The sequence below is a fragment of the Mobula hypostoma genome, chromosome 4 (assembly GCF_963921235.1).
Source record: "Mobula hypostoma chromosome 4, sMobHyp1.1, whole genome shotgun sequence".
NCBI lineage: Eukaryota > Metazoa > Chordata > Chondrichthyes > Myliobatiformes > Myliobatidae > Mobula > Mobula hypostoma.
This window is the reverse complement of record NC_086100.1, coordinates 128,762,945-128,835,033: the sequence shown is the minus strand read 5'-3', so window position 1 is coordinate 128,835,033 and position 72,089 is coordinate 128,762,945. Positions and strand designations below refer to the sequence as shown.

At 43.8% G+C, this 72,089-nt stretch overlaps 1 long non-coding RNA gene across 1 annotated transcript; it reads left to right on the top strand.

Annotated features, from left to right (window-relative positions):
- Nucleotides 1–30,121: 30,121 nt before the first annotated feature.
- Nucleotides 30,122–57,799, top strand: LOC134344921 (uncharacterized). The gene is made up of 3 exons (XR_010017565.1): nt 30,122–30,246; nt 46,450–46,553; nt 55,059–57,799. It is a non-coding gene; the product is annotated as an uncharacterized LOC134344921 (long non-coding RNA).
- Nucleotides 57,800–72,089: the final 14,290 nt, after the last annotated feature.

Below are 72,089 nucleotides of genomic sequence, written 5' to 3'. Positions count from 1 at the left end.
ACAGTGGTCCTCACAGTTACAATGGTCCTCACAGAGCTATAGGCTTTTGTTTCTGTGGAAAATCTTAGAATGGACACAAGGACAGTGAATGCACTGAAACAATCACCCATTGACCATCTCAACAATCTCAGGTCCATGGTATGATGGAATACTCCAATCTTCCCAGGTCTGTGGCAACAAAATGCCCAAAGAGTAGACCGTTTCTTCAACTTTCTTGTTGCCCAGATTGGTGTTCACTCTCTCCACCACTATAGAGTGTGACTGCAATATTTACAATCCAGTGGCGGATTTCACCAAAGAGACTTCAATGGCTCCTTCTTCCCAGAAGCTGAGGCCGTGAGCCGGTTCCAGGCTTCATATCTCTGGACTCACTTTAGCTGTTGTTGTTTGCCTTTATTGTTTGCATAAATTGTGTTTATTTTCGCTCTCTGCATGTTGGGTGTTAGTTGGTCTTTTTGGTTTTTTTGATTTTTGACTGCCTGAAAGGAGACAAATCTCAAGGTTGTATAATTTATCCATACTTTGATAATGATGGTGCTCTGACCTTTGAACTTTGAACTCTTCCATGCAAGTCTTTCAATGAGAGTCATAAAAGCAGTGATATCTTGAGAGAGCCGCAGATCCAATGATCAGATAGCTTCCTCTTCAACTCCTATTATGGATTTGAGAAACAGAAGTAGAAGGTTGTCACATGATCCTCGGGATGTCTGCATCGCACGCATTTTGCATTTATTGCCTTTCAGTTTTCATTACCAATCTAAATCCAATTATTCTTTTTGGTTAATATTAACATTTGTTTTCCAAATCATTATGATCTCCTTCTCTAATGTCTTTCTGTGTGTTCAATCTTACTTCTTTCAAAGTTTTGCTTTATTTTAGTTTTCCCAACTTCTATTTTGATTTTATTTTCAATATTCCTCTGTTTATCGTTCACATTTTTAAAAATTAAAGATACACCTTTCTTTCCTATTTCCTGGTGGTTCTAATAACTTTTTTAACATTGAAGTTAGCATATTTATAATGAAGGTCGTGAGTTCGAGCCCCAGCCGAGGCAACGTGTTGTGTCTTTGAGCAAGGCACTTAATCACACATTGCTCTGCGACGACACTGGTGCCGAGCTGTATGGGTCCTAATGCCCTTCCCTTGGACAACATTGGTGTCATGGAGAGGGGAGACTTGCAGCATGGGCAACTGCTGGTCTTCCATACAAGGCAAATAATGAGGAAGATATCTGGAAAGGGATGATTTATTGCCGAAGAATCCTGAGCAGAGGAGATTATAAACCAACCCCAGTCTGACTTTACCTGTCTCCCTCTGGCTATGTGTGAAGATTCACATTGCTGGGGTAAGAAAGGAGATTTACTCTCCATATGTCGATCTCCTGGTATGTCATTGCTCTCAGTCCCCTCTTCCATTCAGGTCATGATATCAAGAATTGGAAATGGAATTGGTTTACTATCGTCACATATACTAAGGTAGAGTGAGAAGCTTGTTCATACAGATCAAGTCATTCCACATGGACTGAGGTAATACAAGTGTGACGAGAATACACATAAATTAAGACGTTTGCTGGTCTGGGCTTGCACCAGTGGCATCAGCAGTGGTCTGCCACCTGTCCTCAGGGGAGGGAGAGATAAGGCACACAATGAAGCAGCATTTGGAGGTGTTAATGAAGGAGCCATCAGTCTGGGTATTGTCAAGATCGGCTCCCCCTTTGAACCCTGAACTGTTTGAAGTGATGGACAGGCGATACCCTAGCAGGGGGATAAAAAAGGACAGGTTCGCTAAGGCAGGACACACACGACACCCGAGGTAATGAGACCCTGGAAGCGGTGCGCCTCTCACAAGTCGGTGGGGAGCACCAGGCCATAAACGCACAGGGTGGAAAGGTACGATCAGCGGGAACCCGGTGTGTGTCCACCCTCGCTTGGGTGCCGGGTTCACTGCAGAGGATCAACCGCATCTGGAGGAGGGGTCACAGTCGGTGACCTCAGGTGACATCACAAAGGACCCGCCCAAAAGCTGCTTGTGAGCAATATTGCCGGTCTGTGAGTGGAAGCCGTTCTGAATGATCAGTCGTTCCCGTTCTCTCTCTCTCTCTCCCCCCCCCACGTTGTCCATCGCCATGGCAACGATTACTGCGAACTGAACTAAATTGGACTGAACTTTGTGTCACTTTGAAATTGGTCATTTACCCCTAGACAACGATAGAGCTTGATTGATCCTGTTATCTTAATTCTGTGCACATGTGTGTTTATCATTGCTGAACTGTTGCATTTATTATCCTTTCGATTACTGTGATGCTTGTTTCTTAAATAAAACTTTCTTAGTTCTAGTACTCCAGACTCCAACTGAGTGATCCATTTCTGCTGGTTTGGCAACCCAGCTACGGGGTACGTAACACAAGGTAAAGCAATAACAGAATGGAGAATGAAGTGTGGCAGCTACAGAGAACATGCAGTGCAGGTAAACAATAAGTTGCAAGATCATAACAAGATAAATTGAGGTCAAGAGTTCATCTCATTGTTCTGGAGACCTATTCAATAGCCTTATACCAGTGGGATACAAGCTGTCCTTGAGCCTGGCGGTGTGCCTTTCAGGCTCTGAATCTTTTGGATGATGGAGCAGTTGGTATACACGCTGATGAATTGTGTTGTGAGACTGTGAGGGCGTAATTGCAGTCAGTGGGATGAGTTGAAGTGCAACATGGGGGCAATGTCGAAAAAGCTGATCAATACTGGACTGTAGGTCTTATATTTGAATGTACGCAGTTCTTTGTTCTTTTTTTGCACGTTGGGTGTTTGATGTTTTGTTTGAACAGGTACCATATTGTTTTTGTTTCATGATGTAGGATTGGAAGATAAAGAATCCTTGTGGGTAGCGTTAAGGGTAAAAAGACTCTGACGGGAGTTATATACAGGCCTTGGAACAGTAGCCAGAATGTTGGATATAAATTACAATGGGAGATGGTCACCTAGGCCAGATGGACTACACCCAGGGTTCTGAAAGAGGTGGTTGAGGTGATTGTGGAGGCACTTGTAATGACCTATCATGAAATCACTAGCTTCTGGAATGGTCCTGGAGGACTGGAAAATGGCAAATGTCATTCCACTCATTAAGAAGGAGGGGGACAGAAGAAAATAATTTATAAGCCAGTTAGCCTGACTTCAATGGTTGAGAAGATATTGGAGTCCATTATTAAGGATGAGGTTTCAGTACACTTGGAGGCACATGACAAAATAGGCCAAAGTCAGCATGGTTCCCTTCAGGGAAAACCTTGTCTGACTAATCTGTTAGAATTGTTTAAGAAAGTAACAGTCAGGATAGAGAAATGATAGTCAGTGGATGTTGTTTACTTGGATTTTCAGAAGACCTTTGACAAGTGCCACACATGAGGCTGATTAACAAGAGCCCATGGTATTACAAGAAAGATACTAGCCATACCATTACTATAGTAGATCAGTAGGATAGTAGATCAGCTGGTTGGCAGGAGGCAAAGAGTTGGAATTAAGGGCCCTTTTCTGGTTGGCTGCTGGTGACAGGTGGTGTTCTGTGGGGTTTAGTATTTCTGATCGTTCCTTTTCACAATACATGCCAGTGATTTGGATGATGGAATTGATGGCTTTGTGGCGAAGTTTGCAGACGATAAGAAGACAGATGGAGTGACAGGTAGTCTTGAGGAAACAGAGAGTCTGCAGAAGGACTTAGTTTAGGGTCAAAGAAGTGACAAGTGGAATATAGTCCAGGAAAGTATATGTCACGCCCTTTGGTAAGTAGGTTTTCACAAATAAAACAAAGTGACGCATTTTATGTTAATGAAACCCATGACGCATTTTATTCAACTCCAAAACCTAAACACAAAAGTATACTAAAAATCTTTACATAACAACGGCATCATGTCAGACCAACCTCTTAAAGCGAAACCCTAACTCGATGTCGGTGGTTGTGAATTATGTACATTTCTCCCAATTATGTTACACTACAGGTAGAAGGAATAAAGGTGTGGACTATTTTCTAAGCAGGAATAAAGTTCAAAGATCAGACATGCATAGGGTCTTGGGAGTCCTTGTGCGGGATTCCTTAAAGTTTAACTTGCAGGTTGAATCAGAGGTAAGCAAGGCAAATGCAATGTTATCTTTCACTTCGAGAGGTTCTCTTGGAATATAAGAGCAAGAATGTACTGCTGAGGCTTTATAAGGCATTAGTCACACTGCACTTGGACTATCATGAGCAACTTTGGGCCTCTTATCTAGGATGAGATGTAGAAACCATAGAACCATAGAAACTACAGCACAGAAACAGGCCTTTTGGCCCTTCTTGGCTGTACCGAACCATTTTCTGCCTAGTCCCACTGACCTGCACACGGACCATATCCCTCCATACACCTCCCATCCATGTATCTGTCCAATTTATTCTTAAATGTTAAAAAAGAACCCGCATTTATCACCTCGTCTGGAAGCTCATTTCATACTCCCACCACTCTCTGTGTGAAGAAGCCCCCCCCAATGTTCCCTTTAAACTTTTCCCCCCTCACCCTTAACCCATGTCCTCTGGTTTTTTTCTCCCCTAGCCTCAGTGGAAAAAGCCTGCTTGCATTCACTTTATCTATACCCATCATAATTTTATATACCTCTATCAAATCTCCCTTCATTCTTCTACGCTCCTGGGAATAAAGTCCTAACCTATTCAACCTTTCTCTGTAACTGAGTTTCTCAAGTCCCAGCAGCATCCTTGTAAACCTTCTCTGCACTCTTTCAACCTTGTTTATATCCTTCCTGTAATTTGGTGACCAAAACTGAACACAATACTCCAGATTCGGCCTCACCAATGCCTTATACAACCTCATCATAACATTCCAGCTCTTATACTCAATACTTTGATTAATAAAGGCCAATGTACCAAAAGCTCTCTTTACGACCCTATCTACCTGTGACGCCACTTTTAGGGAATTTTGTATCTGTATTCCCAGATCCCTCTGTTCCACGGCACTCCTCAGTGCCTTACCATTAATCCTGTATGTTCAACCTTGGTTTGTCCTTCCAACGTGCAATACCTCACACTTGTCTGTATTAAACTCCATCTGCCATTTTTCAGCCCATTTTTCCAGCTGGTCCAAGTCCCTCTGCAGGCTCTGAAAACCTTCCTCACTGTCTACTACACCTCCAATCTTTGTATCATCAGCAAATTTGCTGATCCAATTTACCACATTATCATCCAGATCATTGATATAGATGACAAATAACAGTGGACCCAGCACTGATCCCTGCGGCACACCACTAGTCACAGGCCTCCACTCAGAGAAGCAATTCTCTACTACCACTCTTTGGCTTCTTCCATTGAGCCAATGTCTAATCCAATTTACCACCTCTCCATGTATACCTAGCGACTGAATTTTCCTAACTAACCTCCCATGCGGGACCTTGTCAAAGGCCTTATTGAAGTCCATGTAGACAATATCCATTGCCTTCCCTTCATCCACTTTCCTGGTAACCTCCTCGAAAAACTCCAATAGATTGGTCAAACATAACCTACCACGCACAAAGCCATGTTGACTCTCCCTAATAAGTCCTTGTCTATCCAAATACTTGTAGATTCTGCCTCTTAGTACTCCTTCCAATAACTTACCTACTACCGACGTTAAACTTACTGGCCTATAATTTCCCGGATTACTTTTCGATCCTTTTTTAAACAATGGAACAACATGAGCCACTCTCCAATCCTCCAGCATCTCACCTGTAGACAGCGACATTTTAAATATTTCTGCCAGGGCTCCTGCAATTTCAACACTAGTCTCCTTCAAGGTCCGAGGGAACACCCTGTCAGGTCCCGGGGATTTATCCACTTTAATTTTCCTCAAGACAGCAAGCACCTCCTACTTTTCAATCTGTACAGTTTTCATGATCTCACTACTTGTTTCCCTTAATTCCATAGACTTCACGCCAGTTTCCTTGGTAAATACAGACACAAAAAACCTATTTAAGATCTCAAGCAACACACATAAAAGTTGCTGGTGAACGCAGCAGGCCAGGCAGCATCTCTAGGAAGAGGTGCAGTCGACGTTTCAGACCGAGACCCTTCGTCAGGACTAACTGAAGGAAGAGTGAGTAAGGGATTTGAAAGTTGGAGGGGGAGGGGGATATCCAAAATGATAGGAGAAGACAGGAGGGGGAGGGATGGAGCCAAGAGCTGGACAGGTGATAGGCAAAAGGGATAAGAGAGGATCATGGGACAGGAGGTCCGGGAAGAAAGACAAGGGGAGAGGGACCCAGAGGATGTGCAAGAGGTATATTCAGAGGGACAGAGGGAGAAAAAGAAGAGTGAGAGAAAGAATATGTGTATAAAAATAAGTAACAGATGGGGTACGAGGGGGAGGTGGACATCTACTGAACATTTTGCTGAACATCTACGCTCTGTCCGCCAGAGAAAGCAGGATCTCCCAGTGGCCACACATTTTAATTCCACATCCTATTCCCATTCTGACATGTCTATCCACGGCCTCCTCTACTGTAAAGATGAAGCCACACTCAGGTTGGAGGAACAGCACCTTATATTCTGCCTGGGTAGCCTCCAACCTGATGGCATGAACATCGACTTCTCTAACTTCCGCTAATGCCCCACCTCCCCTTCATACCCCATCTGTTACTTATTTTTATACACACATTCTTTCTCTCACTCTCCTTTTTCTCCCTCTGTCCCTCTGAATATACCCCTTGCCCATCCTCTGGGTCCCCCCCCCCTTGTCTTTCTTCCCGGACCTCCTGTCCCATGATCCTCTCATATCCCTTTTGCCAATCACCTGTCCAGCTCTTGGCTCCATCCCTCCCCCTCCTGTCTTCTCCTATCATTTTGGATCTCCCCCTCCCCCTCCAACTTTCAAATCCCTTACTCACTCTTCCTTCAGTTAGTCCTGACGAAGGGTCTCGGCCTGAAACGTCGACTGCACCTCTTCCTAGAGATGCTGCCTGGCCTGCGGCGTTCACCAGCAACTTTTATGTGTGTTGCTTGAATTTCCAGCATCTGCAGAATTCCTGTTGTTTGTATTTAAGATCTCCTCCATTTCCTTTGGTTCCGCACATAGCCAACCACTCTGATCTTCAAGAGGACCAATTTTATCCCTTACAATCCTTTTACTCTTAATATACCTGTAAAAGCTCTTTGGATTATCCTTCACTTTGACTGCCAAGGCAACCTCATGTCTTCTTTTAGCCCTCCTGATTTCTTTCTTAAGTATTTTCTTGCACTTCTTATATTCCTCAAGCACCTTATTTACTCCCTGTTTCCTATACATGTCATACAACTCCCTCTTCTTCTTTATCAGAGTTGCAATATCCCTTGAGAACCAAGGTCCCTTATTCCTATTCACTTTGTCTTTAATCCTGACAGGAAGATACAAAATCTGCACTCTCAAAATTTCTCCTTTGAAGGCTTCCCACCTACCGATCACATCTTTGCCAGAGAACAACCTGTCCCAATCCACACTTTTTAGATCCTTTCTCATTTCTTCAAATTTGGCCTTCTTCCAGTTCAGAACCTCAACCCTAGGACCAGATCTATCCTTGTCCATGATCAAGTTGAAACTAATGGTTTTATGATCACTGGAACCAAAGTGCTGCCCTACACAGACTTCCGTCACTTGTCCTAACTCGTTTCCTAACAGGAGATCCAATATTGCATCCCCTCTAGTTGGTCCCTCTATATATTGATTTAGAAAACTTTCCTGAACACATTTTACAAACTCTAAACCATCTAGACCCCTAACGGTATGGGAGTCCTAATCAATATATGGAAAATTAAAATCCCCTACCACCACAACTTTATGTTTCCTGCAGTTGCCTGCTATCTCTCTGCAGATTTGCTCTTCCAATTCTCGTTGACTATTGGGTGGTCTGTACTACAATCCCACTAATGTGGCCATACCTTTCCTGTTTCTCAGCTCCACCCATAAGGACTCAGTAGACAAGCCCTCTAATCTGTCCTGCCTGAGCACTGCTGTAATATTTTCCCTAACAAGCAATGCTACTCCCCCACCTTTCATTCCTCTGCCTCGATCACATCTGAAACATCGGAACCCTGGAATATTAAGCTGCCAGTCCTGCCTCTCCTGTAGCCAAGTTTCACTAACTGCTATAACGTCATAATTCCACGTGTCAATCCACGCCCTCAACTCATCCGCCTTCCCTGCAATACTCCTAGCATTGAAATATATACACCTCAGAAGATTTTTACCACCACTCACAACCTTTCTATCAGCGGCTTTGGAGAGAATCCAGAGGAGGTTTACAAGACTGAGTCCGGGAATGAAAGGGTTAACATATGAGGAGCGTTTGATGTCTCTGGGTCTGTACTCACTGGAGTTTAAAGGAACGAGCAGGGCTCTCATTGAAACCTGTCAAATATTGAAAGGCCTAAAAAGAGTGGATGTGGAGAGGATGTTTCCTATAGAGGATAAGCCTAGGACCAGACGGCACAGCCTGAGAATAGAAGGATGTCCATTTCTCTAGCGAATGATTGAGAGAGATAATAAATAATGAATCAGCCCCGATGCTATTGTGGAGCAGATTTGATAGCCGAGTGGGCTAGTTCTGCTCCTTATGGTCTTATAAGGGCAAGCAATGGGCCCTGTCTTCAGCTCATGCATGGACTGTGAGAAGTTCCAGACTGACAGGAATTCTGCAGATGCTGGAAATTCAAGCAACACACATCAAAGTTGCTGGTGAACGCAGCAGGCCAAGCAGCATCTGTAGGAAGAGGCGCAGTCGACATTTCAGGCCGAGACCCTTCGTCAGGACTAACTGAAGGAAGAGTGAGTAAGGGATTTGAAAGCTGGAGGGGGAGGGAGAGATGCAAAATGATAGGAGAAGACAGGAGGGGGAGGGATAGAGCCGAGAGCTGGACAGGTGATAGGCAAAAGGGGATACGAGAGGATCATGGGACAGGAGGTCCGGGAAGAAAGACGGGGGGGGGGTGACCCAGAGGATGGACAAGAGGTATATTCAGAGGGACAGAGGGAGAAAAAGGAGAGTGAGAGAAAGAATGTGTGCATAAAAATGAGTAACAGATGGGGTACAAGGGGGAGGTGGGGCCTAGCGGAAGTTAGAGAAGTCAATGTTCATGCCATCAGGTTGGAGGCTACCCAGACGGAATATAAGGTGTTCTCAGTAAGGGCCTCACGTTTGTCCCCCTTCGCCCACACCTCAGCGAGTTCCGTGTTCGCCACGATGCGGAACTTTTCTTCCGCCGTCTCCGTCTCCGAGCCTACTTCTTCGCAAGGACTCTTCCACCCCCACCGATGACCCCTTCTCTCGTCTTCAACCCTCCTCTTCTTCATGGACACCCCGCTCTGGTCTTCTGCCTGCTCTGGATCTCTTTATTGCCAACTGCCGACGGGACATCAACCGTCTCGACTTCACCGCACCTTGTCCCCATTCCAACCTCACTCCTTCGGAACGCTTTGCTCTCCACTCCCTCCGCACTAATCCTAACATTATTATTAAACCCGCTGATAAAGGGTGTGCTGTTGTAGTCTGGCGTACTGACCTCTACCTTGCCGAGGCACAGCGACAACTCGCGGATATCTCCTCTTATTTACCCCTCGATCGTGACCCCACTAAGGAGCACCAGGCCATTGTCTCCCACACTATCAACGACTTTATCCGCTCAGGGGATCTCCCATCCACTGCTACCAACCTTATAGTTCCCACACCCCGCACTTCCCGTTTCTACCTCCTACCCAAGATCCACAAACCTGCCTGTCCTGGCCGACCTATTGTCTCAGCTTGCTCCTGCCCCACCGAACTCGTTTCTGCATACCTCGACACTGTTTTATCACCCCTTGTTCAATCCCTTCCGACCTATGTTCGTGACACTTCTCAAGCTCTTAAACTTTTCGATGATTTTAAGTTCCCTGGCCCCCACCGCTTTATTTTCACCATGAATGTCCAGTCCTTATATACTTCCATCCCCCATCAGGAAGGTCTCAAAGCTCTACGCTTCTTTTTGGATTCCAGACCTAATCAGTTCCCCTCTACCACCACTCTGCTCCGTCTAGCGGAATTAGTCCTTACTCTTAATAATTTCTCCTTTGGCTCCTCCCACTTCCTCCAAACTAAAGATGTAGCTATGGGCACCCGTATGGGTCCTATCTATGCCTGCCTTTTTGTTGGGTTTGTGGAACAATCTATGTTCCGTGCCTATTCTGGTATCTGTCCCCCACTTTTCCTTCGCTACATCGACGACTGCATTGGCGCTGCTTCCTGCACGCATGCAGAACTCGTTGACTTTATTAACTTTGCCTCCAACTTTCACCCTGCCCTCAAGTTTACCTGGTCCATTTCCGACACCTCCCTCCCCTTTCTAGATCTTTCTGTCTCTGTCTCTGGAGACAGCTTATCCACTGATGTCTACTATAAGCCTACTGACTCTCACAGCTATCTGGACTATTCCTCTTCTCACCCTGTCTCTTGCAAAAATGCCATCCCCTTCTCGCAATTCCTCCGTCTCCGCCGCATCTGCTCTCAGGATGAGGCTTTTCATTCTAGGACGAGGGAGATGTCTTCATTTTTTAAAGAAAGGGGCTTCCCTTCCTCCACTATCAACTCTGCTCTTAAACGCATCTCCCCCATTTCACGTACATCTGCTCTCACTCCATCCTCCCACCACCCCACTAGGAATAGGGTTCCCCTGGTCCTCACCTACCACCCCACCAGCCTCCGGGTCCAACATATTATTCTCCGTAACTTCCGCCACCTCCAACGGGATCCCACCACTAAGCACATCTTTCCCTCCCCCTCTCTCTGCATTCCGCAGGGATCGCTCCCTACACAACTCCCTTGTCCATTCGTCCCCCCCATCCCTCCCCACTGATCTCCCTCCTGGCACTTATCCGTGTAAGCGGAACAAGTGCTACACATGCCCTTACACTTCCTCCATTACCACCATTCAGGGCCCCAAACAGTCCTTCCAGGTGAGGCATCACTTCACCTGTGAGTCGACTGGGGTGATATACTGCGTCCAGTGCTCCCAATGTGGCCTTTTATATATTGGTGAGACCCGACGTAGACTGGGAGACCGCTTTGCTGAACATCTACGCTCTGTCCGCCAGAGAAAGCAGGATCTCCCAGTGGCCACACATTTTAATTCCACATCCCATTCCCATTCTGACATGTCTATCCACGGCCTCCTCTACTGTAAAGATGAAGCCACACTCAGGTTGGAGGAACAACACCTTATATTCCGTCTGGGTAGCCTCCAACCTGATGGCATGAACATTGACTTCTCTAACTTCCGCTAGGCCCCACCTCCCCCTCGTACCCCATCTGTTACTCATTTTTATGCACACATTATTTCTCTCACTCTCCTTTTTCTCCCTCTGTCCCTCTGAATATACCTCTTGCCCATCCTCTGGGTCACCCCCCCCCTTGTCTTTCTTCCCGGACCTCCTGTCCCATGATCCTCTCGTATCTCCTTTTGCCAATCACCTGTCCAGCTCTCGGCTCCATCCCTCCCCCTCCTGTCTTCTCCTATCATTTTGGATCTCCCCCTCCCCCTCCAACTTTCAAATCCCTTACTCACTCTTCCTTCAGTTAGTCCTGACGAAGGGTCTCGGCCTGAAACGTCGACTGCGCCTCTTCCTACAGATGCTGCTTGGCCTGCTGCGTTCACCAGCAACTTTGATGTGTGTTGCTTGAAGTTCCAGACTGGTTCCCTTTCCATCCAGACACACCCAACATGCTCACGGGCACCTTTGATGATCATCATTGTATTTAAAAAGTATAAAGCTTGGTGCATTTGATGGTCAGGAGGATTCTTCCAATGATTCTCCACTACACATCAGCTTGTACCGAATAAAGACTACTTATATCTACAGCGCTGGGTTTTGAGTGCCTTTTGAATCACAAGGGATAGTGATTTTTTTTAATAGTGCAGACTGCGTCTGCAGTAACAATCTCTGCCAAAAGTCCTCTTAAACAGGATTCTGTTTCAATACGAACAAGGCAGTCAAAAATGAGTGTTCTTCGCATAGTTGTGTTTGTAATTTAATTTACTGTTATCATATCCATTGGGTTTACCATGCACTAGAATTAGGGTGAATGCTGGGTTCTCATTGTTATGTGACTCATGATTACTTGTGCTTGACCTATTACCATACCTATAGACTGCCTCTCTCTGACTCTGACCTTTATGTAATCTGCAATGACTGTTTACATTCGCAGATTGACACCGAAGAATGTAGATTTAGATCAGAGGCGAAAGACTCAGAAGTAAGATGAGGAGGAACCCTTTTATACAGTCTATTGCTTTGTTTTGATTTTGCACCCTGAATGGAATTTGGGAACAATTCAATATCAAAAACAATCTGCTGTGATGCCTGATCAAGTGGGTGGGATTATGACAGAGTCTCTCACAAAACTTCCACAGGAACAGGGACTTCTGCTGTGTGCAGAACTCTGTGATTCCAGACTGGAATTTCCTGGGAGTAGTAAGCAATTAACATTGCTTGTCTATTGTTCGCTCCATTCTCAGCTCAGAGCTGACCATGGAAACTAAGTATAGAATTTGCCCTCTGACACCAATTACATCCCACGGACACGCCTGGAAAGCTGATAAAGCCCTGCATCACCAAAGGCTCTTGAATGTTTATGAATGCCTGACTTACAATAGGCGACATTCAACAAATGCTAAACACATATCATGACACTGATGATCAAAGAAAAAATAATTAAATGTATTAGACTGTTGTTTTAGCTTAACTGAAGTAAATTAGCCAGATATAGTTTCGCACTCCCTACATCAGAAACATAGAAACATAGAAAAACCTACAGCACAATACAGGCCCTTTGGCCCACAAAGTTGTGCCGAACATGCCCATACCTTAGAAATTACTAGGGTTACCCATAGCCCTCTATTTTTCTAGGCTCCGTGTACCTATCCAGAAGTCTCTTAAAAGACCCTATCGTATCCGCCTCCACCACTGTTGTCAGGAGCCGATTCCACGCACTCACCATTCTCTACATAAAAAAATCTACCCCTGACATCTCCTCTGTACCTAAGCCCAAGCACCTTAAACCTGTGCCCTCTTGTGGCAGCCATTTCAGCCCTGGGAAAAAGCCTCTGACTATCCACACGATCAATGCCTCTCATCATCTTATACACCTCTATCAGGTCACCTCTCATCCTCCATCACTCCACGGGGATATGGCCAAGTTCACTCAATCTGTTTTCAAAAGCATGCTCCCCAATCCAGGCAACATCCTTGTAAATCTCCTCTGCACCCTTTCTATGGTTTCTACGTCATCCTTCCTGTAGTGAGGCGACCAGTACTCCAAGTGGGGTCTGACCAGGGTCCTATATAGCTGCAACATTATCTCTCAGCTCCTAAATTCAATTCCACGATTGATGAAGGCCAATATACCGTATGCCTTCTTATCCACAGAGTCAACCTGCGCAGCTGCTTTGAGCATCCTATGGACTCGGACCCCAAGATCCCTCTGATCCTCCACACTGCCAAGAGTCTTACCATCAATACTATATTCTGTCATCATATTTGACCTACCAAAATTAACCACTTCACACTTATCTGGGTTGAACTCTATCTGCCACTTCTCAGCCCAGTTTTGCATCCTATCAATGTCCCACTGTAACCTCTGACAGCCCTCCACACTATCCACAACATCCCCAACCTTTGTGTCATGAACAAATTTACTAACCCATCCCTCCACTTCCTCATCCAGGTCATTTATAAAACTCATGAAGAGTAAGGGTCCCAGAACAGATCCCTGAGACACACCATTGGTCACCGACCTCCATGCAGAATATGACCCAACTACAACCACTCTTTGCCTTCTGTGGGCAAGCCAGTTCTGGATCCACAAAACAATGTCCCCTTGGATCCCATGCCTCCTTACTTTCTCAATGCGCCTTGCATGGGGTACCTTATCAAATGCCTTGCTGAAATCCATATACACTACATTTATGGTTCTACCTTCATCAATTGTGTTTAGTCACATCCTCAAAAAATTCAATCAGGCTCGTAAGGCACGACCTGCCTTTGACAAAGTCATGCTGACTATTCCTAATCATATTATGTCTCTCCAAATGTTCATAAATCCTGCCTCTCAGGATCTTCTCCATCAACTTACCAACCACTGAAGTAAGACTCACTGGTCTATAATTTCCTGGGCTATCTCTACTCCCTTTCTTGAATAAGGGAACAACATCTGCAACCCTCCAATCCTCCGAAACCTCTCCCGTCCCCATTGATGATGCAAAGATCATCACCAGAGGCTCAGCAATCTCCTCCCTCACCTCCCACAGTAGCCAGGGGTACATCTCATCTGGTCCTGGCGACTTATCCAAGTTGATGCTTTCTAAAAGCTACAGCACATTCTCTTTCTTAATATTTACATGTTCAAGCTTTTCAGTCTGCTGCAAGTCATCACTACAATCACCAAGATCCTTTTCCATAGTAAATACCGAAGTAAAGTATTCATTAAGTACCTCTGCTATTTCCTCTGGTTCCATACACACTTTCCCACTGTCACACTTGATAGGTCCTATTCTTTCACGTTTTATCCTCTTGTTCTTCACATATCTGTAAAATGCCTTGGGGTTTTCCTTAATGCTGCCCACCAAGGCCTTCTCATGGCCCCTTCTGGCTCTCCTAATTTCCTGCTTAAGCTCCTTCTTGTTAGCCTTATAATCTTCTAGATCTCTAACATTACCTGGCTCTCTGAACCTTTTATAAGCTTTTCTTTTCTTCTCGAATAGATTTACTACAGCCTTTGTACACCACGGTTCCTGTACCCTACCATAACTTCCCTGTCTCATTGGAACGTACCTATGCAGAACTCCACACAAATATCCCCAAATATTGAAATGATTGGGGCCATATAACCTGCATGGATCTAAACTGGCACAAGTGATGTGAGAAGTCTTCTCAGAAATAGCACTGGGAAACTGCAGGAAGCTTTGGATTCTGTGAGGAGTCCAACACTTGAATTAGTCTGAACGTTAGTAACTAGGACAAACAAGAGAAAATCTTCAGATGCTGGAAGTCCAAGCAACACCGACAAAATGCTGGAGGAACTCAGCAGGCCAGGTAGTTTGACTCTGACTCCTCATCGTTTTTCCTCCAATCTTGTTGGAGAACCTCGGCCCGAAACATTGACTGTTTACTCTTTTCCATAGAGGTTACCTGGCCTGCTGAGGTCCTCCAGCACATTTTGAGTGTGTGTTGGCAGCAACAAAGAGATTTTTGACTCGTGTGTTGGCACATATTTACATAGAGAGCCTAAAGCTCCTCGAGGAAATGCGAGCAGTTCTCATAAGGCTACAGAGATACAAGCAGAAAGCCCACTCTCTCTGCCTCAGGGCATCAAAGAATGTGGGCGTAGTTCAGTCTAATCAAATCAAGCAGTTTACCTGCTGCTATTTTGATTTCCATTATTTAATTTGTTATCTCACGTTCCGTGCTCCTGGTAGGTATTTTCCCATTCGTTTCTCAAATTTATTTTGCTTTATTGTCTCTTACTGTTTCTATTTAAAAGAATCTTTTAAAACTGAGTTTCTCCTAACAAAAAAATTCCACCTCATCATTCCTTTGTTGTGTATTTGTAAATTGTTTCCTCATTTTTTTTACTGTTATAAGGATAGCTTATTTTATTTGTTCATCTTTTGTCATAATGTGTATCTATTTTCCTCTGTTTATTAGTATCTATTCTGTTTGTACAAACTTAATGTTCTGTGTGCATTTTTCTTCCCTTTCCTGGTGGTTTTCTCGACTGAAATTGGTATAATAGAAAGACCTTGTACCAGCAGCACTATCAATGCGATACCCACAAACATGCGCAAACAGAGCACACTAGACACACACCACCAGACTATCTCAGTCTGTTCTTCTCAGCAATGTGCTGATATGTAACTTTCCACATTCTTGTTAAATTGTCTTTACGATTTGTTTTTGTTTACTCAACCATGCAGTAGAATAGGTGGATAGGAATTAGAGTTTCCGTGAAACTGTTCTATGCGGAGGAAAGAGGCCGATCATCTGATATAATTTCTGATGATTCATAGAGTGATAGAAGAGTACAGCACAGAAGCAGGGCTTTTGGGACATTTAGTGCCTGCCAAACCTTTTAAACTGCCTAGTCGCATTGACCTGGACCCTGACAATACTCCTGCTGTACATGTACCTATCCAAATCTCTCTTCAATGCCGAAATCAAGCTCGCATTTCCCACTTGCACTGGCAGCTTGCTCCGCACCCTCACCTCCTTCTGAGTGTAGAAGCTTCCCCCATGTTCCCCTTAAACTTTTCACCTTTTACCCTTAACCCATGACCTCTAGTTGTTGTCCCGCCCAACCTCAGCGGAAAATCTCAACCCCTTATAATTCTGTATACTTTTATCAAATCTCCCCTCAATCTTCTACGTTCCAAGGAATAAAGTCCTAACCTATTCAATCTTCCCTTCTACCTTGGCAGTCCCGGCAACGTGCTTGTAAATTTTCTCTGTACTCTTTCAACCTTATTTACATCTTTCCAGTATGTATGTGACTAAAACTGTACACACTACTCCAAATTAGGTCTCACCAATGTCTAATATAATTTCAACATAACATAAGAAGAAAAGAACATAAAAAATGGGAGCAGGAGTAGGACATCTGGCCCATCAAGCCTGCTCTGCCATTCAATAAGATCATGGCTGATCTGGCCATGGACTCATCTCCACCTGCCTGCCTTTTCCCCATTACCCTTAATTCCCCTACAATGCAAAAGTCTATCCAACCTTGTCTTAAGTATATTTACTGAGGTAACCTCCTCTGCTTCATTGGGCAGAGAATTCCACAGATTCAACACTCTCTGGGAAAAGCAGTTCCTCCTCATCTCCGTCCTAAATCTACTTCCCCCGAATCTTGAGGCTATGTCCCCTAGTTCAAGTCTCACACAACAGTGGAAACAACTTTCCTGCCTCAATCTTATCTACCTCTTTCATAATTTTGTATGTTTCTATAAGATCTCCTCTCATCCTTCTGAATCCTAGCAAGTACAGCCCCAGGTGACTCAATCTCTCCTCATAGTCTAATCCCCTCATCTCTGGAGTCAACCAGGCGAACCTCCTCTGCACTGCCTCCAGCACCAGTATGTCCTTCCTCAAGTAAGGAGACCAGACTAGCAGGTGCGGCCTCACCAGTACCCTATACAGTTACAGCATAACCTCTCTGCTCTTAAATTCAATCCCTCTAGCAATGAAGGCCAACATCCCATTTGCTTTCTTCATAGCCTGCTGTACCTGCAAACCAATCTTTTGTGATTCATGCACAAATATTCCCAAGTCCCTCTGCACAGCAGCATGTTGCAAATTTTTACCATTTAAATAATAATCTGCTTTTCTATTTTTCCATCCAAAGTGGATGACCTTGCATTTATCAACATTGTACTCCATCTGCCAGACCCTTGCCCATTCACTTAACCTATCTATATCTCTCTGCAGACTCTCCTTATCTTCTGCACAATTTGCTTTTCCATTCAGTTTAGTATCATCAGCAAACTTAAATACACTACAGTCGGGGCCCTCTTCCAGATCGTTAGTGTATATTGTGAACAGTTGCAGGCCCAGCACTGACCCCTTTGGCACACCGCTCACCACTGATTGCCAACCAGAATAACGCTCATGTATACCAACTCTCTCCTTTCTATTAGTTAACCAATCCTCGATCCATGCTATTACATTATACCCAACTCTATGCATCCTTATCTCATGGGCACTTTTATGCGGCACTTTATCGAACGCCTTCTGGAAATCCAAGTAAATAACGTCCATCTGTTCCCCTCTGTCCACTGCTCTCATTATATCCTCAGGTATCCCATCTCTGTACTCTTTACTTTGATCTATGAAGGCCAATGTGCCAAAAACTTTCTTTACAACCCTATCTACCTGTGATGTCACTTTCAATGAATTATGAATTATGGAATTATGGGACCTGTATTCCCAGATCCCTTTGTTCTACCGTACTCCTCCTACCCTGGTTGATCATCACAAAGTGCAACATCTTTCACTCGTCTAAATTAGATTCCATCTGCCATTTTCTTCCTATTTTTCCAGCTGGTCTGGATACCACTGCAAGCTCTGATAGTCCTCCTCACTGTCTACTACACCCTCAATCTTGGTGTCATCTACAAATTGCTGATGCAGTTAACCACATTATCAACCAAATCATTGATACAGATGACGATGAATCCAGCACTGATCCCTGCGGCAGTCCTATGGGTACAGTCTTCCAGTCTATTACCACTCTCTGGCTCCTCCCACAATGCCAATGTTTAATCCAGTTTACTAACTCCTGTTGAATGCAGAGTAACTGAACCTGCTTGACACAATCTACCATGCACAAAGCCATGCTGATTATACCTAATCAGTCCTTATCTATCCAAGTACTCATATCTGGTCCCTTATAATACCTTCCAATAACTTTCCCACTCAGATGTCCAGATCAGTGGCCTATAATTTCATGGTTTATTTTTACAGCCTTTCTTAAGCATCAAAAGAACATTCACTATCCTCCAATCCTCCTGCACATCACCTTTTGATAAGGATGATTTAATTATCTCTGATAGGGCCCCGGCAATTTCGGCACTTGCCTCCCACACAATCCAAGGAAACACCTTTCAGACTCTGGAGATTTACCCACCTTAATTTGTCTCAGAGCACCAAATACTTTCTCCTCTAATTTCTATAGGATCCATGACTTCACTGCGTTTTGCCTTACTTCTATAGATCCTGTGACCATTTCCCGAGTTCATTCAGGAATAGCAAGAATCTCTGTCTATCTAAGGTTCATTGTTTTATCAGGCTTGGTAATTTGGCCCAGTTTTGTCATATTCACAAAAACATGACAAATCCAACGTGGCGATGAATTGTCAATCAACTGACAGAAGCCATTGTCAACAGTACTATCAGGTGCCACCAATCCTCTCACTGATTCCCCAATTATGTTTTGACTGCCTTGGTCAAGGTGCACCTGATTCCCCGCGACATCCATTGGAGGAAACTTCAGATGAAGAATCGAGTCCTGAACTGAAGGTACAACTAGGGTTTATTTGGCATCTTTACCATGCAGCATGAGAGAGATATTTTGGGGCAAGTAATCTTGCTGTGGATAGCTTCATGCTCATTGGCAAGTTCAATATCAAAAAAATTGTGCTGTGATGCCTGATCAAGTGGGTGGGGATTATGAGAGTCTCTCACAAAACTTCCATAGGAATAAGGACTTTTGCTGTGTATGAAATTCTGTGATTCCACAGATTATTGGTGATGTGATTCCAGACTGGAATTTCCTGGGAGCACTTAGCAGCTGACACTGCTCGACTCTTGCCCATAGCTTGATCTCTATACTCAGATCAGAGCTGATTGTGGATACAATGTAAAGAGTTGGCCCTCTGACAACAATGACGTCCCATGGACAGGCCTGGAAAGCTGTTTGAGCCCTGCATCACCAAAAGTTTTTGAATGTTTATGAATGTCTCTGACTCATAATGAATAACATTCAACAAATGCTGAACACAAACCATGACACTGATAGTCACAGAAAAAATAATTAGATGTATTTGATTGTTATTTTAACTTAACTGAGGTAAATTAAACGGATATAATTTTGCTCTAACCTGCCTCCCTGTATTGAAATGATTGGGGCCATATAAACTGCATGGATCTAAACTGGCACATTCTCAACTTCCCACAGGGAATTAAAGTATACCACTAAGAAAGGGCAATCTGCTGCTTATCTGAGCAACACAAACAAAATGTTGGAGGAATTCAGCAAGGCAGGCAGCATTTATAGAGGGGAATAAACTACCGAGTTTCTGGGCCAATACCTGTCACCAGGAGTAGAAAGGAACGAAGTTGAAATCAGAATATGGAGGTGTGGGTGGGGGCAGTACAAGCTGACATTAATAGGTAAAACCAGTTGAGGAGGGGCGGAAGAAGTAAAAGGCTGAAGATGAAGAAATCTGACAAGAGACGAGAGTAGACCATGGGAGAATGGGAAGGAGGAGGGGAACCAGAGGGAGGTGATAGGTGGGTGAGGAGAAGAGAACAGTAACCAGAATGGAGAATGGAAAAAGAGAGAAGGAGAGAGGGAAGAGAAATTTACTGAGGTCAGAGAAATAGATGTTTTGGAGGTTATCCAGGCGGAATGCGAGGTGTTGCTCTTCTATCCTAAGTTTGACTTTATCATGCCAGTAGAGGAGGCCATGGACAGGCACGTCAGAATGGGAATGGGAAGTTGATTTGAAATAGGTGGCCACTGGGAGATTTTTGTAGCAGACAGAGCAAAGGTGTTCAACAGTTGTTTATTTATTAATCCAAAGCCTCCTCATACACAGCTTAATGGATAAGGCCTTGAAAGACAGGCACTCCCTAAAAATCTCCTGGATGAGTGATAATTCTCTTACTGAGTCCCTGTGCATGATGCCAGTGTTTTTGCTTTTGTTTATCTGAAAATGTAGCGGAGACATGACTCAAAGACAGAGCAACGGAGATTATTTAGAAATGAAAGATCACTTTAATAATAAATTGCAGAATAAATAGCCACGAGGGGACACAAAACAAGAGAGAGTGGATATGTAACAACAAGGCAACATGGTAACTGAAGGCGAGCAGCAACTGGTGGAGGCTGGCTGGTTCAAAGCAAAAGGGTTAGAGGCCATGAAACATGACAGAGACTTCTCCATTTGCTGGTTGGCTCTCTCTGACTGTCCATCGGTCTGCAGAATATAGCCAGAGGACAAACTCACTGAAATGCGGAGGAGGGAGCAGAAAGCTCACCAGAAGCGGGAGATGAATCGTGGGCCCCAGTCTGACACAAAGTCCTGAGGGTAACCATGGAGGTGAACTACATGCTGGAGAATCACATCCACCATCTCATTGGCTGACAGAAGCTTAGGGATGGCAATGTAGTGGGCTGCCTTGGAGAACCAGTCCACCACTTTCCAGATCACTGAGGCCCCATCGGAAGGTGGCAAACCTGTGATGAAATCCAGGGAGATGTAGGACCACAGGCATTGCATGTCCGGAAGGGTATGCAGGAACCCAGACAGCCGCTGGTTGGAAGAATTGGGCTGGGCACATTGGGAGCAGAAAAGCCAGAGTCTGTTGTGCACCTGGATGGCCAGAGAGGTGTGAGCAATGGGCCCACGAGAGTGCCTCAAAGCGCATGACCACCAGAATGTACATGAGACTGTTTGGCGTGTTGGCCGGAGCAGGCTTTTACTGTAGGCCCTGGCAGATCTGCTTCTCAGGATCCCAGGTGATCAGAGTGAGAATCTGGAAGGAGGGAATGATGAGTTAAGGGTCAATCTCCATTTCAGCTGGGTTGGACTGTCATGACAGGACATCCACCTTAGTGTTCTTGAATTGCTTGAAGAAGAGGACCCAGAAAACCTGACGTCAGTTGAGTTGGCGGGTCTGTTGTATGGACATGAAGTTGTGGTGGTCAGTCCAAACCAGGAAGGGTTTGGTGTTTCCTATCAGCCATTTCTCTAAGGCCCATTTAATGGCTAGTAGCTCCCTGTCCCCTACTCCATAAGGGTACTCTGTAGAGTTGAACTTGCATAAGAGGATGTGCTTTCCTCTCTGGTCTTTGCTGAGAGAGTATGGTCCTGGCGTCTACATCAGATGCATCCACCTCTACCACAAAATATCTGGAGGGGTTTGGGCAGAGGAGAATGGGAGCGGTGGTGAAACGTCTCTAAAGCTCCTCAAAAACGTGGTCCGCGGCAGCAAACCAGGCTATCCTTGAAGCAGGTGAGAGGAAAGGCAATTCAGGTGTAGTTCCTGATGAAATGGGTGTAGAAGTTTGATAAGCCCTAGAAACACTGTAACTGTTAGAGAGAGAGAGAGAGCCAACAGGGCCATTCAACAATCATGCGCACTGGTTCCGGGTCCATAAATGATGGAACCCAGCAAGGAAATGACTTGGGTGTGGGACCGGCATTTTTCTAACCCGCAGTACAGTTGGTTTTTGAGGAGACACTGAAGGACTGATTGTACATGACATACATGATCTTGGGGATCCTTGGAGAAGATAAGAATGTCATTGAGGTAAATGAACACACACCTGTGTAGCATGCCTCAGAGGAATTTGTGAAAGAAGGCTTGGAAAACAGATGGACTGTTGGAAAGTCCGAAAGGCATCACAAAGTATTAGCAGTGAGTTTTATGAATACTGTCTTCCACTCATCCTTCTAATGCGGTTGGTGTTTCGTAGATCCAGTTTGGTGAAGATCTGGGCCCTGTGCAGTGTTTTGAAAGCACTATTCATCAAGAGAGAGGGTAGCAGTTGGTAATGGTGGTCTTGTTAAATCCACAGTGGTTGACGCAGAAACAGAGACTCCCATCATTCTTTCTGACAAAGAAGAATCCTGTACCAGCTGGGGACTGAGATGGTTAAATGAAGCCATGCTATAGTGCTTCAGTGACATAATTATTCATGGCCTGGTTCTCAGGAGAACAGAAGACCTCAGGAGGGGTAGTGTCTGGGAGGATGTTGATGACTGTGAGGTGGCAGGGTGCTGGCTTTCCTTTTACTGAAGGCAATGGCTAACTCATGGTATTCCTGTGGGAATTTGGTGAGATCAACCATTTCTTCCATCTCCATGGATTCAGAGTGAAGTCTACTGAGGTTGCAGGCGGATGGACTGGCAGGTGGACCTCCAGTCCAGCAGTGAACTGGATGAGCAGCTGAAGTGAGCTTGTGAGTGGAGAGCCAGTGGTAACCCAAGATGAGAGGAGTATTGGGTGAATCGATAAGGATGAATTAGATGGACTCACGCTGCTCTCCAATGCTCACGTGCACAGGCTGCGTGCATGCTCTGACCATCCCAGACCCCCATGGGACATCTGTCAATTGCAGAGATGCAGAGATACACTTGGTAGGAAGTCCAAGATGCACACACAGAGTTCAGTCCAGAAAGTTGCCTGCTGTGCTGGAATCCACCAGAGCTTCCTGTGCGTGTAGAGTCATTGGGGGGTGGAGGAGGACAGAGAGAGTGAGTAGAGCTATGAGGGGCTTGGGAGGGGAGCTTACCAGATAGAAGGCCTCACCTCTACCTGCCGGTGCCATTTTTCCATTTGCAGTGATTGACTGCTCTGAAGTAAGTGAACGTTGTTTCTCCACCCACATTCACTCGCTGCAGGGGGAGGGGGGTGGTAAGGAAGCTCTCCCTAGCTGCATGGTTTCTGGAGGCATTGCTAATGAGGATACTGCAGCCTGAAATGGTTCTGACAATGGAACTGGGGCTCTGGCTGGTGATCTGGTGGGACTTTCCATTAGACACTTTTCAATAAGGAGAGCCAGAGTGATGAGGCATTCAAGGTCGATGGAGATCTCCTGGGTAGACAGCTCATCTTTCAAGTGCTCCTAGTGAACATGATGGTAATGGACCAGTAATACTTCCACAGTTCAGCCACACTGCACCACAAGGGTCCTGAATTTCACGGTGTAATCCAGCACCGAGCATGATCCTTGACAAAGATGAAGCTTCCGATCTGCCGCCTTCCCCCCACTTCCCAGATGGTTGAAAAGCCAATGCAACCAAGCAGTGAATAGCTCATTTGTTGTAGATGGTGGTTTTATTGTCCAAGTTAGTGGTAGCCCAGGTCAGAGTTCGCCCAGTCAAGAGAGAGATGACAAAGACATTCTTGATGGTCCATAGAACACAGAGATGGCTGCAGCTTGAAGTGCATATCATACTAGGACAGGGAGTTGCAGCATTTGGTTTGAATCTGTCAAAGCATTTGGTTACTGGACTCCAGGGCTCCAAAAGAGGAGATTGACTAGTGTGGGGTTGCTCTATCGAGATGGAGAGTTGGTTGAAAGTGGCAAACAGATGTTCAGTGGTTTCTTACTGCCTATGGATCATGTGCTTCTGTCAATAGATGACTTCTTTTAAGGGGGCAAACTCTGCGGGTCAAGTCCTGGTTCATTTATCCTTTCAGGAGGAGACTTGACCCGGACACAGAACACTGGAAGTGACTTAGCAGTGAGCGATCACTTTAATAATAAACTGCAAATTAACAAGCCACAAAGGCCACAAAGCAAAAGAGAACAGATACTGAACACAACAAGGCAACAAGGTAACTGAAGGCTAGGAGCAACTACTTGAGGCTGGCTGGTTAGATGGTTGAACAAGGACTGCGGATGAGAGCTGGGTTTAAATAGGCTGCAGGTGATGAGTTGGAAATGTGTGGCAGGTGACTCCTGTTAGCTGGGTGGAGACTGGGAGGCACCTGTCTGTGCAAACCTGGCATTATTCAGCCTAAGTTTGTATTCCATCCATATAGTAATACATGAAAAGTGAACCCTTGCTGAGAAAAGCATTTGTGTTTGCCTTGTATCATTTGATTGCCATTTTTATTTAACTGTTGTTGAGTTAAATAGATATAATGTACCGCTAAACCTTCCAGTGAAATAAATGGGGTTAATTTATCCTTCATGGATCTAAACTGTCACAGGTGACATGAAAAGTCTTCTCAGCATTGTCATTGTGAAATTTCAGAAAGCAATTGTCAATTTAATCTGAAAATGACACAAATATGCACTTCCAAAAAGACTATTAAAATGCTATCTCTCCCAGTCTGAGTACAGGTCTAAATAAATACTAAATGGCACCAAGAGATCTTCTAGCATAGCTACAAGTTAGTTTTGAGGCTAGTTTTGTTTATATCCATCATGCAAGTACTTAGTACTTAGTACTTGTGGCCACCATTAAGCCACAACTACCTTAAAATCCATTTCCTTGTGGGCATTCACAGTAAATACAAAGAAACACAATAGAATCAATGAAAAGCCCCACATAAGACGGACAAGCAACTAATGTGCAAAAGACATCAAACTATGCAAACACAGTAGGAAAAAACAAAGTAATAAACACAAGCAATTCTGCAGATGTTGGAAATCCTGATCAACACACATGAAATGCTGGACGAACTCAGTAGATGAGGCAGCATCTATGAAAATGAACAAACAGTTGATGTTTCGGGCCGAGATCTTTCATCAGGACTGGAAGTGGGAAGATGTCAGAATAAACTTTGCAGTGGAGCAGCAAATTATAAACACAAGAGATTCTGCAGATACTACAAATCCAGAGAAACACACACAAAATAATGATAATAAATAAGCGATAGGTATCAAGAACATGAGATGAAGAGTCCTTGAAAGCGAGTCCATGGGTTATGGGAACAGTTCATTGATGAGGGTGAGTAAAGTTGAGTGAAATTATCCCCACTAGTTCATGAGCCTGATGGCTGAGGGGTAATAACTGTTTCTGAACCCTGTAGTGTGGGTCCAGAGGCTCCTGTACCTCCTTCCAGATGGCAGCGGCGAGAAGAAAGTATGGTTTGGATGGTGGGGGTCCTTGATGGTGGATGCTGCTTTCCTGTGACAGCACACCTTGTAGATGTGCTCAGTGATGGGGAGAGTTTTATCTGTGATGGACTGGGCTTTTCCATTCAAGGGCATTTATGTTTCTATAGCAGGTCATGATGCAACCAATCATTACACTCTTTACCATGCATCTATAAAAGTTTAAAAGAGTTTTAGATGACATGCCGAATCTTAGCAAACTTTGAAAAAAGTAGAAGCATTGCTGTGCCTTCTTTGTAATGGTACTTATGTGCTGACCCCAGGACAGATCCTCTGAAATGATAACACTGAGGAATTTAAAGTTGCTGACCCTCTCCACCTCTGGTTTCCTGATAAAGACTGGCTCTTGGGCCTCCAGCTTCCTCCCCCTGTAAACAACAGGAATTCTGCAGATGCTGGAAATTCAAGCAACACACATCAAAGTTGCTGGTGAACGCAGCAGGCCAAGCAGCATCTATAGGAAGAGGTGCAGTCGACGTTTCAGGCCGAGACCCTTCGTCAGGACTAACTGAAGGAAGAGTGAGTAAGGGATTTGAAAGTTGGAGGGGGAGGGGGAGATCCAAAATGATAGGAGAAGACAGGAGGGGGAGGGATAGAGCCGAGAGCTGGACAGGTGATAGGCAAAAGGGGATACGAGAGGATCATGGGACAGGAGGTCTGGGAAGAAAGACAAGGGGGGGGGGTGACCCAGAGGATGGGCAAGAGGTATATTCAGAGGGACAGAGGGAGAAAAAGGAGAGTGAGAGAAAGAATGTGTGCATAAAAATGAGTAACAGATGGGGTACGAGGGGGAGGTGGGGCCTTAGTGGAAGTTAGAGAAGTCGATGTTCATGCCATCAGGTTGGAGGCTACCCAGATGGACCCCATCTGTTACTCATTTTTATGCACACATTCTTTCTCTCACTCTCCTTTTTCTCCCTCTGTCCCTCTGAATATACCTCTTGCCCATCCTCTGGGTCACCCCCCCCCGTCTTTCTTCCCGGACCTCCTGTCCCATGATCCTCTCGTATCCCCTTTTGCCTATCACCTGTCCAGCTCTCGGCTCTATCCCTCCCCCTCCTGTCTTCTCCTATCATTTTGGATCTCCCCCTCCCCCTCCAACTTTCAAATCCCTTACTCACTCTTCCTTCAGTTAGTCCTGACGAAGGGTCTCGGGCTGAAACGTCGACTGCACCTCTTCCTATAGATGCTGCCTGGCCTGCTGCGTTCACCAGCAACTTTGATGTATGTTCCTCCCCCTGTAGTCAGGTTTGCTGACAGTGAGACACTCAAATTTGATAAATAACCTATCAAATCTATTCACCATTGACTTTAATAAAACCTAAAATTCCTCTCTGTTTTATATGAGGTCAAGGTAACCCATGGAATAGAATGGAAGGACCAGTTCCTAAATTGTTTCTGTTGGGACACAGGTTAAGTTGTTTATTTTGGACATTGTTGTTATTACATTAACTCTTCCACTGTTCTTTGCTGTTAAAAACAGGATCACCTGAGTCTCTTCTACAGAGCTTTCCTTAATGTGGTTTTGGCATACCTTTTTGCAATGGACTGGGTGTTCTGGGATTTCAGAGGGACTCCTCTCCTATCACTGGAGGGGTGTGAGGTGTCGGTAGTTAATGGAAAATGATGTTCTCTCATCAAAGTCTGTTGACTTCAGTTCTAGTAATAGTACACAAAAGCATATTAACTCATGCATCTGGCATTTTAGGATGAAAACGGGAACAAATATCCTTATAGGGAAGATTAAGACCAAAGTGACTTTTCACAGGGCCTTTGCTCCCACAGCATTAGTTGTTCTGATTCAGATTTACTTACCATATGTACATCGAAACAGACAGTAAAATGTGCCATTTGCATTAACACTAACACAGCTAAGGATGTGCTGGGGAGGGCCCACCAGTGTTGCCACACATTCTGGCGTCAACAATGATGGCAGAACAGCATGGAACACAAGAAAACAGAACACAGCATGCAATAGAACAACAATAGCAAAACAAATCCTTTTCCTCCTCCCATTCCCACCAACAGCCCTGCAACCCTCTGGGCCTCCAGTCTCCAGTCTCCAGGCTTCAGTCATTGGACTTTGACTTCTGGACTTCCGATTTTCCCTCTGGCCTTGATCTAAGGTATCGACCCACGCACTAGCCAATGATGAGGCTTCAATCTGCAGGTTCAAACTCCGGGCATGCCGAGTGATCGACCCTCATGCCTCCCCGTGCCTCCTGCTCATATGGACATCCAATCCCAGGAGCAAACTGGGGCAGCCTGACTCCTGGGGATGTCCTTCATCAGCTGTTCAGGTTGGTGGGCTACAAACCCGGAGCAAAGGCATAGGCTCCAGATGCCTTTCATCACCCGTTCACAACATTGATCTTCAAGTGTGGAGCACAGAATGGAGGCTTGACTTCTAACTCTTCTACATCCCTGTCCATAGACCATAATCTGACCACTATCTCACTTCTCTGTCCCCAAAATCATCCCTACAAACTAACAGAACAAATATATTTGAATCACCATCTTGACAGAAATCACAGCTTGGCACCATCTGAATACAGAATCAGATTCAGAATCAGGTTTAATATCACTGGCATGTGTTATGAAATTTGCTAACTTTGCAGCAACAGTACAATGCAATACATGATAACAGAGAAAAAACTGAATTACACTAAGTATATATATATTAAATAGTTAAATTAAATAAGTTGTGCAAAAATATAGGTGTGGTAGTGTTCATGGGTTTAATGTCCATTCAGAAATCAGATGGCAGAAGGAAAGAAGCTGTCCCTGAATCATTGAGTGTGTGTTTTCTGGTTTCTGTACGTCCTACCTGATGAAGAGGGCATGTCCTGGCTGAGGGGGGGGTCCTTAATGATGGACGCCACCTTTTTGAGGGATGGCTCCTTGAAGATGTCCTGGATACTACTGAGGCTAGTTCCCATAATGGAGCTGACTAAGTTTACAACTATCTGCAGCTTACTTCAATCCTGCGCAGTAGCCCCACCCCCCCATACCAGAAGGTGACGTAGCCAGTTAGAATGCTCTCCACATTATCATCTGTAGAAATTTGCAAGAGTTTTAGATGACACCAAAGCTCCTCAAACGCCGAATGAAATATCGCTGATGCTATGTCTTCTTTGTTGCTGCATCGATACGTTGGGACCAGGTTAGGTCCTCAGAGATATTGACACCTGGGAACTTGAAATTGCTCACTCTCTCCACTTCTGATCCCTCTATGAGGACTGGTGTATGTTCCCTTGTCTTCCCCTTCCTGAAGTCCACAATGTGCTCTTTGGTCTTGCTGACGTTGAGTTCAAGGTTGTCGCTGCAATACCACTTATCTAGCTAGTATATCTCGCTCCGGTACACCCTCTCATCAATAGCAGAGATTCTGCCAACAATGGGTTGTATCATCAACAAATTTATAGACGCACTTGAGCTGTGCCTAGCTATACAGTCATGGGAGTAAGCAGTAGGCTAAGCATACTGAGGTGCGCCACTGTTGATTGTCAGCGAAGTGGAGATGTTATTTCCAATCTGCACAGATTGAGGTCTTCCAGTTAGGAAGTCAAGGATCCATTTGCAGAGGGAGGTATAGAGGCCCAGGTTTTAGAGCTTTACAATCAGAACCTTGGGAATGATGATGATAAACGTTGAGTTGTAGTCAATAAATAGCGGTCTTGATGAAGGGTCTCAGGCCAAAATGTTGACTCTTTACTCTTTTCCATTGATGCTGCCTGGCCTGCAGAGTTCTTCCTGCATTTTGTGTGTATTACTTTGATTTCCAACATCTGCAAATTTTCTCTTGTTCAATAAACTAAAGTATTGGTATTGTCCAGGTGACCCAAGGCCATATGGAGAGCCAATGAGATCGTGCCCATGTAGGCCTTCTGTGGTGATACGCAAATTGCGGGGGGGCCAGGTCCTTGCTGAGGCAGGAGCTGATTCTAGCCACAACTAACTTCTCAAATCACTTCATCACTATAGATGTAAATGCTGCTGAACGATAGTCATTAAGACAGCTCTCCCTGCTCTTCTTGGGCACTGGTATAGTTATTGTCGTTTTGAAGCAGGTGACAACTTCCAGCTACAGCAATCAGCGATAGTGGTTCCTATGAATTTCTGCAGAAGGTCTGATCCTCGTCTTTTCTCTAGTCTTTAGGAATTGGAGATAAAATAATAGTTTTAATCATAGCTCAGGTGCTTGGAGAGTCATGGAGTCTATATGTGTCTCCATTTGCAGAGGAATTAGACAATACCAGTTCCTGTCTGTGTATTGGATGCAAGAACTGATGACTCTGAAGTTGAGATAATTCTACATTTTCCATCAGTATTTTACAGAGGAGGTTAGGAAAGGACATTAGAGTAGTGGCTTGAGCAAAGAAAACATTTAAAAAGTATTTAAACTGGATGATGAAGGTACCTAGAGGCAGGGTTACAGTTGAAAGATTCGCAGCTGGATCAAAATATGAGGTGAAAATCAGAAGAAATTGTAGAGGTAATTTAGCAAACCTCAAGGTTTGAGCAATGGCAAAAACACACACACAAGTTAAGTCTGGGGTCTGTCTGGAACACAAGAATAATTTGATCCATCAATCAAGAATACTGTGTTCCTTCTCATGGGCTCTATAATTGCACAACTTCCTGTTTTTGAGATAGGAATTTCCAGCTGTAAGTCTAACTGCACAATAAAGAATGAGAGGGAGGTCACAGCAGTACAACAGTGAAAATTTACGTTAACATTAGAAACTACTCAGCTAGAACAAAATGAATTACAAGGTTACTTTCACCATCTTTGCTCTCTTTGCACTGTACGTACCATCTACACAAGGTAAGAAATGTTCAGACTAACAGTTTAATCTTCAGCGACAATTTAAAAGTTCTGCATGAGCAGTCAGGATGGCTCTGGGCCAGGGTCCACTCCATTGTTTAGCAAGGGATTCAGACAGTAGGATCATATCTTACCTCTGGGCATGTGTGTGCATGCAGGGACACTGTGCGTCACTTTGTTCTAGTTTCAGTCTTCATTTTATTATTTGCGAACAGATCAATGATCAGCTTCTGGGGCTGACACATTAGAATAGTTTCATCAGGAGGGGAAACCTGAACTGCATTATTTCTCAGTGGTAGGACAGGGGGAATGGACCCTGGGTGTGGGGTAGATCAGATAGGAATTTAATCTTATATCAGAAAATGGAGGAGTAGACCACTTTCTATAAAGACTTTCATGGCCATCCTGATCCTCCCTTCATGAACCATGCTCTTCTACTCTAGCCTCTCCTTAATAATGCCAGATCTCCCCTCTGGTCTCCTTGGGAATCCTGATGCTCCTCTCCAATTGTCCCCAGTATCCCAATCTTCAGCGACTATTTCCTCTTATGAAGCTTCACACTAAGTCCCATTGTAACCTGTCCCTTATTGTTGAAGTAATGTGCTGGCAGACTTACATCAGCATGGAAGTTGATCCAATATGAACAGAATTTCCCAATGCGAGCTTTTAATAGTTCCTCTTCGTCCTGAGTTTATAGACAGCCACCAACACGTACGTAAAGACATAATTGTAATTATAGAATGAATCAGAAGAAACTAGATTAATTGTGTTTCTGTTGGCTTTGTGAGTCCTACTTCCTCCTGTTTTCCCACGGTATGGCAGCACTTCTTCTCCCTGATTTCTCCTCAACTCGTTATTGAAAATGGCAATTGAATATACATCTTTCAGACTTTAAAGAAGTAATTTGAGTTACTATGTTAATCAAGTTACCTCATTATTATTCCTTTTTCTCTTGTCACTTAAAATTCTTTTGCTAGAAAGCTGTATTTTCAACTCACTGAATGTGCTGCCACTGAGCGCACCTTGTTTTCATTTTCACAAGAGGTTCTGCAGATGCTGGAAATGAGGCCTTCTTTCCACAAGATCAGAGACGTCCTCCTTTTTCAAAGAATGGGGTTTCCCTTCCACTACCATTGACGCTCCCCTCACCTGCATTTCTTCCACTTCCTGGACATGCTCCCTCGCCTCATCGTCCCGCCGCCTTAACACGATAGAGTTCCTCTTGTCCTTACCTACCATCCCGTGAACCTCTGCATCCAGCACATCACTCTCCGCAACTTTTGCCACCTTCAATGGTATCCTCCCACCAAACACACCTTAACCTCTTCCTACTCTCCGCTTTCCCCAGGGAGCACTCGTTCCATTATTCCCTTATCCATTCATCCCTTCCCCCTCATCTCTCTCCTAGCATTTATTCCTGCAAGTGGAAGAAGTGCTACACCTGCCCATTCACCTCCTCTCTCACCTCCATTCAGGGCTCCAAACAGGTCTTCCAGGTGAGGCAACACTTCACCTGCAAAACTGTTGGGACTGTCCACTGTATCCATTGCTCCTGATGCAACCTTCTCTAAATTGGGGGATTGCTTTGTTGAGCACCTTCGTTCCATCCGCAACAAGTAGGATTTCCTGGTTCTTAACCATTTAAATTCCAATCCACATTCTCATTCCAACATGTCAGTTCATGGCCCCTCTACTCCCACAATGAGGCCAATCTCAAGATGGAGGAGCAACACCTCAAATTCTTTCTGGGTAGCCTTCAACCTGTTGGCATCAACATCAACATACATCAAAGTTGCTGGTGAACGCAGCAGGCCAGGCAGCATCTATAGGAAGAGGTGCAGTCGACGTTTCAGGCCGAGACCCTTCGTCAGGACTAACTGAAGGAAGAGTGAGTAAGGGATTTGAAAGCTGGAGGGGGAGGGGGAGATGCAAAATGATAGGAGAAGACAGGAGGGGGAGGGATAGAGCCGAGAGCTGGACAGGTGATAGGCAAAAGGGGATACGAGAGGATCATGGGACAGGAGGCCTAGGGAGAAAGACGGATGGGGGGGGTGACCCAGAGGATGGGCAAGAGGTATATTCAGAGGGACAGAGGGAGAAAAAGGAGAGTGAGAGAAAGAATGTGTGCATAAAAAGGAGTAACAGCTGGGGTACGAGGGGGAGGTGGGGCCTAGCGGAAGTTAGAGAAGTCAATGTTCATGCCATCAGGTTGGAGGCTACCCAGACGGAATATAAGGTGTTGTTCCTCCAACCTGAGTGTGGCTTCATCTTTACAGTAGAGGAGGCCGTGGATAGACATGTCAGAATGGGAATGGGATGTGGAATTAAAATGTGTGGCCACTGGGAGATCCTGCTTTCTCTGGCGGACAGAGCGTAGATGTTCAGCAAAGCGGTCTCCCAGTCTGCGTCGGGTCTCACCAATATATAAAAGGCCACATCGGGAGCACCGGACGCAGTATATCACCCCAGTCGACTCACAGGTGAAGTGATGCCTCACCTGGAAGGACTGTTTGGGGCCCTGAATGGTGGTAAGGGAGGAAGTGTAAGGGCATGTGTAGCACTTGTTCCGCTTACACGGATAAGTGCCAGGAGGGAGATCAGTGGGGAGGGATGGGGGGGACGAATGGACAAGGGAGTTGTGTAGGGAGCGATCCCTGCGGAATGCAGAGAGAGTGGGGGAGGGAAAGATGTGCTTAGTGGTGGGATCCCGTTGGAGGTGGCGGAAGTTACGGAGAATAATATGTTGGACCCGGAGGCTGGTGGGGTGGTAGATGAGGACCAGGGGAACCCTATTCCTAGTGGGGTGGTGGGAGGATGGAGTGAGAGCAGATGTACGTGAAATGGAGGAGATGCGTTTAAGAGCAGAGTTGATAGTGGAGGAAGGGAAGCCCCTTTCTTTAAAAAATGAAGACATCTCCCTCGTCCTAGAATGAAAAGCCTCATCCTGAGAGCAGATGCGGCGGAGACGGAGGAATTGCGAGAAGGGGATGGCGTTTTTGCAAGAGACAGGGTGAGAAGAGGAATAGTCCAGATAGCTGTGAGAGTCAGTAGGCTTATAGTAGATATCAGTGGATAAGCTGTCTCCAGAGACAGAGACAGAAAGATCTAGAAAGGGGAGGGAGGTGTCGGAAATAGACCAGGTAAACTTGAGGGCAGGGTGAAAGTTGGAGGCAAAGTTAATAAAGTCAACGAGTTCTGCATGCGTGCAGGAAGCAGCGCCAATGCAGTCGTCGATATAGCGAAGGAAAAGTGGGGGACAGATACCAGAATAGGCACGGAACATAGATTGTTCCACAAACCCAACAAAAAGGCAGGCATAGCTAGGACCCATACAGGTGCCCATAGCTACACCTTTAGTTTGGAGGAAGTGGGAGGAGCAAAAGGAGAAATTATTAAGAGTAAGGACTAATTCCGCTAGACGGAGCAGAGTGGTGGTAGAGGGGAACTGATTAGGTCTGGAATCCAAAAAGAAGCGTAGAGCTTTGAGCATCAACATCAATTTCTCTTACCGGTAATTTTTCCCCTTTCCCCTTCCATCTTCCATTCCCCACTTTGACTCCCCTATTACCTTTTCTCTTCTCTTCTCACCTGCCATTCACCTCTCCCTGATGTCTCTCCTCCTTCCCTTGCTCCTATTGTCCACTCTCCTCCCCTATCAGATTCCTACTTCTTCAGCCTTTTACAGCTGCAGACATCAGAGGCAATGTTACAAAAGATAGAAGAGAACTCTTGGGTTGTGATTCTCTGCATACAATGGGATGGATAAAAGTCGAATCTGCAGCAGGGATAGGGCTGTTGTGGTGCTGGCTGTGGGCATGGTCGCATCAGCTGGAGTAGAAAGATGCTGTGAGCCATGTTAAAGTTGCAGACAACGACGGATGAAGTTTATTTGACTATAGACACAGACACCCAGGAAGTTATTTCTGTCTGATTTCAGTCCTGTGGCTGGGATTGTCAGGGTAGTTAGAGATGGGCAGGATTTTGGCCAATTCAGGAATGTAGATCATAACACAGACAGGGAGCAGGTGGAGGCTGATGCCTGTGGCTATGAAAATAGTGATCAAGCAACTGATATTAAACCCAAGCCACATGAGTGAGTTTGGTTTGAAAGGAAAGACTGGCAGGGAAAACTGCTAGACATGCCATGGTGATCATCCATCACAAATACACCAGTATCAAGGTGCTTCAGCTACAAAGCCACATAGCATAGTGCTTCTGCATAAGCCTAGTCCCTTAGCTGCAAGCCAAAACGTCATCAGTCAATTAGGTTCTCAATGTAATGGCAACCCTTAGAGGAGAGACTGGAACAATATTGACTAAAACAAACCATGCAGCTTAAAGACAGAAACACATGGTGTTTAAGCTATCAACCAGAACCTTAAAATTGGTAGTTAACAATTCATATTGATAGGAGCATTAGCTTTATTGCTGACTCCCGGATTATGGCAAAGACATACTTTTACTTGCTGTTCACAAATCAGTTCTACACCACATGAGGAAAGAGAGTAGTTACATCACGAAGAACTGGAGCCAAACTAATGGAGTGACTCCAGCTTTTGACCAATGTTTATACACAACAAAGAAGCGAACTGCTGGAAGAGCAGTTTCCATGGGAGGATGTGAATTGTCAGCTTCTCAGGTAGGACTGAGAGTGGAGCGGCAGGGGTGGACATAGAAACATAGAAACATAGAAAATAGGTGCAGGAGTAGGCCATTCGGCCCTTCGAGCCTGCACCGCCATTTATTATGATCATGGCTGATCATCCAACTCAGAACCCCGCCCCAGCCTTCCCTCCATACCCCCTGATCCCCTGTAGCCACAAGGGCCATATCTAACTCCCTCTTAAACATAGCCAATGAACTGGCCTCAACTGTTTCCTGTGGCTGAGAATTCCACAGATTCATCACTCTCTGTGTGAAGAAGTTTTTCCTAATCTCGGTCCTAAAAGGCTTCCCCTTTATCCTCAAACTGTGACCCCTCGTTCTGGACTTCCCCAACATTGGGAACAATCTTCCTGCATCTAGCCTGTTCAATCCCTTTAGGATCTTATACGTTTCAATCAGATCCCCCCTCAATCTTCTAAATTCCAACGAGTACAAGCCCAGTTCATCCAGTCTTTCTTCATATGAAAGTCCTGCCATCCCAGGAATCAATCTGGTGAACCTTCTTTGTACTCCCTCTATGGCAAAGATGTCTTTCCTCAGATTAGGGGACCAAAACTGCACACAATACTCCAGGTGTGGTCTCACCAAGGCCTTGTACAACTGCAGTAGTACCTCCCTGCTCCTGTACTCGAATCCTTTCGCTATAAATGCCAGCATACCATTCGCCTTTTTCACCGCCTGCTGTACCTGCATGCCCACTTTCAATGACTGGTGTATAATGACACCCAGGTCTCGTTGCACCTCCCCTTTTCCTAATCGGCCACCATTCAGATAATAATCTGTTTTCCTATTTTTGCCACCAAAGTGGATAACTTCACATTTATCCACATTAAATTGCATCTGCCATGAGTTTGCCCACTCACCCAACCTATCCAAGTCACCCTGCATCCTCTTAGCATCCTCCTCACTGCTAACACTGCCACCCAGCTTCGTGTCATCCGCAAACTTGGAGATGCTGCATTTAATTCCCTCATCCAAATCATTAATATATATTGTAAACAACTGGGGTCCCAGCACTGAGCCTTGCGGGGTTAAAAGTGGGGTTACATTAGCCACCCTCCAATCCTCAGGAACTAGTCCAGAATCTAATGAGTTTTGAAAAATTATCACTAATGCATCCACTATTTCTTGGGCTACTTCCTTAAGCACTCTGGGATGCAGACCATCTGGCCCTGGGGATTTATCTGCCTTCAATCCCTTCAATTTACCTAACACCACTTCCCTACTAACATGTATTTCACTCAGTTCCTCCATCTCACTGGACCCTCTGTCCCTTACTATTTCTGGAAGATTATTTATGTCCTCCTTAGTGAAGACAGAACCAAAGTAATTATTCAATTGGTCTGCCATGTCCTTGCTCCCCTGTCTGCAGGGGACCTACATTTGTCTTTACCAGTCTTTTCCTTTTTACATATCTATAAAAGCTTTTACAGTCCGTTTTTATGTTCCCCGCCAGTTTTCTCTCATAATCTTTTTTCCCCTTCCTAATTAAGCCCTTTGTCCTCCTCTGCTGAACACTGAATTTCTCCCAGTCCTCAGGTGAGCCACTTTCTCTGGCTAATTTGTATGCTACTTCTTTGGAATTGATACTATCCCTAATTTCTCTTGTCAGCCACGGGTGCACTACCTTCCTTGATTTATTCTTTTGCCAAACTGGGATGAACAATTGTTGTAGTTCATCCACGCAACCTTTAAATGCTTGCCATTGCATATCCACCGTCAATCCTTTAAGTGTCATTTGCCAGTCTATCTTAGCTAATTCACGTCTCATACCTTCAAAGTTACCCCTCTTTAAGTTCAGAACCTTTGTTTCTGAATTAACTATCTCACTCTCCATATTAATGAAGAATTCCACCATATTATGGTCACTCTTACCCAAGGGGCCTCTCACGACAAGATCGCTAATTAACCCTTCCTTATTGCTCAAAACCCAGTCCAGAACGGTACCAGGATGGTATAAAAAGGAGAAGGGGAATGGAGAGAATTGAATCTAATGTGAATGGTGGACGGGTTCAGAGTGGGGAGAGAGTACACAGTCAGATAAGTTTAAAAGCATTCATGTCTTTTAGTCAGATGAATGTAAAATGCACTCAAATGGCTTCAAGAGCTGTTAAGTAGAGTCAAGAATTTCCTGATACCTCTTAAGTGCAGAGGTCATCCTGCTCAGCGTTTCACTCTACAAGAGTGACAAGTGGGCTGTGAGACAGGATGTTAATTTCCATGGAGGATGCCCGATACCTTTTATATCCCACATACCTCTTTCTGCCAACTTTCAATTTGAAATTATTTTAAATTAGTCTCATACAGTTTTAGGATAAAGAGCCATTTTAGACACAACATAACTGAGTTTGAATGGGCAAAACAAGAGCTTGTACTGGTATATGAAAAAGAATGACTTTTTTGAAACTGAAGGAGGAAGTTAAGGGGTAAATGGTTAAATGTTTTAGTTAGTGTGAAAGTCTTGACCAAGGACCCTGAGTTACAAGAAAAGCAGCTTGCCATTTAAAATTGAAGTAATTTAGAATTTATTATCATAGAGGGTGATGAATCTCTAGAATTCTCTTTACTGGGAGTTGTGGAAATTATATCAGTGGCAGTTATGAAAGAAGAGTGGGGGAGTGTATGTAAACTTTTGAAAGGTCAGGGAATTCAGGTCTACGGGGAACTGGCCCAGAAATAAATATGAGGCCTAGGGCAAAAGGGCCAGGTTTGAGGGTTAAGGTGCCTACTCCTCTTCCTATTTTTTTTTCACTCTCGTGTATTAATGGGCAACTGCACAACTAGCAAGGGAACAAAGCATAATATTAGATTTTTAAAAAAGCAATTTATGACCTGGAAGAACTCCTTAAGCAAGCATTAATTAACTAGACATGGTTATCAGGAACTGCTAAATAAAGTAAAGTAAAATCAATGTGCTTACTACAATGCTGTTGTTATTACAACAACAACCTCTCACTCAATGTCAGCAAGACCAAAGAGCTGATTACTGACAACAGGACCAAAGGTTCATGAACCAGTCCTCATCGGGGCATCAAAGGTGAAGGGGGTCAGTAACTTTAAATTCCTCTATGTTATCATTTCACAGGATATGAACTGGACCCAGCAAATAAGTACCATTACAAAGAAGGCAGGGCAGCACCTCTACTTTATTAGAAGTTTGCAAAGAATTGGCATTTCGTCTAAAGCTTTGATAGATGCACTGAGAGTATACTGACTAGTTGCATCACAGCCTGGTACGGAAACACCTATGTCTGGCCTGTACAGGCAGGCACCTCCCAGTCTCTACGTAGCTAACAAGTGTAACCTGCCACTTGCTTCAAACACATCACCTGCAGCCTATTTAAACCTAGTTCTCATCCATAGTCCTTGTTCACCCATCAGACCAGCTAGCCTCAGCCAGTTGTTCCCAACCTTCAGTTACCTTGTTGCCTTGTTGTATTAAGTCTCCACTTCCTCTTGTTTTGTAGTCCTTCTTTGCTTTTTATTTTGCAGTTTATTATTAGTATGATCAGTCACCACTAAATCATCCCCATTCTGTGTTTGGGCCAAGCCCCCTCTACATATCCTGACAAAATGGGTGAACCCACAATTGACCCAGCAGAACTTGCTCAATTAAAGGAAGTCATCCATCAACACGAATACACAATCTTGAAGCTGCAGGAAATGACTGATCATCTGTTCGTCACTCTCAGCCAACTCTCCATCTCATTACAGCAAACAAGAGCCAGTCAACCACCTCCCTCAGAGCTCCGAACAGTTCAACGGATTCTCAACTTAATGCCGCAACTTCCTATCCCAACACAACTTGCACTTTGAGCTGGAACCATCTCCGTATTCTCCGGACCAGGCCAAGGCTGCCCTTGTCATCTCACTTTTGACTGGGTGAGCTCTTACCCAGACTGCTGATAACTGGAACAATAAAACCACCATCTTCAATAAATATGAGGAAATCACTGCTGAGGTGCTTTGGGTATTTGACCATCTAAAAAGTGGAAGGGAGGCAGAGGGTCAGATTCCTCACCTGCATCAAGTCTCACACTCAGTGCTGGATTACACTGTGGAATTCGGGACTCTCGTGGCGGGCTGCAGCTGGAATGTGGAAGCACTGCTGGCCCATTACCATCACGGTTTCTTGGGGCACTTGACAGATGAGCTTTCCACCCAAGAGATGCCCATTGACCTCACTCTGCATCTCCATGTTGACAAGTGCCCTGTGGAACGAGTTTCGTTTCCAAACCCGTTTCTGTCTGCAGGATCCTCATCAGTAATGCTGCCAGAACCCATGCAGTTAGGGAGAGCTTTCTGTACTCCCCTCACCCCGCTAAAGAATGGGAGTGTTGGTGGAGAAACAACTTGTGTGCTTACTGCGAAGCAGCTGATTAATCATGCATCAAATCCCACTGCGCTCAGGAAAGTGGCACCGCCAGGTAGAGGCAAGGGGCCTTCTATCTGGTGAGCTCCACCAGGCCTCTCATTCCAGCATCACTTTCTCTGTTTTCCCTCCCAGCCCAACAGCACAGGAGTCCCTGGTGGATTCCAGCACAGCAGGCAACTTTCTGAACTGAGCTCCTGGTGTGTAGTTGGGACGCCCTACCGTGCCTACACTATCTCTCACTCATTCTGCATCATGGCCATTAACAGATGACCCTTGGGGTCTGCGATAGTCACAGCATGCATGTGGCCTGTGCACATGAGCATTGGAGAGCACCACTAGTCCATCCATTTCCTCCCGATTGACTCACCCAGCACCCCCATCTCATCTTGGGTTAGCCTTGGCTCTCCACTCACGACCCTCACTTCACCAGGTCATGCAGCTCGTTGCTGATTTGGGGACCCAGCCGCCAGACCACCTGGCTTCAGCCTCAGTTGACTTCCCTCAGTAAATCTGTGGAGAAAGAGAAACTTTTCCGCTCACCAAACTCCTGCAGGAGTACCACGGCGTAGCCATTGCTTTCAGTAAAATGGAAGCCAGCATCCAGTCACCTCACTGATCACATGACTGCACAATCCGCCTCCTCCTGGGCACCTCCCCCCTCTGAGGTTATCTCAAAGGTTCAAAGGTTGATTTTATTGTCAAAGTGTGCATGTACAATACTACTCTCATATTTGTCTTCTCCAGATAGCCATTAAATACAGAAAGACCATGAGTGCTGAGAAAAGAAAAGACATCAAATCCCCCATGAGAAAGTAAAGAAGCAAAACTTCCAGACCCCAAAATGCCCCTTCCCTGCATCAAAAAACAGCCACAATAACAATCACCAAACCCCCACACATAATAATCCCTGACCCTTGACCCCCCTCACTCACAGAAATGAACAGCAACAGTAGCACCAAGCCCCAAACCCCCTCTCTTACACACAAAACTTAACACAACATCCACCCGCCTATCAGCCAGCAGAAAGAAAACACCGAAAAATTGAAGGAAATCGATGTAAAGTACAGTCCAATAATCACATACTGTAAATCTCAGAATATGGGAAATGCTGTTTCACCTACATACGAGGAGGGCAGCTGCACAAACTCAGCCCTTCCGTAAAGAGTGAAGGCCAACCCCAGTCTGAACGCCAGCGATCCACATTAAACGCGCCGACCTGGAGCCGATAGCACAGACCTGGCTGCTGACCGTCTCACACCGAGCCATCTCTTACCCTCGCCGCATTGACCTCGACCCTCCAATCTTCCTTGCTGCTTCCAGATGGAGTCGTTCATCATCCTGTGCCCTGTTCTGCTTCTCCCATCCCGAGACTCAAGCCATGAGTGACTACTTCGCTGAAGTGCTTGCACGCCTTCATGCCACCATCCCTGTGCCCAGACAGTGCAGGATTCTTCCTTGACAAAAAGAAAGATGGAGCTCTTCTTTCCTGCATTGACTACTGTGGATTGAAAAATAATGGACTGATGGGGGCCACTGAGCTCTTCCTGATCAGGAACGACCATTTGATCCTCATCTCCATTCTGCAGACCCTCCAACTCAACCCAAGTCAGGCTCACAGGGCCCTCTTCTTCGAGCAATTCAGCGTCACCATCAACTCCAAGAACACTAAGGCAGATGCCCTGTCAAAACATTTTCACCCTGCTGACAGGGACATTGACCCTCAGCTCATCATTCCATCCTCTCAAATCCTTGCTCCAGTCATCCGAGAACCAGATCTGCCAGCCCTACAGCTCGAAGCCATTCAGGCCGACATACGTGACATCCACATATATGTGCCAGTGGCCATGCACGCTGACTCACTCCAGTGGGCCCACTCCTCACCTCTCTCCGGCCATCCAGGTGCACGGTGGAGCCCAGATTTTCTGTGTCGCCAGTTCTGGTAGCCACCATTAATGCAGATGTATTTATCACTACTGGCCCTCATTGTGCCCAGTCCAATTCCTCCAACCAGCAGCCCTCTGGGCTCCTGCAGCCCCTATCGGCCCCTTGATGCTGGTGGCCCCAAATTGCCATGGATTTCCTCATGAGTTTGCCATCTTCCAATGGGACCACGGTGGTCATGACAGTGGTTGACTGGTTCTCCAAAGTGGTTCACTCCATTGCTCTCCCCAGTCTTCTATGTGCCATTAAGATGGTGGACCTGGTTCTCCAGTGTGTACTTTACCTCCATGGTTTCCCACAGGACACTGTGTCGGACCAGGGCCCACAAATTGTCTCCTACTTTTGGTGGGCCTTCTGTTCCCTCTTCCGCACCCCAGTGATTTATCCTCTGGCTATCATCTGCAGACCAACGGTCAGTCAGAGAGATCCAACCGACATTTGGAAAAGTTTCTGAGATGCTTCATGGCTTCTAACCCTTCCTCATGGAAGAAGTATCTGCTCTGGACTGAACTGTCCCATTATCTCCACATCTCCTCTGCCACAGTTATGTTACCTTGTGAAGGGCTTCATAGCTACCAGCTCCTGTTGTTCCCTGCAAAGGAGCCAACGGGGGAGATCCTGTCTACCAGGGCCCTGGTTTGCTGGACTTGTTAGAAGAGGGAAGAGAGGACCAAGGTAAGCTGCTAACTGCACCTACTGCTGCCAGGTCAACTAGTAGAAGTGCCCAGCCAGACTACTTTGGCCTGGGGACCACGTCTGTCTGTCTACCCAAGATCTGCCCCACTGTACCAATTCCAGAAAGCTCTCACCCTGTTAAATCAACCCCTTCAAGTTCCATTAAACAGTTACTTACTGTCTCTAGCTGCCACCATCCCTCAGGATCACACCTATCATCCACTTGTCCCGCCTCAAACTCATTGTCCATGGACCACTCAACCTATGCGAGCCTGCACCTCCAGATCCTAGAATCGTGGAAGGTGATCCAGTGTATGCAGTTCGCTGGTTGATGGATCCATGTCATTGTGAACATGTTGTGCAGTACCTGGTTGACTGGGAGGGATACGATCCAGAGGACAGATCTTGGGTGTTGTCCAGTTTCATCTTGGGTCAATCGGGCATCAAGGAATTGGCACTGGAACTATCTGGATGGTCCTGGGCCGTTGGGTGCTGGCTGCAGCTGGAGGGTTCCTATCAGGCCTGCACCGGAAAGCAACTCCCAGTCTCTACCCAGCTAGCAAAAATAACCTGCCACCCATTTTCAGCTCATTACCTGAAGCCTATTTAACCCTAGCTTTCATCCACAGTCCTTGTTCACCCATTAAACCAGCCTGCTCAATCAGATGGTCATAGCCTTCTGTTAACTTTCTGCCTTGTCATGTTAAGTATCCGTTCTCTCTTGCCTTGTGTTATTTTGCGGTTTATTATTAAACTGATCACTCACTTCTAAATAATCTCCACTGCTCTGTGCTTGGGTCGAGCTTCCTCTACACTTCCTGCCACAGCAATGCTGTTGAACAGAAAAGACCACAAAAGTAGTGGATACAGCCCAGTCCATCACAGATAAAGCGCTCCCCACTAATGAGCACTGTCGCAGGAAAGCAACATCCAGCATCAAGGACTCACACCATCTAGGTCATGGTCTCCTTGCTGCAGCCATCAGGAAGGAGGTACCGTAGCCTCGGTCCTACACTACCAGGTTCAGGCACAGTTATTACCCCTCAGCCGTCAAGCTCTAGAAGCAGAGTGGATAACTTTACTCAACCCAACACTGAACCGAATCCACAACCTCGTCACTCACTGTCAGGGAGTCTACAACTCATGCTCTCAATATTATTTATTTATTTGTTTATTATTATCAGAATCAGGTTTAGTATCTCTGGCATATGTCATGAAATTTGTTGTTTTGTGGCAGAAGTATGTTGCAATACATACCTAATAAAAACTATAAATTATAATGTGGATTCTGTATATAAAAATAAATTAATGTGATGCAAGAAGAGTGAAAACACTGAGGAGGTGTTCACGGGTTCATTGCCCATTCAGAAATCTGATGGCAGAGGGGAAGAAGCTGTTCCTGAGACACTGAGTGTGTGCCTTTGGGCTCCTGTACATCCTCCTTGATGGTAACAGTGAGAGGAGAACATGTCCTGGGTGATGGGGGTCCCTAATGATGGATGCTGCCTTATTATTATTTTGGTTTTTCTTTCTCGTATTTGTACAATTTGTTGTCTTTTGCACATTGGATTTATGTCCATCTTTCTTTCTGTGCAGTTTTTATTGATTCTGTTGTGTTTCTTTGTATATTGTATGTATGTCCACAAAAATAATCTCAGGGTAGTATATGGTGACATATACATACGTTGATAATAAATTTACTCTGAACTTTGAACAATGATTTTTAATTTTTTGTACAGGCATGCCTGTCACAGTGGTGATGGGAGAGCTGTACTGCAAGTGTATCAAGTACGTCTCTACTTTCATCCCTCTGAAAAATATAGAAGACTTTGATATTTTTCCAAGTGGCCCTCAATGCCCAAAGACTGAAGTGATGTAAGTCATACTGATCGATCACAGAGGCATTTCTAAAGTATTGGTTTTATCTTTGTTCACAGATATTGGAGAGGTTAAGGTGCAATAACTTTGGTCACTGGTCAAGGATCTGGAGAAATTCAGCAGCAAAACTCTTGGTGATATTGACCAGGAAGTTGTCCAAATCAGAATCAGGTTTACTGTCACTGACATATGCCTTGCAAATTGTTGTTTTGCAGTAGCAGTACAGTGGAATACCGTACATGAGAAATTTCAGTAAATTACAATAAGAATATGTAATAAAATAAAACAAATAGTGCAAAAAGAAAACAATATAGTGAGATAGTATTCTTGGTGCATAAACTGTTCAGGAATTTAATAGTGTACACCTTCAGGCTCCTGTACCTTCTTCTTGTTGGTAATTGAGAAAAGGGCATGTCCCGGATTTTTCATGATGGATGCTGCTCTCTTGAGAGGTTGCCTTTTGAAGATGCTCTCGACAGTGGGGAGGCTGGTGCCCATAATGGACCTGGCTGAGTTTACAACCCTCTGCAGCTTTTTCCGATTCTGTCAATTGGTGCCTGCGTAGCAGATGGTGATGCTCTCCAAGCTGCATCTGTAGAAATTTTCCAGAGTCTGTGGTGACATACCAAATCTCCTCAAACTCCTAATGAAATATAGCCTCCAAGTGTGAATATATAGCCTCGAAGTATGAACAGCATCAATTCACAGGTAAGGTCACGAGTATAAATCTTCTTACATGAGGCATATGGATGACGTTGAAATGGATGACCTCCGGGTAATGTCAGTGTTATACATCATAAAATGCAGCCTATGTCCTTCCCCACTGATACAAAAACAAAATGTTGCAAATTCTGGAAGTCTAAAGTCTAAAACATAAATACTATAAAAGAAAGTGGTCAAAATTGCTTTTTAGACTATTTAGATATGAAGAAATTTATTTTGACATTCATTTTTAGAACCTGGTCATCAATGGTCCATGCCAATTGCCCTGAGAAGCTGATGGTGAGCTGCTATCTTGAATCTCTTCAGTTCCTCTTGTGCTGTTAGGAGACCCTCACTCAGAATCGAAGAGGGGATGACAATACATGTCCAAGTCAGCCTGGTGTGTGACCTGGAGAGGAAGCTGCAAACGGCAGTGTTCCCATGGGGCTACTCTCCTTGAACGTCTTGGTGGTAGAGGCTGCAGGCTCGGAGGATGTTTTTGGAGTAGCCCGGGCAAGTTTGCGAAATGATAGATATTGCATGTGCTGGTGGTGGGGGAAACTCAGAGTCAGCTTTATTATCACTGTCACATGTCATGAAATTTGTTGTTTAACGCTATTAAAAAACGACAATAAATTACAAAACAAAAACATGGCAATAAATGGCGTAAAAGAGGAATAGCAAGGTAGTAACCAATGAGAAATCTGATGACGGGGGGGGGGGGGAAGAAGCTGTTCCTAAAACATTAAGTGAGGGTCTTCAGGCTCTCGTACCTCCTCCCTGATGAAAGTAATGAGATGAGCCATGCCCCAGATGTTTAGAGAGGTGGATATGGCATTAATAAATTATATCATACTGATAGTTTCATAGAATCATAGCGAGATACCACACAGGAACATGCCCTTCAGCTCATTGAGTCTGTGCCAAACATCAAGCAATAATTTTTATATTAATTCTTCCACTGTTATACGCTTGAGGGAAAATTTACAATGGCAAATTGTCCCGCTCGGCTTTGGGATGTGCGCGGAAAGCAGAAGCCCAGAAGGAAACTCTTGCAGTCATATGGAGAATGTGCAAACACCACACAAGCACCAGATGTCAAGATTGAACCCAGGCAGTTGAAGATGTGGGCAGCAGGTCTGTTGTGACACTTCAGTGCTGTTGAATGTATTTCTATACAGTATTCTTCATGACACAGGAAGCTATTGACTCTATGCCACCTCTCAAAGCATTCCCATTACTCCTTTTATTTCCCTGTAATCTATTTTCTCTCAATTGTCCATTAATTCTTCTTTGATTCTCCTGCCAACCATTTGCACCATGGGTAACTTACAGCAGCCAACCAGAGGCCGGTCAGCACCGCTTTGGGACATGGAGCATACACTCACATTCAGAATGTGCCACCACCGGCCTTAAGCCTGAAACACCGGGCCTGTGAGGCAATAGGTCTAACAATGAGTAATGTGCCACCCGTGACTGCTTTCTCCTACCTGGTGTCAGACTTCTCGGAGAGTCATATACTCATCCATGCAGGTAGAAAGTATTCCATCATACTCCTGGTTAGTTCCTTTTAGATGGCAGGGAAGGTTTGGGCTGTCAAAGGGCGAGACACTCACCATAGGATATCCAGCCTGTCACTTGTTCTTGAACATTTGTACCATGGCTGATCCAGTTGACTTTCTGGGTACAATGCTGGGTGAGCTCCAGCATTGTTAGTGAGGACACAGTGATACAAATGAAGTTGAAGGCCAAGGATAAGTGGTTAGATTCTCTTTAGCTGAAGCTGGTCATTACCAAGTACCTCTGTGGTTTGAAAGTTACTTGTCAGCCCTTGCCTGAATGTTGTCTATCTTCTGCAGTATGCAGACACTGACAGCTCCTGTTAGTGAGGAGTTGCTGTATTTTTTGTTTACTTTTCAGCCAGCCAGGCAACTGAGAAACTAAAGTAATTTTATGATTCTTTCCAGAGCCACACTCAAAAATGGCAGGGAAGTTTGCCTGGATCCTGAAGCTCCTTGGGTGAAGAAAATAATCAACAGAGCTTTGGATAATAATTGAAAGAATTCTCTGAGTAAGTTTCCGTCTCTAAATCTGGTTAAGAAATTAAGAATGCACAAGAAAATGCAGATGCTGGAATATGGAGCAACAGACAGGAACGCAGTTGGTTATAGAGTGAGAGCACCACAGCACAGAAGCAGCCCTTCAGCCCAACTAAACCATACTGAACTGTTATTTTGCCTAGACTCAACAACCCAAGCCAAACCACAAGCCTCCATACCCCTTCCATCCATGTACTTCTCCAATCTTCTCCTAAGTGTTGCAATTGAACCCGCCTCTACCACTTCTGCTGGTAGCTTCTTCCACACTTGTACCACCCTTTGAGTGAAGAAGTTCCTCCTAAGTTTCTCCTTAAGTATTTCAACATTCATCCTTAACGTATAATCTCTAGTTCTAGTCTCACCTTACCTCAGAGGAAAAAGCCTGCTTGCATTTACCCTTTCTATACCCTTCATGATTTTGTATACCTCTATCAAGTCTCCCCTCATTCTCCTATGCTCACTGGGGATAAAGCCCTAACCTATTCAAACTTTCTCTATAGCTCAAGTCCTTGAGTTCCGACAACAACTTTGTAAATTTTCTCTGTTATTTTTCAATCTTATTGATATCTTGTAGATAGGTGACCATAAATGCACACAATCTCCAAATCTGGCTTCACCAATATCTTATACAACTTCTATATAAGATCACAATTCTTGTGCTCAAATGCTCTGATTTATAAAGGCCAATGTGCCAAAAGCTCTCTCTATGACACCATCTACCTGTGATGCCACCTTCAAGGAATTATGGATCTGTATTCACAGATCTGTCTGTTCCACTGCACTCCTCAACGTTCTGTTGTTCACTAGGTGAGTCTGACATCTGGCATTTTTCAGCTCATTTTTCCAGCTGATCCAGATCCCCCTGCAAGCTTTGATAGCCTTCATTGCTGTTCATGCTGACATCTGTAAATTTGTCGATCCAGTTTACCACCTCATCATCCAAACCATTAATAACAAACAACATCGGGACCAGCAACAATCCTTACAGCACACCACTAATCACCTTGCTCCAGTCAAAGAGGCAACCATCTACCAATGCTCTCTGGTTTCTTCCAATAAACCAATGTTAAATCTATTTTACCACTTCATCCTCAATGCCAAGCAACTGAACCTGCAGGACCGGTCCCTCATGCAGAGCTTTGTCAACAGCCTTGCTACAATTCATGTAGACAATGTCCACTGCCTTTCCTTCAATATTCATGGTAATGTGCTTGAAAAACTCCATTAGATTGGTTAGGTATGATATATCATGGACAAACCCATGTTGACTATCCCTAACTAACCCCACCTATAGGAAATCCATATATACTGTCCCTTAGAATACCTTCCAATAACTTACCCACTACTGATATCAGGCTCACCACCTATAATTCATCTTAGAGCCTTTCCTGCAAAATTTTTCTCTGCAGCAATAAGGAAATGTGATGCAAAGCTTATGGGCGTTCACTTCCATCACTCATAACATGAGACATGATTGCACCTATACCTTAAGGTAAAGCATCACAGGCAAGCTTCACTGGATGATCTGTATTTTAATGTGATTACAGTGCCTGATGTCACCACTTTCTTTTCCTTTGGGAAGCCACTTCACATTGCTCTGTCCATTGCATTTCTTCCCAATCTGTAGAAATGAGTTTAAGGGGTGGAGCACAGTACCCAGGTTTGGCAGGAACCTGTATAGTAATTGACAAATCCTGAAAAGGTCCACAACTGTGACATGGCCTTTGGCCTTAGGGCATCCATCACTGCTTGAATTTTATCAGTACATTTGTGCAATCCTTGCGCGTTAATAGTGTGACCATAGTAAATGATACTTGGTTTAAAGAATTCACACTTGTTGTGTCGTGCTCTGAGCCTTCTAATCTTTTAATCTTTTTAACATTGTCTTGAGATTTTGGAAATGCTCCTTGTCATCCTTGCTGGTAACAATGATGTCATCCAGGTAACAGAGCTCCTGGGCAACCTTGTATCACCTGGTCCATGGCTTTCTGCCAAAGTACAGGTGCAGATGCTACTCCAAAAAATAAGTTTGTTATGGCAATAAAGCCCTTTGTGGTTGCTTATGAGTGAGAAATACTTCGGACTGTTTTCCTTCTCCATCTATAGGTAGGCCTCAGTTAAGTCCACTTTGCTGAAGTGTTTCGCCCCAGAAAGGTTTGCAAAGATATCCTCTATCCTGGGCAAAGGATATTGATCTACTTTCATTTCTAGGTTGATGATGACCTTAAAATCCCACAGATCCCAACAGACCCATCCTTCTTGGCTACTGGGAGCACCGGTGTTGTCCATGGGCTCCACTCAACATTGGCAAGAGTTCCTCCACCCTCTATTTGATCTACCTCACTGGCTACTTTATTGCAGATCATGTAAGAAACAGGACGTGCTTTGTAAAACTTGGGTGTGACATTTTCATTTAACACTATTTACTTGATGTGTTTGAGATTTCCAATGCGATCGTTGAACAATGCTGTGTCATCATCCAGTTCCTTTCTTAATTCACCTTCAGTTGACTCTGTTGCAGGGGATATGGCATCTCCAATCAAGTTGTAGTTGTCTTAGTTAGATATCTGCAGGCTTCAGATCAGTATACTTGAAATGCTGTTCAAACTCATTTTGTGGAATGACTGAAGCGGATGAGCAGTGTCCAATTCCATTTAAGTTAATTTGCTGTTCACTTCTGGTGTAAGCCATATTGCTGCTGTTAGTTTTCACATTTTAAATCTCGAGGCTATTCAGTCTTGTGTCACTCTCAACATTACCAAATTTTTCATTAACAGCATGCAGATTAGTGCTCTTTTTGAAGCTTCAACTTGACTTTTTGTCTTTTTCTCTTCCTTGTACATTTATTTTTTGTCTGCTTGACATCCTTTTTGTATGTGTCCTAATTTGTTGCATTTTCTGCAAGTGTCTCCTTTAAAAACTGCATTGTGGGCCCCTGTCACAATGGTAACTCGATTTATTTATTTCTGTTTAGACATTGCAATTTTGTTCAAGTTCACTTTCATTCCTGACTGCAACTCAGTTGCATCTCTGGCTGCTGTTTCCATTGATACAGCAACTTTAACCGCTCTTTTAAGTGTGAGTTATGCTTCAGATAGGAAACTGAATTAACTTGCACTAAAATTAGTGGGAAGGTAGGTAGATTGGGAAGCTTTTAAAACCAACAGAAGGCAATTAGACAAGCCTTAAAGAGAGAACAGCTGATATATGAAGTTAAACTAACCAATGATATAAAAAAGGGATTCAATTTTGTCAGATATATATATCTTCACTGTGAAAGATACTAGCAATATGCTTAAAATTTGAGCCTGTCAGGGGGCAGAAATACTCACTATTGCCAAGGAGAAGGTGCTTGGGAAGTTGAAAGATCTGAAGGTAGATAAGACACCTGGAGCAGATGGACTACACCCCAGGTAGCTGAAGAGATTGTGGAGGCATTAGTAATAATTTGTCACTAGATTGTGGAATGGTTCCAGAGGACTGGAAATTTGGAAATGTCACTACACTCTTTAAGAAGGGACAGAAAAGAAAGGAAATTATAAAGTTCGAAGTAAATTCATTATAAAAATACATACAATGTATGTCACTGTATACAATCCTGAGATTCATTTTCTTACAGGCAATCACAGAAAATACAAGAAACACAATAGAATTAATGAAAGACAGGATGGACAAACTGTGCAAAGGACAGCAAACTGCTACAAAAGAAAGAAAATAATGATAATAATTAATAATTTGAGTCAGGGTCCTACAAATTATATTATGACCAATCCATTACTACAGATAAGACAATCCATTATAACTGTTCGAATATAATATTACAGGATAAACAAGCAAGAACAACTCAGTTAATAAATATAGCCATTCCAAACACACATAACATACAGAAATCAATAAATGATAATCTCTGATCACCTGATGAAGACTGGCTCACAGACCTCTGGTTTCCTCTTCTTGTCGTCAATAATCATCTCCTCGATCTTGCTGACATTGAGTGAGAGGTTGTTGTTATGACACCACTCAATCTCCTTCCTATATGCTGATTCATCACCACCTTTGATTCGGCCAATGACAGTGGCTTCATTGCAAACATAAACATGGCACCTGAGTTGTGCTTAGCCTCGCAGTCATAACTATAAAGCAAACAGAATAGAAGGCTCAGCAGTCAGCCTAGCGGTGCACCTGTGCTGATGGGAATTATGGAGGAGATGTTAATGCCAATCCAAACTGACTGGGGCCTTCAAGTGAAGAAATCAAGGATCCAGTTGCACAAGGAGGTAATGAGGCCTAGTAGAAACTTATTGGTAAGTTTTGAGAGGATGATAGCATTGAATGCTGAGCTGTTATCAATGAAGGGCCAAAGAAATGGCATCTGCTGTTAACCTTGATACGGTAGGCAAATTGGAGTGGATCCAAATTGCTTCTCAAGCAGTTTATATGCCTCTCGAAGCACTTCATCACTGTGGGTGCAAGTACTACTGGGCGATAGTCACTGAGGCAGCTTACCACATACTTCTTAGGGACTGGTATAGTTGAGGCCTGTTTGAGGCAGGTGCCTAGCTTTAGTAGTTGGGAAGATGTTGGAGTCTATTAGCCTGACAAATCTGTTCAAATTCTTTGAGGAAAACAACAGACAGGATAGACAAAGGAGAGTCAGGGGATGTTATTACTTGGATTGTCAGAAAGCCTTTGACAAGGTGCTGCACATGAGGCTGCATAACAAGTTAAGAGCCCATAGTAATACAAGAAAGACATTAGCATGGATAGAAGATTGGTTGACTGGCAGGAGGCAAAGAGTGGGATTAAAGGGTCCCTTTTCTGGTTGGCTGCTGGTGACTAGTGGTGTTCCACAGGGGTCAATATTGGGACCGATTCTTTTCACGTATATGTCTATGATGTGGATGACAGAATTGACAGCTTTGTGTCCAAATTTGCAGATGATACAAAGATAGGTGGAGGGTTGGATAGTATTGAGGAATCAAGGATTCTGCAGAAGAACCTAGAAAGACTGGGAGAATGGGCAAAGAAGTGGCAGATGGAATGTAGTGTAGGGAAATACATGCACTTTGGTAAAAGGAATAAAGGCATAGACTATTTTCTAAACAGTAGAAAATTCAAATTCAGAGGTACAAAGTGAGTTCCTGTACAGGATTCTCTAAAGGTTAACTTGCACATTGAGACAGTGGTAATTTATAATGCAATTCTAGCAATAATTTCAAAAGGACTAGAATATTAGAGCAAGAATGTAAAGCTGAGCCTTTATATAGCATTCGTCAAACTTCACCTGGAGTATTGTGAGCTCCTTATCCTAGAAAAGAAGTTCTGACATTGGAGAGGATCCGGGTTGGGGGGTGGGGGGGTGGGGGTGGTGGTAGGAAGAATGATTCCAGGAATGGAAGTGTTAACGTATGAAGAGTATCTGATGGCTCTGGGCCCGTAGGTGCTGGAGGTTAGAAGAGCAAGGGAGTGTCTTATTGAAACCTATCCAATGTTGAAAGGCCCAGATGGAGTGGATATGGAGGGGATGTTTCCTATAGTGGTTGAGTCTAGGACCAGAGGGCACAGCCTCAGAATAGAGGGACATCCTTTTAGAATAGAGATGAGGAGGAATTTCTTTAGCCAGAGGATGATGAATCTGTGGAATTCATTGCCACAGATGGCTGTGGGGGCAATGTCATTGAATATATTTAAACCAGACATTGCTAGGTTCTTGGTTAGTCAGAAAGTCAAAGGAAAAGAATCAGACATAATGGAATGACAGTACAGACTCGACGGACAGAATAGCCAAATTCTGTTCCTACATCTTATGGTCTAAAATGCAAGTCCTATTAATTAGACTTTAGCTGTCCTTATACTGCTAACTTTGCTGCAATAAACCTTCCTTATTTATTTCATATTATTTTCATATAAAATCCAAGTACATAAATCTACCAACTCTCCTGTTAGCCTTTGTCTATCCTGTTTTTCTTCAAAGAATTCCAACAAATTTATTACTTAAGATTTCCCATTAAATGCTAAATTCAGTCTATTTCATCATGGACTCTTATCTTATTAAGCAGCCTCATGTGCGGCACCTTATCAAAGGCCTTACGAAAATCCAAATACACCGGATCCACTGATTCTCCTTTGCCTATCCTACTTGTTATTTCATCAAAGGATTCCAACAAATTTGTCAGGGAACATTTTCCCTTAAGAAAACTATGCTGACTTTGTCCTACTTTATCATGTGACTCCAAGCACCCTGAAACCTCACCCTTAGTAATGGACTCCAACATCTTCCCAACCACTGAATTCAGGCTAACTGGCCTATAATTTCCTTTCATCTGCCGGCCTCCCCTCTTTTCTGTCCCTTCTTAAAGAGTGTAGTGACAATTTCCAATTTTCCAGTCCTCCGGAACCATTCTACAATCTATTGATTCTTGAAAGATCATTACAAATGCCTTTGTAATCTCTTCAGCTACATTTTTCAAAACCCTGTGGTGTAATACAGCTGGTCCAGATGATTCATCTATCTTCAGACCTTTCAGCTTTCTTAGCACCACCTCTTTAGGAATAGCATCTACACTCACACCTGCCCCCTGACACTGTCGAACTTCTGGTACAGAACTAGTGTCTTCCACAGTGAGGACTCACAGAAAACGTTTATTAAATTCCTCTGCCATTTTTGTCCCCCTTACTACCCACTCCCTGCGCCATTTTCAGTTGTCCATTATTCACTCTTGCTTCTCTTTTACTCTTGACACTATATCTTCGAAAAACCTTTGTTATTCTCTTTGACATTTTTTGGCTAGCTTACCATCATATTTCATCTTTTCTCTCCTTATAGATTTTTTTGTTGCCTTCTGCTAGTTTTTATAAGCTCCCATCATTTTTTCTCTATTGTATAGCCTCACTTCTGCTTTATGCTGCCTTTGACTACTCTTTTAAACCACAGTTGCCTCATCCACCCTTTAAAATGCTTCCTCTTTGGAAGGAACCCATTGCATCTTCTGAGTCGCTCTGAGAAATTCCAGCCATTGCTGCTCTACCATCAATCCTTCCAATCAACATTGGCCAGCTCTTATGTGTTGGGTCCTTTTATGTCCGATATTTATGTAAGTGATTTGGATGTCAAAGGAAAAGGCTTGATCAGCAAGTTTGTAGATGCCACAGAATCAAGAGGAGATGTTGACAGTGAGGGATGTTGTTGTGGATCACAAGGGGTTCTTGGTCAATTTAGGGAAGTGGGCCAAAAAGCAGCAACTAAATTTCAATACTGATAGAGGTGAGGTGATGCATTTTGTAAAGTCAAATCAGAGCAGTACCTATATTATGAATTGTAGGGCAGCCAGAGAGTGTAATGACACAGAAGGACCGAAGAGTACAAGGGCATAATTCATTAAAAGCAGTGTCACAGGTAGACAGGGTTGTGAAAGAAGGCATTTATTATGCTGGCCTTCATCAATCGGAGTACTCAGTATGGGAGTTGGGACAATATGTTGTAGCTATATAAATCATTGGTGAGGCTGCACTTGGAGTACTGAGTATAGTTTTTGTCACTCTTTTATAGGAAAGATGTGCTTAAACTGAAAAGAATATAGAAAAATTTATGGGGATGTTACCAGGATAGAGGGCCTGAGTTATAAGGAGAGTTTGGGCAGGCCAGATCTTTATTCCTTCGAACACAGGAGAATGAGGTGTGCCCTTATAGAAATGTTTCAAATTTTGAGAGGCATAAATAAGATGCAAGGTAACAGTCTTTACCCCAGGGTTCAGGTGGGAAATTTGGGTGAGAGATATACAATTTAACTGTGTGGGGCAACCTTTCCTACACAGAGGGTGCTGAGTATAGGGAACAAAGTGCTGAGGCAGGCACAATAACATCATTTAAGAAGCACTTGGACAGGTACATGGAGGGGTGGGGTTTAGAGGGATGTGGTCTGAACAGAGGGAATTGGGACTTCATGAAAATGTCTGATGCATTTTGTGATAGTCATTAACCTAATTAAAACAAAAACAAAGAAATTGTATTGATCAGTGCACTTTTGGAGACATTCCAAATTTTACATTCTAAATACTTCAAAGTTCCAGGTAAATTTATTATCAACGTACATATATGTTACCATACACAACCCTGAGATTCCTTTCCACACACAAAATGGTGAAGGAACTCCTCCAGCATTTTGTGTGTGTTGCTTTGGATTTCCGACATCTTCAGATTTTCTCATGTCTGAGATTTATTTTCTTGTGGACAATCACAGTAAAAACAAGAAACACACGAGAACTAATAGTCATACTTTATTGATCCCGGGGGAAATTGAAAGACCGCACCCAATAGGACGGACAACAAGCAATGTGCAAACAAAAAGCAACAAACTGTGCAAGTACAAAAAGAAAAAGAAGAGAGAAATAATAATAATAATAATAATAATAAATAAACAATGATTCATTAATATATTAGTTCTGATTTTATTGGTTTTGCTTTCTGCATTTCATAGCCCATGGGGAGAAGATGGAAAAAGTACGACGTCACAGATTGGCACGGAAAAGCACCATCGCTTGCCCCTATGCTACTGCTAGAAGCTCACCTTACATTTTGGTTTGATTCATTTTGAGTTGAAAATCATTAAAATCTGTATTTATGTTCACCTTGTGGCATACTCATCTAAGCAGCTTCTTCAGTTATACTTAATGAAACTACATCTTGTGCAGAGATAATGATAGTAGAATAAGAAAATGATCCTGATTGACAGAACCAACCAGAATCATAGAAACATAATGGTGGGAGATGATTGGCTCAGCTGCATGCGTCACCTGATAATCAATAATGCAATATAACCTGATATTGCTGTACTTGATTTGCAGCTTGTAGGCAACAGTGCCTTAATGTTGATATAATGTGGCATCCTGCCTCTAACCCCTTCCAGACTGTGGGTTCTGAATTTTTATCACTTTGAGCAAAAAGAATTCTTCTCATCTCTCCTCAAATCTTGTAATCATTATTTTAAATCCCTCACTTGCATGGATTTAAGAACCACTTGCTAAAATAAATGGATCTTCCCATTTATTCTTTCTTAGCTGGGCAGAATAACATACTAAATAAATCTTCCCTCAATCCCCTATATTTCAGAGAAAAGAATCTCGGAAGATGTTTCCTAACATTTTCCAGTCACAGCAACTTCCACAATAACTTTGTTAGTTCAGTTGCAAAACTTTCTATTGTGTGGATCCAGAACAATGTTCAGACACTACCTGTGAGCTAACAAGCATTTTATGGTTCTAGGACAACCTCTCTGCTCTTGTATTCTGTACCCCAGTAATAAAATGCCAAGGTGATTCTGCCACTGGGCCCTTGGGCTCCCCTACCCCAACCACCACTCTCCAAGGCTGGGTCTCTCAGGCTCCATTGTCAACTCTTGGGTCCTTGGAGCCTCCATTTTTTCCTACCCCACTTTCCATGAACACCCTAACCCTCCCCTCCCCTCTGGCGCCAAACCTCTTCCCCCCCTCTAATCCCAGCTCTAATCCTTGTTGTGTCTTCACCATTCCCTCAGATCTTCCCCTCTCTGAGGAAGAATGTTCTGTCCTCAGCGAGGGCCTTACCTTTGTCCCGTTTGCCCACATCTCAGTGAATTTTGTGCCTGCCAAGACACCAGGCTTTCCTTCCCTCGTCTCTATCCCTGAGCCCGCATCCTTGGCAAGAATTCCACACCCCGCACTGATGACCCCTTCTCCAGACTTCAGCCTTCCTCTTCTTCTTGGACACCCTGTTCTGGTTCTCTGCCAGCTCTGGATCTTTTCATCCTGAATCACTGATGAGATACCAACCACCTTGACTTCAGCACTCCTCTCTTCTCCTCCAACCTTATCCCCTCTGAGCTCTCTCCGCACCAATCCCAACCTTACCATCAAACCTGCAGACAGAGGGTGTGCTGTTGTAGTGTGGTGCACTAACCTCTACCTTGCTGAGGTCAGGCAGAGGATCTTACTCCAGACCATCAGAAAGCTGTCTCCGACACCATCTCTGACCTCATCAGCTCTGGAGAACTCCCATCCCTGCCATCAAATTTATAGTTCCTCGTCCTCACATTCCTCACTTTTACATCCTACCCAAGACCCACAAACCTGACTGTCTGGATAGGCTCATTGTCTCTGCCTGCTCCTGTCCCACTGAATTCTTGTCCTCATTCCTCGATTCTATTCTATCACTCTTGGTTCAGTCCCCTCTCACCTACATTTGTGACACTTCTTGTGCTCTCGATATCCTCATTAAATTTCAGTTCTCCGGCCCTGATTGCCTCATTTTCACCATGGATGTCCAGTCACTATACACATCTATTCCCAATTAAGAAGGCCTTCTTTCTCAATAAATGAACAAACCAGTTCCCCTCCACCCTCCTCCTCCTCCTCCTTCATCTAGCAGAGCTGGTCCTCGTCATCAGATCTCATTCCTACGCTCTGATTCCCTAAACTTTGCCAAAGTATTGAACCAAACTGTCTTCTCCTAATGAATCAATGCTAGCTGCATTGTATTAACCTTTGCCAATGTAAGCTTTATATTTTTGGAGTGTTCAATAATTGTAGTTCATAGTCTTATGGTAAAACAAGAATGTTTATTGGTTTTCAAAAACTGAGTATTCCTTTGTTCATTATTATTGAAGTATTAAGATTGGTTAAGATTTCTTTTTGTATGTTTAAATAGCAGTTCATCTATGTTGATTTTCATAATCTGATAATATTGTTATAGCCAATAAAATGTTCCCATTGCATTGATTTATAATGAATTTTATAAGGAAGAGTTTAATAGAGGGAGCAGGATGGATTACTTGCATTGACATCATTGTATTCAGAAAAGCGTTATGAGTTGAAATTCATGGAGTGTGGGCTCATCTCAATAGAATTCCTGCGGTTCAGATGGTGAACAGATGGTTAACCGGCAGATGAAAACCCCCTTCATCAGAGGCAGTGTTGCGCAACTGTACAAGATTGCAGTGAAAGGTCCAGCGAGCAGATGTGAAGAAGTCCATAAACTTTAATGTTTTTGCACACTGGAAAAATACAACATACGAAAATGATGAATTTCTTGCAAACTCATCCCAATGGAATGGTGAATTTAAATGCTTTTAAAACAACCAATGTCCCATCAGATTCAGGAACCAGTCATTATTGTGTTTGTCTAACTATATGCACGAGTTTGTAAATGAACACCAATTCAAATAAAGATCACCTCATTATTACTACATCAAATAAATGTGGATTATTGCGCATTGGGGAAGTTTTTTAACACTGTGGAGAAACAGAGGTATCTTGGGGTCCACATGCATAGATCCCTGATAGTTGCTTACACGTTTACAGGGTGGTTAAGAAGGCATACAGTATGTTGGCCTTCATTAGTCAGGGGGATTGCATTCAGGACGAGGTAATATTGTAGTTCTATAAATCTCTGGTTCAACCACACAGAGTATTGTGTTCATTTCTGGTCACCTCATTATAGGAAGTAAGTGGAAGCTTTAGAGAGGGTGCAGAAGATATTTACCAACATGCTGCCTGGATTAGAGAGCGGGTCTTATGAAGATAGGTTGAGCAAGCTGTGATTTTCTCTTTGAAGTGAAGGAGGATGAAAAGTGATGACAGAGGTGTACAAGATGATAAGAGGCATAGACTGAATGGACTGCCAGAAACTTTTTCTGAGGGCAGAAATGGTTAATATGCAGGACATAATTTTAAGGTGATTGGAGGAAAGTATGGGGGGGATGTCAGAGGTAAGATAATTTAAACACAGAGCTCTATAGGTCCACGGAATGCACTGCCAGGGGTGGTGGTAGAGGTAGATACATTACAGACATCTCAGAGATTCTTAAATAAGCATATGGAGGAAAGAAAAATGGAGGGCTATGTGGAAGAGACGGATTAGATTGATCTTGGAGTATGTTAAAATGTCAGCACATTTTTTGTGGGCCAAAAGGCTGTACTGTGCTGTACTGTTCTATGTTCTATGGTCTAAATGCTTTCTGTCCTGGAGGGTACCTTTGGCTGATGGTGCATAATGGGGAAAACTCAATTATGAAACTCTCCCAATTTTCACTTCCACTGACATTAATAACATTTTATTTCTAGTTATGTTTTCCTAACACAGTTTGGACATTCAAGCTGCTGTTGAAGTTGCATTTGTTCATTCATTATGAACCATGTTGTATGACATGGACGATCGTGATCTTTCCATGATCATGATTGTTCTCGGCAAATTTTTCTACAGAAGTGGTTTGCCATTGTCTTCTTTTGGGCAGTGTCTTTACAAGATGGGTGACCCCAGCCATGATCAATACTCTTCAGAGATTGTCTACCTGGTATCGGTGGTGGCAGGCACCAGCTGCTCATACGTCCATCCTAGGAAAAAATTAACCTTGTAATTTCTGTGAATAAAAAAAACAGTATTTTTAGGAGCTTTTAAAGAGGTATTGTTGCAGGTATACACAGATATGAGCTACGTGGGTCTGTGAAAATGTCATTGTGCTGTGCTAGATCCAGAGAGTGAAGCCGCTGGGGTCACACTGCCTGTGACAGCTAATAAGGATCCTATTGACCTTTTCCTTTCTGCTACTTGGATTTTCTCGAGGCAGAATCTGTTGACACCAAGGTGAGCTTCCATTTTCCAGCAAGGCATGGCATGATGCGCCAGAAGTTTCTACACCAAGAGAGGAACTTTTATTCAGGCAGCATCTGTGGAAGTTCAACAATAGGTTCTGGGTCCTTCTGATGAACTCAAATAATATACAAGATATTTAAAAGTCTTGCTCTCATTCCATTCAGTGATGGAGGAGAAGGAGTAAGAGTAGAGAAATGTACTTAAGGATGCTAATCACAAACAAGAGAAAATCTACTGTTGCAGGACTGCTGAAGTGTCTCGGCCTGAAATGTTAACTGTATTCATTTCCATAGATGCCGCCTGGCCTGCTGAGTTCCTCCAGCACTTTTTTTGTGTCACTTCAGGATTCTGAATACTATGCTGGATAGGAAGCCATGGTTCAGGAAGAAAGAAGACATTTCAAAGGCGTTTTTGTGGAATATCTTTTCATCAAAGCAAATATGATGGACCTGGAGAAACTGAGAGAATAGAATGGTATCCTTACAAGTGTAGGATGTGAGGAAGTACAATCAAAGTGGCTTTGTAGTAGATGTTAGTGGCTAGCCTACCCTGTGGAGTGAATTCTGACAAAACCAGAAGAGAAAGGGAAGAATTAGAATTAGATCGTGTGAGGTGAGACCAGGTAGAAATCAGCAGGAAAAGGAAACAAGCTTTTAAGCTCTGCATAAGCTAAGAAGCTGCACCAATGCAGCTATCGATGTAACAGAAAATGAGTTGGGGAATGGAAGTGACCAGGACTGAAACAAAGACTGTTCCACATTTCCATATAAAGATAGGCTGAGCCTGGGTCTGTGCTACACTTTTGATCTGACGAAGCCTGTCATTCCACTGATCGAACTGTAGCACTGAGCAGAGAGGCAAAGCTACACCACCTCCGGCGTATCCACTCCTGGACTGCAGCAGCAGGCAAGCCCGCAGCCGGAGACCTAGTCCTCGCTACATCTGAGGCTGCCCCACTGCCTGTCACACTACTTATCAAGGGTAACAGGCCTACGGCATCTTAAATTATCGCAATTCGACAGGTTCTTGCGATCACAAGGGAAACATCCAAGACAATCACCCACGGTTACATTGCACACCACCTTCACACACCAGCTCCAGTACCTTCGAAGCCTTCCTGTAGCAAGCAGCAACATGATCTGCACCCAGTCCAGCACCTCCAAACTCCATCTAGCTCCTCTAACACCCAGTCCAGCTCCCCCAACACCCTGTCCAGCTCCTCTAACACCCAGTCCAGCTCCCCCAACACCCTGTCCAGCTCCCCTAACACCCTGTCCAGCTCCCCCAACACCCTGTCCAGCTCCTCCAACACCCTGTCCAGCTCCCCTAACACCCTGTCCAGCTCCCCCAACACCCTGTCCAGCTCCCCCAACACCCTGTCCAGCTCCTCCAACACCCTGTCCAGCTCCCCTAACACCCTGTCCAGCTCCCCCAACACCCTGTCCAGCTCCTCCAACACCCTGTCCAGCTCCTTCAACACCCTGTCCAGCTCCCCCAACACCCTGTCCAGCTCCCCCAACACCCTGTCCAGATTCCCCAACACCCTGTCCAGCTCCTTCAACACCATGTCCAGCTCCCCCAACACCCTGTCCAGCTCCCCCGACACCCTGTCCAGTTCCCCTAACACCCTGTCCAGCTCCTCTAACACCCTATCCAGCTCCCCCAACACCCTGTCCAGCTCCTCCAACACCCTGTCCAGCTCCTCTAACACCCTATCCAGCTCCCCCAACACCCTGTCCAGCTCCTCCAACACCCTGTCCAGCTCCCCTAACACCCTGTCCAGCTCCCCTAACACCCTGTCCAGCTCCCCCAACACCCTGTCCAGCTCCTCCAACACCCTGTCCAGCTCCTCCAACACCCTGTCCAGCTCCCCCAACACCCTGTCCAGTTCCCCTAACACCCTGTCCAGCTCCTCCAACACCCTGTCCAGCTCCCCCAACACCCTGTCCAGCTCCTCCAACACCCTGTCCAGCTCCCCCAACACCCTGTCCAGCTCCTCCAACACCCTGTCCAGCTCCTCCAACACCCTGTCCAGCTCCCCCAACACCCTGTCCAGTTCCCCCAACGCCCTGTCCAGTTCCCCTAACACCCTGTCCAGCTCCCCCAACACCCTGTCCAGCTCCCCCAACACCCTGTCCAGCTCCCCCAACACCCTGTCCAGCTCCTCCAACACCCTGTCCAGCTCCTCCAACACCCTGTCCAGCTCCTTCAACATCCTGTCCAGCTCCCCCAACACCCTGTCCAGCTCCTCTAACACCCTGTCCAGCTCCCCCAACACCCTGTCCAGTTCCCCTAACACCCTGTCCAGCTCCTCTAACACCCTGTCCAGCTCCCCTAACACCCTGTCCAGCTCCCCCAACACCCTGTCCAGCTCCCCTAACACCCTGTCCAGCTCCCCTAACATCCTGTCCAGCTCCCCCAACACCCTGTCCAGCTCCTCCAACACCCTGTCCAGCTCCCCTAACACCCTGTCCAGTTCCCCTAACACCCTGTCCAGCTCCTCTAACACCCTGTCCAGCTCCCCTAACACCCTGTCCAGCTCCCCCAACACCCTGTCCAGCTCCCCTAACACCCTGTCCAGCTCCCCTAACATCCTGTCCAGCTCCCCTAACACCCTGTCCAGCTCCTCCAACACCCTGTCCAGCTCCCCTAACACCCTGTCCAGCTCCCCCAACACCCTGTCCAGCTCCCCTAACACCCTATCCAGCTCCCCCGACACCCTGTCCAGCTCCCCCAACACCCTGTCCAGTTCCCCTAACACCCTGTCCAGCTCCTCCAACACCCTGTCCAGCTCCCCCAACACCCTGTCCAGCTCCCCCAACACCCTGTCCAGTTCCCCTAACACCCTGTCCAGCTCCTCCAACACCCTGTCCAGCTCCCCAACACCCTGTCCAGCTCCCCCAACACCCTGACCAGCTCCCCCAACACCCTGTCCAGTTCCCCTAACACCCTGTCCAGTTCCCCCAACGCCCTGTCCAGCTCCCCCAACACCCTGTCCAGTTCCCCCAACGCCCTGTCCAGCTCCCCTAACACCCTATCCAGCTCCCCCGACACCCTGTCCAGTTCCCCTAACACCCTGTCCAGCTCCCTCAACACCCTGTCCAGCTCCCCCAACACCCTGTCCAGCTCCTTCAACACCCTGTCCAGCTCCCCCGACACCCTGTCCAGCTCCTCCAACACCCTGTCCAGCTCCTCCAACGCCCTGTCCAGATTCCCCAACACCCTGTCCAGATTCCCCAACACCCTGTCCAGCTCCTCCAACACCCTGTCCAGCTCTGCTAACACCCAGCCCAGCTCTGCCAACACCCTGTCCAGCTCCTCCGACACCCAGCCAACCCCTCCGATCAACGAGCAGCTCACTGATGGGGAAGACCAGCATTATCCAAAGTTCTTGGAGTAAAAAAGACATACAACAAAGAAAAAAATACAGCTTTAGTCAACCACTGAGAGGATGCTGCATTCAAATGAGCCACCACCTTAACAGAAGTGACTATTCTTCCAGTATGTAGGCCTTTACTGGAACACAATGAGATTTCACTTCTGTAAAGTAATTACACAGAATGCAATCAGATTGGAGCTTGAGTCATTCTTGCCTTTGGTGGCAGTCAGCTATGTCCACCAATTCAATTTCAGGTTAAGGGGTGACTTTTGGGAACAAGATCTTTCCATTAAATCTTGGGATTCCATTGTATGTTTGGTATGTTCTTATACTAAGAGCCATGCAACTATTAGTTTAAAGAAGAGACCATACTGGGCCAGTCAGACAAATGTTCAGCTGCTTTGACCAGTCAGAAAAATCCAATCAGAAGGATGCTTAGTACTTCGTTACATGCTGCGTCGTGCAGAACATTGCAATTTTGTTGCTATGGCCCTTGATCTTGGCTCAACAGGTGAATGATGAGAAGGTGGAAGAGAAACCAATAGCAAGTTCTCTCTGGATATGCTACAAGGAGTTGATTCACTTTAAAAATGTAGTTAGGTTGCATATATTTCTGCCAAGAACTTTAAACATATGTGTGATATGTGTATGGGTAGTGCAGGGAAAATGAAGGAACTTAAAAAGACACAAAGTGCTGCTGTAGAACAGAAGTAAGTGGTTTTCTCTGTTCTCTTCCTGTGTTGGATGTAGTTGCACATCATTTCTGTGCTACTTCCACCTTTTTGAAAAGAATAAGTGATCCATGTGCACACATTATTAATAGATTTAACCTGTTCACAGGTTTTCAAAGCCCTCCTCACCCTCTCGGAATCTTATACCATTATCTTGAGGACAATGTCTGTGTTTCCATGAACGAACATGGAAGTGCAATTGGTTTAGAAATATCAACATGAAACGATTTTGTTTGAATGCCAGCCAGATAGGTCATTACATACATAAATGCATTGAAATCATATAAAAATGCAGAATATGGTTTTAAAGTTACACAAGTGTAGAGCTGCTAGACAAATACTGTGTAAGGGCCAGGTCAAGATAAACTAGGAGATCAAAAGTTCATCTCTAGTGTAAGAGAGGTCCATGCAACAGCAAGACAGACATTGTCCTTGATCCTGTCCTCAAGCCGTGCTGCACAGGAGGGGTTAAAGAGAGAATAACTATGTTAGGAGAATTTGGCTGCTTTCCCACTGCAGAAGGAGGTGTAGACAGAGTCAATGGAGGGGAGGACTGATGCACTTATGATCAAACAACTTTTCGTTATGTTCTTTTCTTTTTCTGTGCGTTTCTTTTTCCACTCCTACTTTCACAAAATATCTTTGTGTAACTACATGCTTCAATTCTCATTCCATTACCATTCCTGATTTGCTAGATAGTGCTAAATATCATACTGTTTAAATTGTTTCTCTTCATAGCTTAAGTGGTAGATTTATTTCCTGTCTGCCTCCACTGCTTCCCTTCTAGCTGCCCCTAAGATTTGGCTGAACTAAACTCAGTCATGCTGTGAGACTTCTACAAATTAGTAACTCAGCAGAGTAGAAGTATTTGTGGAATGCAGCATTATCCTCTATATTGTCTAGATAATTGCTGATCAAAATCTCATTGTTGAAATTTAGCAACCTTCTAGTACCTGTTGAAGCACAGCATGTTTTTTCTTCAAAAGGGGAGGGAGAAGTTAAATTAAAAAAAAGAGAGAAGCATGTGTTTCTTTGAAAGGGGAAAAGGCAGTCAAGTTTTTAAAAAGGCAGAAAACGGAATTCAATCATTCATAAACAATTACAAAGTGATAATAACAAATAAATAAATAAATAAATAAATAAATAAATAGATAGATAAATAAATAAATAAATAAATAAACAAACGAACGAACAAACAAACAAACAAATGAACATATACATGAACAGATAGATAAATGAATAGAGATCACTGGGTACTTCAGAAAGATAGATGTGTTTGTTTGCACTACAGATAACTAACTGGTGTATATTGAATAAATTGAGCATTATTTTGAAACAAATGAAAGAGCCAATGAAAAGCAAGTGCCAGTGTTGCTGACTGCAATATATAGAAATGCATACAGTTGGTTTAGAAGTTTCAGTACTCCAACCAAACCAGCCAAAATGAGCTTGGCTGATATCATGAACATAATGCAGAAACATATAGAACCGAAACCATTGTTGATTGCAGAACATTTTAGGTTTCATAAGTGGAATCAAAAGGAAGGGGAATCCATTTCAGCGTATGTAGCTGAACTGAAAACATTTTCTGAGCATTGTCAGTTCCGTGATGGGCTTAAAGGTGTACTGAGAGATTGTTTAATTTATGGAATTTTGCAAGAAAGCTTTCAAACTTGGCTCCTAACTGAAGCACAATTCCCATTTAAAAGTGCAGTTGAAATAGCAGTATCAATGGAAACAGCAGACAGAGAAGAATTGTAGTCAGGAATGAAAGACAGCGCCAAAAAAATAGCGGCATCTAGATGGAGGCCTGCCTGGCCAAGCAAGTTGTGTTATTGTTGTGGCAGGGGCTAACATTCACCAGACCAATGCAGGGTTAAAGGCGAAACTCACAGAAAATGCAACAAACTAGGATGCATGGAACGAGCATGATGGGCAGACAACAATAAATCGACTGCACAGGAGAGAGGTGCAGATAAAAAGCCATTGCAGTCTCAAAAAGAGCACCAATCTACACGTTGTTGATGAACACATCTGATATTGATGACAGTGACACAGAAACAGGTAGCCTTGGAGCAAAGAAGAAAGGTGATTCTAAACAAACGGAATTAACTTACGAAGTTATGGAGGAAATGTTTGAGCAGCAGCGGATAAAGTTATCTGATAGCTTATCGGCTCAATTTGAACAACATCGCCAAAGCCTCAATGAAGATTTAAAATCAATCGCGGACTCTTTGAAATCCCTGGATTCTGATGTTCAGAAACACGATGCTAAAATTTCTGAACTGGATACTAAATCTCAGAAGACGGACACAAAAGTCGAGATCTTAGAGAAGAATCTAGCTTCGACTACTAAACAACTTCAACAACTTAAATCCAAAGTTATTGATCTTGAGAATCGATCGAGAAGACAAAACTTATGTTTAATCGGTTTACCCGAGGATGTTGAGGCTGGAGATCCTGCAATATTCTTTGCTCAACTTTTAAAAGATTCGTTCGGTTCAGTTTTTCCCAATGATCCTCCATTACTCGACCGCGCCCATCGTATACCGTGGACAAAGTCGGCAGCGATTGCTTCTAAACCTAGACCAGTTATTCTTCGTTTCCACTATGTCAATGTTAAAGAACAACTTCTCCAGGTTGCTCGTCGACAAGGGATGATCAAGTATCGCCAGCATTCCTTCAGGATAGTTCAAGATTACAGTCCTGAAGTGATGAAGGAACGACTGACTTTTAAACCTCTAATGTCGGAATGCTATCAAAAAAATCTCAAACCAGCTCTATTGTATCCTGCACGTCTCAGAATCTCTCTTCCCGATGGAAATCGTCGTGTTTTTCATTCTACGACTGCTGCCCGAAGCTTTTTGGATGATAAGTTCCCTTCTGATACAGATACCCTCTCTTAATCTGTGTTGGGTGCTTCCAGCACCAATTCTTTTTTTCTTCTGGTGTTTTCTTTATAAAATGAACCTCTTATTATCGCGCTATGAAGGTTTATTTTAAGTCTAAGATTTTTGTTCTTTATTTACTACTATAGTTGTTATTCTATAACTTATATAGAATATTTATCTTCTGTAAATTAACGTCAGTTTTCTTTTAGTTAACCTTTTGTTTTAACTTTTCCTTTTTCGTTATTATTTATGATATGATTCGACAATCATTTTTAGTTATATGTTTCCTACTTTTGGTTTTCGCATAATCAAAATGGCGACTTGTCTTTCTTTTTGTTTAGCCTCCTTTGTTTCTTTTTTGGGACGCCATGTTCCTATGCTTCTTCTTCCCATAATCCTCCTTTCATTTTGGAAGCGATTTTTATTTATTCGTTTATAACTAATTATATGTACTGACTTTTTTAATTTATATATTTTACTAATTTTTATTATGTAGATTAATTATTATACTGGTTATTTTTTACATGCATTAGTTTCTGGGAGATCTTTTATTTAACATATATTTTTGGAGTTGCCCCCTGCAGAAATGGGGTTAGAATTAGTTTTAGTTAGAGCTTCCTTCAGCCATTTCTGGCTTAGTTCGGGGTTCTTGGGGATGGGGGGTGGGTCAGTCTTTTTCTTTTTTAATTTTTTCTATTGAGCTGCTTCAGAACTACCAAGATGTCCGCAGTGTTGGGATTTCCGGTTCCTCTCTAATCATGTATTCCTCTTCCGGTTCTATGAGTTCACATTGTGGTTAACCCTTTTCTTACCAAAGGGTTAACTCTTAATTATGGTTCATACTATTAATTTTGTTTCTTGGAACACAAATGGTTTAAACCATCCTATAAAACGGAAAAAGGTTTTCAAAGTGTTCCAAAGACTGAATGCTCATATTATTTTTGCACAAGAGACTCATGTAAGGAAAGAGGATAATCAATGCTTCTTTAAGTTTTGGAAAGAACAACAATACCACTCAAATGCTCAAGCCAAAATTAAAGGCGTTTCAATTTTTATTGATCCTTCAATTACATTTATTCATCAAGACATTATTTCGGATCCTAATGGCAGATTTTTGTTAATTACTGGGGTTCTTTTTAATAAAAAGGTTGCTATGGTGAATGTTTATGCTCCGAATGTGGATTACCCTGAATTTTTTAAACAATTATTCACTTCCTTTCCTAACTTAAACGAGTATATGTTGATAATGGGTGGTGATTTTAATTTATGTCTGAATCCCATGTTGGACAGATCCATAGCTAGTCCGGCTTTACCGAATAAGTCGGCTACTATTATTAATTCTTTTATGTTGGATTCTGGGATTTTAGAAATTTGGAGATTTCTATATCCAAATGACAAGGAATTCTCCTTTTTTTCACATGTTCACCGTTCTTTTTCCCGAATTGATTATGTTTTGATTGACTCCCGTTTGATTCCAGATGTACTTGATTGTAATTATGACAGTATTATTATTTCAGATCATGCTCCACTGAAACTTTCCATCAAGTTAATGGACACCTCCTGTACTAGCCGACAATGGTGATTTAACTCTATTTTGCTTCAAGATCAAGATTTTGTCAAATTTATAAAGGAGTAGATCGATTTCTTTTTTTCAACTAATACTACGGACGAAGTTTCCAATGGAACTGTTTGGGATGCCTTTAAAGCTTATATCCGTGGTCAGATCATTTCCTATTCGGCTGGTTTGAAAAAACGTGTTAACAATGAAATACTTTTGTTGGTTGATAAAATTAAAGAAGTCGATAAAAAATATGCTATTTCTCCCAGTAAGGAGCTGTACAAACATAGAGCTGAACTCCAATTGGAACATAGTTTATTATTAACATCCTCCATCGAAAATCAATTAATGAGAACTAGGAGTGATTTTTATATTCATAGTGATAAATCGGGTAAATTACTGGCTAACCATTTGAAATTCGATTCGGTTAAACGTCAAATTACTAAGATTCGTAAACAGGATGATACTTTCACGGTGGATCTTGCTGGGATAAATCAAACCTTTCAAGAATTCTATACCTCTTTATATCACTCTGATTTTCCTCATGATTCTAATTTTATGCATGACTTTTTAAGTAAATTGAGTTTTCCGAAATTATCACCTGAAAAGTCCCTATCATTAGAAACTTCCATTTCAGAGGAAGAAATAATAACTGCAATCTCATCTTTGAATTCCGGTAAAGCACCCGGTCCGGATGGGTTTACAGTGGAATTTTTAAAATTTTTTTCCTCCATTCTTTCCTCTAAGTTGTCTGGAATATTCAAGGAAGCAATCTGTTTAGGTAAATTACCACAATCGTTTTATGAAGCCTCTATTTCCTTAATTCTTAAAAAGAATAAAGATCCTACTGATTGTGCATCATACAGACCGATATCTCTTTTGAATGTAGACTCTAAAATTTTTTCAAAAATTCTAGCAACTAGATTGGAAAAGGTGTTACCTCAAATTATTTCTATGGATCAAACCGGATTCATTAAGAATCGCTATTCATCCTTTAATATTAGGAGGTTAATGAATATTGTTTATACCCCTTCATTTACCACCCCGAAATGTATTATCTCTTTAGATGCTGAGAAAGCTTTTGACAGAGTCGAATGGCCTTATTTATTTAATGTTCTTGAGAAATTTAATTTTAATTTGACATTTATATCTTGGATTAAATTGTTATATTGCTCTCCGGTAGCCTCGGTTTGTACAAATAATTATAGATCTCCCTTTTTTCGTCTTTTACGTGGCACTAGGCAAGGTTGCCCTCTTAGTCCTTTGCTATTCAATATTACTCTTGAACCTTTAGCAATTGCTAATCGTGACTCGCCAAATATTGTTGGTATTACCCGTGGGAACGAAATACATAAGTTATCATTATATGCAGATGATTTGCTGCTATATATCTCTAACCCGGAGAAGTCAATTCCTGCTATTTTAGATTTGTTAGCTCAATTTAGTAACTTCTCTGGTTATAAATTGAATCTTAATAAGAGTGAATTATTCCCTTTAAATAAGCATGTACCTATTTATCGATTTTTACCATTTAAACTGGTTAATGATTCATTTATATATTTAGGGATAACAATTACGAAAAAATATAAAGGTTTATTTAAAGCTAATTTTTTACCTTTAATTGATCAGATTAAACTGTTATTTACCAAATGGTCGCCAATCTCTTTGTCTTTGATTGGTCGGATTAGAAACATAGAAACATAGAAAATAGGTGCAGGAGTAGGCCATTCGGCCCTTCGAGCCTGCACCGCCATTTATTATGATCATGGCTGTTCATCCAACTCAGAACCCAGCCTTCCCTCCATACCCCCTGACCCCTGTAGCCACAAGGGCCATATCTAACTTCCTTTTAAACATAGCTAATGAACTGGCCTCAACAATTTGCTGTGGCAGAGAATTCCACAGATTCACCACTCTCTGTGTGAAGAAGTTTTTCCTAACCTCGGTCCTAAAAGGCTTCCCCTCTATCCTCAAACTGTGACCCCTCGTTCTAGACCTCCCCAACATCGGGAACAATCTTCCCGCATCTAGCCTGTCCAATCCCTTTAGGATCTTATACGTTTCAATCAGATCCCCCCTCAATCTTCTAAATTCCAACGAGTACAAGCCCAGTTCATCCAGTCTTTCTTCATATGAAAGACCTGCCATCCCAGGAATCAATCTGGTGAACCTTCTTTGTACTCCCTCTATGGCAAAGATGTCTTTCCTCAGATTAGGGGACCAAAACTGCACACAATACTCCAGGTGTGGTCTCACCAAGGCCTTGTACAACTGCAGTAGTACCTCCCTGCTCCTGTACTCGAATCCTCTCGCTATAAATGCCAGCATACCGTTCGCCTTTTTCACCGCCTGCTGTACCTGCATGCCCACTTTCAATGACTGGTGTATAATGACACCCAGGTCTCGTTGCACCTCCCCTTTTCCTAATCGGCCACCATTCAGATAATAATCTGTTTTCCTATTTTTGCCACCAAAGTGGATAACTTCACATTTATCCACATTAAATTGCATCTGCCATGAGTTTGCCCACTCACCCAACCTATCCAAGTCACCCTGCATCCTCTTAGCATCCTCCTCACTGCTAACACTGCCACCCAGCTTCGTGTCATCCGCAAACTTGGAGATGCTGCATTTAATTCCCTCATCCAAGTCATTAATATATATTGTAAACAACTGGGGTCCCAGCACTGAGCCTTGCGGTACCCCACTAGTCACCGCCTGCCATTCTGAAAAGGTCCCGTTTATTCCCACTCTTTGCTTCCTGTCTGCTAACCAATTCTCCACCCACACCAATACCTTACCCCCAATACCGTGTGCTTTAAGTTTGCACACTAATCTCCTGTGTGGGACCTTGTCAAAAGCCTTTTGAAAATCCAAATATACCACATCCACTGGTTCTCCCCTATCCACTCTACTAGTTACATCCTCAAAAAATTCTATGAGATTCGTCAGACATGATTTTCCTTTCACAAATCCATGCTGACTTTGTCCGATCATTTCACCGCTTTCCAAATGTGCTGTTATCACATCCTTGATAACTGACTCCAGCAGTTTCCCCACCACCGACGTTAGGCTAACCGGCCTATAATTCCCCGGTTTCTCTCTCCCTCCTTTTTTAAAAAGTGGGGTTACATTAGCCACCCTCCAATCCTCAGGAACTAGTCCAGAATCTAACGAGTTTTGAAAAATTATCACTAATGCATCCACTATTTCTTGGGCTACTTCCTTAAGCACTCTAGGATGCAGACCATCTGGCCCTGGGGATTTATCTGCCTTTAATCCCTTCAATTTACCCAACACCACTTCCCTACTAACATGTATTTCACTCAGTTCCTCCATCTCACTGGACCCTCTGTCCCTTACTATTTCTGGAAGATTATTTATGTCCTCCTTAGTGAAGACAGAACCAAAGTAATTATTCAATTGGTCTGCCATGTCCTTGCTCCCCATAATCAATTCACCTGTTTCTGTTTGCAGGGGACCTACATTTGTCTTTATCAGTCTTTTCCTTTTTACATATCTATAAAAGCTTTTACAGTCCGTTTTTATGTTCTCTGCCAGTTTTCTCTCATAATCTTTTTTTCCCCTTCCTAATTAAGCCCTTTGTCCTCCTCTGCTGAACTCTGAATTTCTCCCAGTCCTCAGGTGAGCCACTTTCTCTGGCTAATTTGTATGCTACTTCTTTGGAATTGATACTATCCCTAATTTCTCTTGTCAGCCACGGGTGCACTACCTTCCTTGATTTATTCTTTTGCCAAACTGGGATGAACAATTGTTGTAGTTCATCCATGCAACCTTTAAATGCCTGCCATTGCATATCCACCGTCAATCCTTGAAGTGTCATTTGCCAGTCTATCTTAGCTAATTCACGTCTCATACCTTCAAAGTTACCCCTCTTTAAGTTCAGAACCTCTGTTTCTGAATTAACTACGTCACTCTCCATGTTAATGAAGAATTCCACCATATTATGGTCACTCTTACCCAAGGGGCCTCTCACGACAAGATCGCTAATTAACCCTTCCTCATTGCTCAAAACCCAGTCCAGAATAGCCTGCTCTCTAGTCGGTTCCTCGACATGTTGGTTCAAAAAACCATCCCGCATACATTCCAAGAAATCCTCTTCCTCAGCACCTTTACCAATTTGGTTCACCCAGTCTACATGTAGATTGAAGTCACCCATTATAACTGCTGTTCCTTTATTGCACACATTTCTAATTTCCTGTTTAATACCATCTCCGACCTCACTACTACTGTTAGGTGGTATTAATGCTATTAAGATGATCATTTTGCCTAAATTTTTGTATACATTCCAATCAGTCCCAAT